At 40.2% G+C, this 72,089-nt stretch overlaps 1 long non-coding RNA gene across 1 annotated transcript; it reads right to left on the reverse strand.

Moving 5' to 3' along the window:
* Window positions 1–1,466: 1,466 nt before the first annotated feature.
* Window positions 1,467–51,228, reverse strand: LOC110482853 (uncharacterized). Its single transcript, XR_014956731.1, has 4 exons — window positions 51,042–51,228; window positions 33,732–33,821; window positions 29,581–29,684; window positions 1,467–2,248 (listed from the first exon to the last, which is right to left on the reverse strand). It is a non-coding gene; the product is annotated as an uncharacterized LOC110482853 (long non-coding RNA).
* Window positions 51,229–72,089: the final 20,861 nt, after the last annotated feature.

The following is a 72,089-nucleotide window of genomic DNA, read 5'->3' on the forward strand; positions in this document are numbered from 1 at the left end:
GCATTCTTATCACTTTTCTGTCCTAATTTGATTTTCTCTTTGCCCCGAAATTAAATTTTCCAGCAAATTATCCCAGCTGCTCGCAAGCATCCCCCGAGCGCTGGCAGCGAGGTGCGTTCCTTTGTGGCTCAGCGAGGAGCGACGGACACGCAGGCCGGGCCCTCTCTGCGAGGGAGCTGCCCCGCCCGGCCTGGCGGTAACCGAGCAGGGCCCGCCCGACGCGGCAGCGCCGGGGCCCCTCCGGCGGTCCCGGAGGGTGCGAGCCCCGCCGGCAGCGCCCGCCTGAGGGAGCGGCGGGGCCGGGCGGGGCCGCGCAAGATGGCGGCGGCCGCCCCGCGCCGCCCGGCTTTGTACCGCGCTGCGCCCCGCGCGCCGCCCGCCAACAGCGACACCCAGCGGCGCCTCGGCGTGACGGGCGCGCCCCGCCGCGGGGCCCGGCCGCGGGGACGAACGGGCGAGCCCCGCCGCGGGGCCCGGCCGCGCCGGCTGCGGCCGCCCGTGAGCGCCGCGGGGCTGCCCGCGCTGGCGGCTGCGGGCCCGCACCGGCACCGCACAGGGGCCGTCATCACCGAGCCGCTGAGCGCTTGGCTTGTGAGGGAACTTGGCCTCTCGAACCCAACTCCCCTGCACTTTCCACTACACCAGCGTGTGCGCCCTGAATGTTTTCAGGGATGGGACGTTCACCACCTCTCTGGCCAGCCTGTTCGGTGCTTTACCACCTCATCATAAAAACTTCCTTATATCTAATCGAACCATTACCCTTTGTACCTTTGTTGTCCATTACACCAGACCCTGCTAAAAACTTTCACCCCATCACAATCTGCTGCTCTGAAGTGCAGTAGGTGGTGGGCTGTGACAATCCTGCTGACACTTTTTGAATTCTCTGGTTTTGAAAACCTAAGACCTTTGATATGAGGGCTATTTTCCTTCATCTGTTTAGGTATTTGTATATTTTGCCCAACAACAATATGTTTACAGTTGCATATTTCTAACACTGCACATTTGATGTTTGCATTTGCCTGACCCTATTTGTGTAATATAAAATAAAGACTTGTATTACTTGCTGTAATACAAGTCGACCTAATGGATCAGGTCAGGTAATAACCAGTGAAGGCTGATGAGTCTGCAGAGAGTATTAAGAGGGTGTATAGAAGAAAATTAAAGGATCACTTATATAGCAATTACTGTAAAAAATAAACATCTGCAATTTCCAGGAAATTCAGAATCCCCATGAAGTTTAGTACCGGCTCTCACTCATTCCAGGATGAGATGGATTTGACAGCACTGAGTTTGACTGAGGAGTTTGCTTTGCTTTCTCAGCCTCCATTTTTACAAGTCCCCAGTGTCTAATAATGCAGCTAGTCTGGGTTTCTGTTTTCTGTTGGAAAAAGTGTCCTCAGGTGACAGACAGCTCCATGCATGCTCTGGAACTCAGTTGTTCTAAATACAAATCAAGCTTTGATTCTGTGTGCTTTTCAATAAGCTCTTTATTGGCACCTTTTCCTACTGAAGTATTAGTGGGAGCTTTATTGTCATCAGCTGCAATATTGTCTACTATTATGCCAGCGAGTTCACTTGGATTTTTAGTTTTTATCTTCCCATGCGTGTCAATGGCTCCACAAACATTTTCCTGGGCTGGCACCTCCCTTATTGTCTGCTGCTCGTGTCAGAGCAATCACTGCTGTAAAATTTCCTTTGGCTGAAGGGTTCTATTTTTCTTCATTAAAAATTATAATTTAAAAAGTTTAAATAATTATTGTACTGTTCCACTGAGATTTTTGTTTCTACTCACAACGTTGAAGTCTTACCAGTGTCTCATCCAATTAGTCCTCTGTACCAAATTCATTCCCCTCAGAAGTATGCACAATCCAAAGGGAACCAGTTTTCTCTCTCAGCCTGTGCTAGGTCCTGTGTTTCATAGGCAGGTCTCCAGGATATGTTTGCTTTCTGCAGCATCCAGCTCCCTCCAACCAGCACCCTGAGCTGAGGGACTAACGTGGACCCACAGCATGGCAGTAATGGATGAGGTTCCACGGCTACAGCACAGGGATGCAGGAGAGGGATTAATGGAGGCCATTGCTCCACACGCTGAATCTATGACTGATTTTTATAACATTTTCTTCTTATGAAGAAGAAGAAGCTTTATCTTCTTCCTCCTTTTGAAAAACTGTAGCCTGTATCTTGGTCTCTCGGTGGAGTGTGCAGTCTTCACTGTCTGTCTGTGTGGTTTGTAATTAGCCATCTTCACCTAGAGTAAAAGGAAAGCTGTTAAGAGTATAGGAAACCAAACTCAGAAATAAAGGCAGCCTGTCTTCCTTGTATTAGCAGGGAAAATTCACTCTATTTCAGTAAATTTGCATGTGCGGGGAGATGCTCATTGCTCCAGTGCTTCAGGCCGAACACTTTCCTTAATTCCCTTTTACTGGTGTTACCATGGCTGTTTAAGCCCAATTAACACCTCTTGGTTTCATGGGGAATAAGCCCCCACCTCTGTTGGAATTACCGGGATTGCAGGCTCAGGGCATCTCACCCTGAACCCCTGAGTGCTCATCACCCTCTGCACACTTCCTGCAGTTCCTCCTCAGCCCAGAGCCTGCTCCAGCCTTGCTGCCAATGCTGAGAGTGAGGGATAACAGTGTCTAGTTCTGGTAACTGATGCTAGCTTTTTAAAAACTATTTTAGTACTATGGGATTTGATGCTACTGCAACTTGATAATAATAGAAACCAGTGATACATGCAAGTGTTTGCATTATAGGAATTATTTCAGAACAGTAGGACAGAAATGGCCCTTTTCTCAGCCCCTTCAGCTTATTGAAACTGGTTGTCTTTTCTGGCTTTTCTTAGTACACCATAACTGCTATTTACATATAATTTATTATAAGCACATGTTGAGTAATAGACCATCAAGCTTTTAGAGCTTCTATTTTCAGTTACATTGTACTGCTGCTGAATAAGAAATGCAACTGCTGAAATTTGTTTTCAATGGTATGTTGATTAAAAGCTGCTTGAGTTTAAAATTTTCAAACATCTAAAATGAAAACCCTTCATATGCTTCATGTCCCTGGCCAGCCAGAGCGTTTATTTTCTACAGTGTGTAAATTATGGATTTTGTTGTTTATATGCATCCATCATCAAACTAGGTTAAATTCTCAATTGTCAGTGTGAATTGTCGTGCAGTGAAGCTAACTAGCTGGAACTAATTTTGAAATGGGTATAGTGCATAATTATGGTAACCTAGTGTACAGGGACTGATCTACCTGAATCAGTCATATCTGATGAAGAAACACATGAACAAAAATTACATTGAAAACATGGCTGGCTGCTTATAAATGAAATCAATTTTTTTCAGAGATTTAAATTCCTTTACTTAGCAGAAAACAAGTGTCAAAGTTGAATATATTTCACACTAGGTTCTTCAGTGAACGCTTTAAGCAAAACCATTGGCAACAGTTTATGGAGAATTTTGCCTCTGGAGAGGGGGAAAAGATGTCCATGGAAAAAGTGAAAAACTTCAATCGAACTTCATGGTTTTAAAATTGACTTGGTCAATTCTTTATTCTTGGTTATTCTTTAAATAATTTAAGTTTCCAGGACTAGGGAAATATTAGCAGGAAAGAAAGTAGCAATGTTGGTTTCCTTCCTAATGAGGATGTTTTTCATAGAAAGGAGGTTTCCAGCAGAAGGATTCAGCAAGGATGAACTTAGCAGTGAAGCATTGGAGGGAAATAGGTGAAAGACATGGAAGGAGGTATGAAGGGGAAGATAATTTAAGAGGATTAAATACCGAGAGATTTGCCAGTCGTGCTGGAGTTTGTGGATATCTGAACTAGAGAGGGACTGGGGGAAGGGATGAAGCCTTTGAACACAGAGAAATTTATGGACCTCTGAAAGCAGAGATAAAGATAAGGCTTTTCAGAGATGGCTGAAGATGAAAGATACACAATTAATCTAACTTTGGGAGATATATCTAGCTAAGGCAGCTTCAAGATTTAAAACTTCTGTTGCTGCTGCATGACACGTGTTACAGCGTTGTGTCTCCCTGGGAAGAACTCTGTGGCTGGATGAAGAAGGATTCCAATTACCTTGCCAGCTCCATGCCTTGCCAGGTTCATACTGTTTTTCCAGTGTTATTGGCCAACCATGAGCTTTCTGACAAACCAGAATAGTCAGGCTTTGCTATACTGTTATTTTTTCACCTTAAAAAGAGAGGAAGAAGCACTTGAATCTAATATTTATTGTGAATGTAGCTCATCAAAAGCCCAGTCACTGAAAGGCTCTGTAGGTGTCCAGCTGCTGGTTTGTTATTTGCATGCAGTGGTAAGACAGGTGCTGAGACTTTAACTGGCCCTCAAGTAACAAAAGTACTTCTCTAAGAGCAGCTATTGTTTATTTTATTTTTATGAATGCCAGGGTAGTGAACAGCATGGGAAGAAACACAAATCAGAATGTAACATCTTTACAAATATGCCCAAATCATCTTGGGGAAGAGGAAATTGTAGACTGTGCCCAGCTTGGCTGAGCTGGAATGGATCAGAGAGGTTGGAGTTCAAACTTTTGCAGTTGTGGGTTCATAGGTTTCTTAAGGAATTCTTCAAGTTTGTGTTTGAAAGCCACAGGAAAAAGCCACATTCCTCTCCTACTGAGGAAATTATTCCTCAGATTATGATAATTCATGATCAGTAAGCATTTCTTGATACTCAGTGTATGTTTTTACTTCGCAGTTGCTCTCTGAACTCTGACGTTCCTTGAGAATACTGCTGAAAAATGCCTTTCCTTCACCGGTGGTCTTCTTCAAATATTAGTAGGCTGTTATCATGTCCCCCATTAATCATTTCTTAGCCAAGCAATTTATATTTTTAACTCTTCTAATGTCTCCTCATAAATCAATCCTCTTAGTCTTTGGATCATGTTTGGTGCTCTTCTCTGAGCTCTCAAATTTGTCAATATCCAGAAATGGGTATAATATTCCAGATGGAGCTGTACCAGCAGCATGCAGAAAGTGGTATTGGTTCGTTTCTCAGTGATATGACGGTATTTACCCTATTTCATACTGTGCTGGCCTTTTCACACCACAGCACGTTACCAATTCATGTCATTTAGCCCGAGCTATCTCCCTACATCTCTTTCATCATTATTACATCTGAGATTTCACCTTCCTGTTAGTCCTTCTCAGATGTATTCCCAGGCTGCATTATTTTCCAAGTTGAGTTTCCTTTAGTTACTTTGTTTCCATGGTTCTATCTTCTCTGGGAAATTCTTTATTATTTTCTTTGTACACTGTCTTTCTGTCTTTCACACTCATACCTGTGAGTTTCATCAAAGTGCTGTGCATTCTCTTTTCCAGATCATTAATAAAAGAAGTCCAACAGGCTGTTCATAGTCATCCACATGGCAGCCAGGAGACAGTTCCCACCACCTTGCTACATTGCAGCTTATTTCCTGTAATTTCATTACCTCAGCAACTTGAAAGCCATATGGAAATGGCAGAGCCAATGTGAATTACTTTTCAGCTAAGATCCTGTGAGATACAACATCATGCCCCTATTAAAGCTCATCTGCACTAGGATAGTCCTCTGTCCTTGCTCAAGGCCCTGCACCCAAGGCTCACTGAAGACAGAGTGACCATTAGGAACAGAAACTGGATTTATGAGTACCCTTGCTGTTGTTTAAGGTGGTAATGTTAATATTTTCCTCTGCTTTAATTTTTCAGTTATATGTCTTGTGCACAATGAATATAAAGGAGCTTAGCTAATTCTTTTAAGTCCTGTAGAATGCATGTTGTCTAGGTTTTTTTATTTGTTCACATTTCCCCAGTGTGTTTCCCGTATGTCCTTCATTAGTTGTTGCAGTTTCTTTCACAGGATCCTCATCCCACTCTCCTTCAGTGCTCCTAGCATTTCTTCCTATTTCTTTTCCACTGAGGAAATACTTGAAAAGAAACTTAATGTCAGAGGCATTTCTGAATCTTTAATTTACTCTTCTCATGTGTGAATGGATCTGTTCTCACTAGCATTATTTTTCTTCAAAGAATATTTATTATAGCCTTTGAAAGAACCACAGTCAATCTCCTTGAACTCTTTGCATAACATAAAATTTTGTAATATGTTTTTTTCAATTTGGGAGGGTTGAAGGTTTTGGGGAGGGGTGTCTTTTGGGTTTGGGATTGGGTTTAAGGTGTGTTTATATTTTACTAGTAATTCTTGATTGATCAAATAGTCATATGAGAATAATTTGTCTATTTATTTAGCTCCACTATTTCTGTGAGGAAAATGAAATCCTTGTTGTGAACCAACATTTACTCCATAACTTGATACAAGTTTTATTTTTCTGAAGCACTGGTGAACTCAGTGTTTGAAATTAGCATAACTGACCTGGATTTTTTATGCTACACCCCGAAAGTGGATTAGAGTATATCTAGTTTTTCTTCGTTTCATCATTTCCATGTATAATTACAGTTAGTGATCTCCAGAATAAGATGAAATGGAATGATTTTGCACTCTTTAAATTACACAGCTAAAAAAAAATTATTAGAAACATAGCCTTGGATGACATTAACTTCTTCAAATAATTGATGAGAGAAGGAGTAGAATATGATAGCTATCAGAAACGAGCCTTGGCTCTCAACACAAAAAGGAAGTAAGAAACACCGCGAAAGACAAATTTATGTCTCATATTGCCTCTGTGACACTTCTTTCAGTTTGAAAGATTTTGGTAAGTGATAAGTAATAAGCATAAATGTCTTAAGGAGCAGACAGGTATTGCTATCTCTCCTATTAAAGGTGGGAAAGCAAAGGGATGTCAGTGAGGCAAACTGATCGTGTGGCATGAACAAGACCTATAGTGGGGTAAAAAATAAAAAAATCTCTTATTCTGTTTACCCAACATTCTTTACCATTTAATGTGATATATTAAAAAAAATAACAAGCACACAAAAGAACTAGGAAATAATGTTGCAGGAGATTCTCCTGTTGTCAGGAGAAATGCATGAGACTGATCTAATAATTCACGTTTCTAATACTTAACATTCTGAGTTATATTCCTGGATAGAGCAATTTTTTTGAGATGCTGTCTTGTTCTATCAACATCTAAGTTCAAGTTATTAGGGATATTCTTACAGTGACTAATTTGATCACAGATAGGGCTCACTCTTTCAGAAGTTCTTTGGAATATGCTGCAACGATTGCCTGTAGTCCTCCCAGATATGGTAGCAGTGCACTGTAGCTGGGTTAATTGACAGAACTATTGTTTCAGCCCAAAGCATGTTGTCCTTTTTTTCCATACTGCTGGATGCAGCTCAAGTTCAATACTGTCTATGCAAAGTCTGCTGTTGATTTCAATGTGCTATGAATCCACTGTGCTTAGGCAGAAAGGACTCAGAGCAGCATGTTTTTTCTGTGTGTGTCATCTGATGCTCTGCTACAACCTTGTGCCTTAAATGTGAATCTTAGCAAATAAATTGGTAAAAAGTGTGAAAAGTACTGCACTTAGCAGGTCAGGTCTCTGGCTTTTATTTGATTCCTTTTAAACAGAGGAATGTCTAATTTTATATGGAATGCAGTAAATATCAATGTTGAGTTAGAAATGCAATTTAAAAAAGTATTCTTGGCTTGCTCAGAGATGAGAAGGAAAGTGATGTCAATTAATAGTAGTTAAGAGCCTACATGTAATGAATGGCTAATTTCAGTCATGTTGTTAGAAAATAGGTGACTTCCTTATAAAACTTTATCATAGTTGGCACTCTTTCTCTTATTGAAAAGAAACAAAAGAATGGTCTGGCATGAAGCCTATGCTGCACTTTGCCTTTAATGGAGATCTCTTCAGATCTACATTTTAGGCAGACTTATGGGTTATATTGCAGCAAACTTCCATATTTATTACTTGTTATGAATGTGAGTTTTATAGAAAACAGGACTCTCAAGCTAACAGCTTTTTGGTCTTGTAAAAATGTAAAGTTTTTTTTTAACCTAGGACTAACAGAGTATTATTTTCTCACAGTGTGCAAGCTTGAGAAATGAGAGCACCTGAAGAACAGCCTGTATTTAGGTGACTAACAGCAAATGTGTGTGGTCTGAAGATGGAGCAGGCAACATTCAAGTGTTGGCTGTTTTGCTGGCGTCCTTCATTCAGAATAGGTGTTGTGGGGGGCTCCTTGCCTTTCGCCTGCACAGCTGCTCAGGAGATGCCATTGGTGTGTTCACAGCTATAAAGGTTTAATGCCTCCCTCAGTTGTGGATTGCTTGAACCTCATGGTTGGTTGGTGCCAGCAGCAATATTTCAGCCTTGTTCTCTGCTGGGTCAGGATTGGTGGTGGCTGTGGGCACTGGGAGCAGCTGGGGGCACAGCAATGGGGTCCTGACTGGCCCCAGCCCAGCAGCACAGCTCTTATGGAGGTGTGCCAGGCTGATTTTGTAGGTCTGCAGTGGCTCTTCTCTTATAGTCTTCATACATTTGCATATGAGTTATCTGAATTTTTTGTTAGAAAAACCCCTCTGTTACTTGCAGCATATTCTTTATGCTTTCTGATGTTTTTTCATTACACTGGAAAGGAATGCAGTTATATTAACATTTGATTATCTCTGGTGGTTTGCCTCTGCCGTTGCATTTCTGTAGCTGATGTTTTCCTTTTTTGGGCTGAAAGGCTTTTCCCCTCGTTGTGCGGCCCGTGTCCCTCGCTGTGTGTGCAGTAACCCCTGGCAACACACGGGACCTCGGCACAAACACGATGGATGGAGCTGCCCGCGCTGGAGCACACGTCTGCGGCGCCCATGAGGCTGGGGACACCGCTGAGGGCTGTGTGGCCTGACACGCTCCCTCATGAGCTGCCAGAAGCCCTTGTCCCTGGCTGGGCTTTGTTTGTTAGCAGCAGTGCAGCGAGTGAAGGTGCTCTGAACCTCTTAGTGGTTTACACCATGTGAGGTTTGCTGTCTCGTCCATCACTGGGCTTATTTTGTTTCAGCACGTTTTGCTGACATCAATAATGACACAATGAGGTCAGCGCTGAATTCTTCTGCAAATCTGTCCTCTAAGGAGTTTGTTTCTCCCCAGTAAATGAGTAAATAAATAATCTGGTACTCCAGAGTGATTTGGCTTCTTGAGACACTTCAGCTCAGCAGTGCTATGTGGCTTTCAGAGAAGACCTGGTTTTGCCTGGTTGGGTGGCTGGGTTGGTAGAGGAGCAGCAAAGTTAGGTCATCTGTCGAAGGGCTTCACCAGGAAAAGGGTGGATTTGAGCTGGACCCAGGCATGTCCTGGATCTGTGAATCCAATTCAGCGAGAAATGTTATTTTGCTTTTCCCCTTCTGCTTATGCATCCAGAGTGCACTGAACAGCCATGCTGGTTTCAAGTAATGCTTCTGATAGTGAGGCAAGGAAAAATGTGATGATTTTAAGGAAGGGTGGGTGGCGATTTCTGTTGTTTATGTCTGTGCAGAGACAACTCGAATTAGGGAAACCCATGGGAGTGTCTGAACACAAAAGCTGACCCACTGAGTATTTTGCCATCTGCTTTCTTTTGGAAGAAATATTCCAGAGAAAGTTGGGAAAAAGTCATGAGTGCTTTAGAATTAGCATTGTGATATTTTTTCCTGAAGATTTATTGCCTTTTGATGGCAGTCTTTCAGCAGAAACTCATGAGTAGTTAGGTTGTGAAGGAATTAGGAACTTTTGTGGCTTGTCTTTAATTTACAAATCAGCAAGAGTATATCTCTCTGAGGTGACATGTGATCTTGAGTAATTTACATTATATGACATGGCAACTTTCTCCTGTGTGCAAATTGCCTTCCAGGAACGTGACAAAATGGCAGTCACTCACATTTAAATGTTGGCTTATAACACAAAATTTAGAGCCAACTCAAAAGTTTTTTGGACCTGTGAGTGGTCCCATTAGAAAAGAAGAGATCCAAAAACTGAATTTGAATTAAACTGGAGTATCGTCTGTAATTTCCATTTATTTGCTCATCTTGTCTTTCAATACAACTTGTATTTTAAAAGGTGTTTCTTTGTTTAGAAACACCCTTTTGCATATTTATATCCTTCCATATGTCTGTGCACATTTAATTTTTGTTACATTTTTTGTCTTATTTTATTTTCCTTCAGGATCTGAATAATATGTTAAATATGCATATTCGTGCTGTTTCTCTCTACCCTTATTGCCTAATTAGGAGAATATTTTCCTATTTGTGCCTGGTGATAGAAGATCTCTAAAACAATTCCATAGATCTAGACTTACTGTTAGGTTCTGTTTTGGAAGTAGTTATTCTCCTGATGAAAATACAACCATTGTATCAATTTATTATGCAGTCTAACTCCCTGAGTCCAATGTTTATGGCAAAGGATCAAGTCAATAAGGCTTTATGACTTTGTCACAGTAGAGTCCTTTCCTCATTCAAGGAATAAATCCCAGGCCACATAGAAACCCATTATGTATTCTTGATATGTAAACCATTCCAGAATAAAATTTAATAACAGTAATGAAACTAAATCAACGTGACAAATTTCAAATAATGCAGTGGAACATTTTTTTATCCCCCAGCTGTTAAGACTAACTGAAATGGCAGAATTATGATGTGCAGAGTCCTGTAGAAAAACACTATGGATTTTGCTGCTGCTTCTGCAACAAGAAACAACCTTTATCAAGAAAACATCTGCTGAGTTCCTGTTGCAGTCACTGGCAGCTGAAACTACTGCACAGTAAATTATTCTCCCCATTCCATCAGCTCTGTTCTTTATTCCTCTGATACAGCATGCAGTGCACCACCAGTAGTTGTCAGAATATTTGTGGTACATGTATGCTTGCTCTTATAAATAAAGAGGTAAACAACGACAGGCAAAAGTCCACATCCATAAGGTTTCTGTTTCCTACCCCTTGCATATATTTAAAACGAGATAAAAACTAGATTTTAGGAGCACCAGTATCATTTTAATTGTGAAGATAATCTGCCTCAGATTCTATGGCAAGAAAGATCATCTTGATAATAAATAAACAAATATTTTTGGACACATTTTTTATTGATCCAAATTAGTGCATAGTTTGGACCTGGTCTAGTTTTTGATAAATCCTTTCTTGTCTGTTGGCAATTTTCTGAAAGGTGTAGATCTCCACTGGTGTATGCTACTGGAGAGTGAGCTAACAAAGGCTGTGTTAACTAACAAATCATGCTCCCAGAGCTGTGGAGGTTGCTGACATGATGGATGGTGCTGCAGTGTCAGGTAGGGCCCTTCTTAGCCCCCCTTCAGGGGCTCCTGAGACTTGGAAAGGCCTTGTGCATTGGTTCCATGTCAGGCCTTCCTATAAAGTCAAGTCAATCCCAGTATGAAAGGCCCATAAAAAGAGGCAATTAAAGCACAGCCTTCCCCTGTGCTGTCAGATAGCTGCTCCTTGTCAGACCTGGCTGCTGTTGCAGGGGGATGCTACATATGGCTGGGTTTGCTCCACCTCTGGGAGTGTGGAGAAACCAGGTCTTCTGGAAATAAAGCAGTTGTGGTATAAGTAATGGTCTAGTAAGTAAGCAAATAAATAAATATATAAGGGCGTTGTGTTGGGGACTTTATCCACATGTCCACCCCATGCCCATCATTCTGGCAGCTCTTGGTCCTCTGGAGAGGGACTGGAGGAGGCAAGAGCCACCTGGGACTGGATGGTTAGGCACACCATGCTGCTGGATCTGCAGCTGTAGGAAGAGGACACATGGCTTACGTGCTTTTAGAAGGGTGACAAAAGCTTGTTCCTTCCTTGAGGGGAAGTGGGGAAGGTGGATTGGCCTCAGGGAGAATTTTGCATGTGGACCCTTGTGCATTTGCCCTTCCTGTTTATGCATTACTCCCATTGGCACGACAGTTAAAAACAACTCAGATCCTGGTAGCGTTTTTAATATATATGTCCTGCAACTGTAAAGGGATATTCCCTACTTATATAGTTCAGTATTTTTTAATTACTTGATGTACTTTTGCCTCTGTGGAGCCTTCAGCTTGTTGTGCTTGCAGAGCTATTTATATTCTGTCTTGCCTTGGGACTACTTTCAGAACAGTTGGTATTCAACCTTTCTGAAGAAAAGTCTTTAAGCTCTGGAAGCAGGCAATAAAAAACTAGAAGGCACACAACACAACAAATAATGCTAATTGCACCAAGTCCTATTAATTATTTTTAAGTGTCCTTCAGCTCAGTTACAGAGGAAACTATTGCCTTTTGGCTTAGAATAAAAGCAGAGAGGCTGCATGATGGGCTGCTGTAACCCTTCCCCTGCGCCCTGATGGGAATGGAGAACAGGCCTGTGTTCACTGCCCTCACTGTGTACATAAGGTCAATGTATCAGAAAATAGCCAGTCAAGCTGCTAGTTTCAAGGGCTTTCATGCCCTGATTATGACTTTTATTTAACTATTAATTTTCCTTTTAAGATTGATATTAATCTCCTTATTGCTTTACACACACAACACAATTTTATTTATTTATTTATTTATTGAATATACAAAGGAAGAATTAAAATACTCCTGTGTCTACCCAGTTCACAGAAATGTTGAGCAATGGACCCAAATGTGACAGGATGGGAATCTGTTCTCTCTAGGATTTCACAAGGGGATAGGGAGTCACGTGTACTCACAATGGTATGTTTTCTCATAAAACTAGTGAGTCATTGCAACCAAAATGATTTCAAGGAAGGGTCATAGTTTCAAAATTGTTTGATTTAGAAAGTAGTGGAAAATTTTTTTAATTTTTGAAGGACTTGTGTCAACGTTTTCTTAATGGAAAACAAAAATTGTTTGAGGTCACATTTTCCTTTGAAACTCAGGCTAACTCAATACAAGCTTAAATATCCAAAAAGGAAATATTAGCATTTTGAAATTAGTAAGGACACGTTTGATTCCCTGTCATGTTTTATTTTCAATTTTGTGAATTTTGATATCTCATATTTTTTAGCACAAGTAAGCCTTTCTTGACTTGTTTGTGGTTATACAGAATCTGAGACAGATTAATTTGGAGTAAACATTCAAAGTGTTATTAACCTGACTGTGCTTTGAGTGAGGTCTCCTATGACTGAACACAAAGTAACAGACATTTGTTATTCACATTGTCTGCCTCTTTCTTGGGTTGTCTCTGAGATAGCTCACGGTCCCATGCATGCATGTTACTCACCCCCTCAATGACATTTTGGAAGAAATGAATTCTCAGTGTATCCTTTTGGAGAGTTCTGAACCTCCTGGACTTGTTACATCATCTCTTGGTTAGCAGAAGCTGAGAAAATGCTGTCCAGCTCTCTTGCTTTCACTAGCTAAGCTTCTATTTTGGGAGATGAAACAGGCAGCAGCTGGTGTATTGTAGATCAAGTAGTAGGTAGTCTAAGAAAATGTTGGGCTTAACTGTTTTGAAACACATATAAATCTTAAAAAAATATGTTTAAAATGAGAAAAAAATTGCACCTGTTATGTGCCAGTGTTCTACAGTCTAACCTGGCAATTTTTAATATTCTACTTCTCTGCTTGCTCCTAACTGTTATTCACTCCAACTTGTATTGCAGTGCTGGTATAATGCAAAATAAGCTGTGTGCAGGTACAGTGACCTCACTGTAACTGGTGTTCTGGCTGAAGTGTAAAATGCTCTCATGGGCTGGGCAATATCCAATTGCACTGTATATTTTGCAATCCTTTTTATAGCCCATCACTTTGGTTTTACTAATCTTATTTCAATTTCCATGCAATAAATCCACAGGAAGGTGGGGCTGTGTTTTCAGGAGGTTGCCTGGGAGCTTTCCCATGCCACAGGAACCACCAAACCTCTGACCCAGTCACAGCATACTTGTGGTGGGGGTTGTGTGTGGCTGTGGTTTTTGACCAGGACAAACCTCACCCTAAGTCCCACAGACAGCTTAAACTGCAGGCTTTAAGCAAATTAAATTCCATTTTGGATAAGTCTCCTTTAAATGTTGATTTCCAAAGATGTAGGACAATCAAAGTGTGTCAGATGCAAGAGGGCATACATCCCTGCCTGACAGTACATCAGAGAAGGACCATGCCCAGAAGTAAATGTATTCAAGCATTCCTCTAGCTATGAACTGTGAGGCCAGCAAAGCCAGACATTGATTCCTGGACTCGTCCAGCCCAGTTCTACAGATTGCCCAAGTTTGACTGTAAAGTTAACTTACTGACCAGCAAGAGGTCTTTTATTATCTGTAGTTAAAGCTGTGCCAGCTAGAACTGTCATTTCTTTGCCTTTTATGTAACAGTGAGGCCATGTGAATAATAAAGGTTAAGAAAATCCTCATTATAGGAACTATTTGTATAGCTCATTCTATCAATTTCCCCACAAGTATGAGGTAAGACTCACCCTCTTGTGACAGCTATGACTAAGAGGAGTCATTTGTTTCAATGTCTGAACAGCTTTGCAGGTATCACAGCATACCAGAATAATTTAGCAGGCTATGGTAATATTCAGCCTTTTCTTCAATGACCTTCTCTAGAGAAAATCAAGATTTCTGACTACACATTCTCATGTTTGAAAAATCCAGACTATAAGATTTTAAAATCACCAAATGTTGTTATTTTTGTTATAATATTCATTAAAGAATGGCTTGAGGTTTTTTGATAATTATACTGTTATTAATCTTTGAACTTTTATGTGGCTTTATTGTTCTCTAACCAACTGAGCTTATAATTCTATTGCTATATTTGTGGTTGACCAGGCATGACACATTGTACCACACTAACTTAACTGTTTTTTTCCATTCTGTTATTAACGGTCTAGTGATTTTTTTTTTAATAGTAGTAATCCTATAACATCTTCTAGTTGACTCTTAAAGTACAGAGGAGAATTAGTATGTGGTGGTAAAATTCCTGCCTCTTGCAAAACCAGGAATATGAAATAATTAAGGAAAACTAGTGTTCCTTACTGACAGTCTTCTAAAACAAGGAGTTAAATAATTGTTAAAAATGTAAAGGAAAGTGAATAAATTTGTGGTTGGCATTTAAATACGCTTGCCTAAGGAATGACTATGTGCAGTTTAATGTAATTATATTAATTATAGTGAATATTTTTATTATTGCCCTGATGACAAGTACACATTCTGAAGTGGGCTGAAGTTTTCAAGAAACTTGTTTTGTGATTTTCACTTTAGAGAACACTGGCACTAGTGTAGCAGTCGAATTTGCAGCAGTGACAATGCAGCTGGACATTATCAACATCAGTGTAAATGCCTGTATCTCTGATAACCCGTTTTTAGATGCTCATGAAATTGCAGGGTTCTGCAGTCGCACAGGACCCCCTAGAGGCTGCTGAACAAATTATCACGGGTGGTGGCGGGTGCTTAAAAAATCAGTTGCTTCCAATTGTCGTAAGAATTTAACATCCTGTTTTTGTCTTTCTACAGCCTCGGTTCTCTCAGTAGTTCCAAAGTTGCATTCCTGCATGTTTTTAACAGGATGCAACTGCCATTTCCTTATTTTGTATGGCTATTTTTATTAGATTACAATTACTTTACGTTATGATTGATTGAAGGCTAAAACTCAGCTATTCATTTGATGTTCATATCATCAAAAGTATTTCTTTGAAGTTAGAATTCATCTAAAAACAATATTTCCCTTCAGTTTTGAACACAGTTTGCAAAATTAATGAACAGCCGTTGTAGTAGAGTGCTGTGTTCTGTTTATGCACAATCTGTATTGCTTCGCATGAATAAAGCTCATGTTAGAAAGGGATGAAATCACTTGAAATTGTGTAAAAAAACCTGCTTTGGTAAAAAGACATGCTTGCTTTAAAGACTACATAATGCATTGTATGCACACCTAATTTATTACTCTGGGCTTTTCTGCTGCTGTAAAACTGCTGTCAGAACAGATCATGCTAGCAAAAATTTTCTCAGTTTCTTGGTAAAGCTAAATGAAATCAAATATAAAGTTTGTGATACATTAAATCACAAATATAAATATATTCTTTACAGCCAGCTGTTATGTCTAAATGTGCACATTTTAAAATGGAAACATTTATCCAACATGCTGATTAGCAATTTTAGTTCTGAAAAGCCTGATTACATTTAAGATGCAAAAGATTAAAATGACTAAACAGATAATGTTAATAGTTCATCTTCCTTGATGGGTTTATATGTTTAAAATCACAAAAGTTACACCAGAACTTCTCGCATAGTAAACTCACCAGAAATAGTGTGGTTGTAATGTCTCTCACTGCAAGTTGTAATCTCTTATGGCCACTGTTTGAAGGAAAGCTTCTGGCTGAGAATGCCTGTCTGTGTTTCTTTTATGATATTTACACACACACACACATCTACATCTAATTTAAGCTACAAAGCTACATAATAAATGGTTGTACTAAAAATGCCCGAAAAGAATAATGAACAGTTATCTTAATTACTAGTAGAACTCTAACTCCCGTAGAAGTTAATATTTGCTGTTAATAATTCATTTTTCAACTATTCTTCTGCTCTGTGAATACAATTAATTAAAAGAAAAAACAAAGTCTGGCTTTACATTTTGTCTAGTCCAATCCTGGTTACAGCTTAATTCTCCCATTTTTGTTATCTATTTCTTCTACATTTGAACATGCAAATGTAGAGATAAAAATATTGCTAGCTTTTTTTTATATGTTAGCCATCAGTGGTTCAAAAGTTCATGCAATACCATATGTCCTAAGAATATTTATCTAAATCTAAAATAATATGGAACTGTCAAATAGGATCCTACATGGTAACAAATGATGGAATGCAGGGGAACTCTTAGATTTAGCCTTTTCTTTTTTGTCCTACAAGCTAATGCAATAAGACCAATAATAAAAGGTTGTGTAGTAGGCCAAAAGTCTGTGACAGATAAAAAAGAAATGTTGGAAACTGATGAAGCTTTAGCACAATTAGATTTTTTGAGGCAGTGCTGTAAGGATTGTCCAGGGCCTGTTCAGTTCTGATTGATGGTAAAATCATAACTACATCATATTAGCTGTAGAGTTCACTGACAGGTTACTGCAGATTAATATTGCTACTGCTGCTCCCTTACCATCAAACTGGTGGAAATATGAATTGAGCTGCTCCTACAACAAACCCTGCATATTAAGAAGTAGAGTGTTTTACTGAACTATCTCCATTCTGTCCTTAGGGAAGGGGATGAGAACAACATTTATCTCCCAGGTATGCAGATATATAGTAACATACTAATTAGTTTTTCCAGGGGACTTTGAGGATGCTGGCCACTTAGCAATCATGCACACTTAGTGTTCCTTTGATGTTTAGTTTATTATTAAAACAATAGTTGCAAATTATAATGAACGGTATTTTTCAGTGATTGAAATAATGAATCTCAAGCAAAAAAGCAGTAGCATGTAGTGAATACACGATTGTTGGGGAAGAAGAAATAAGAGATATTTTTAGGGCCCAGGCTGAGGGAGATGTTTCACCCCTTTAGGCTGAAGAGACGACGCTGGGGTGAGCTGGAAGTCAGCCTGAGGTGCCTGTCTTTGGTTGTGAAGTGAAGCCCAGGACTGTGCATCCCCAGTGGCCATGATAGAGGCAATATTCTGTGGGTTTGATGTCACAAAGAACCCTCTGGTTTTTGGTTTTTTCTCTGTTGCTATTGGGACTTTATTCTGCAGGATCTCCTCTCACCTGGGACCTCTGACACCCTCCAAATAACAACTGATGTTTTCTCTCTGCCTCACAGGCCTTGGAAGATGAAATCTTTTTCCTTGGAGGGAAACTTGAATCTGATCATTTCCTCTGCACACCCTGTAGGTATTTTCTTCCCTTTCCCATGCCAATGATTGTGACAAGTACTGTTTCTCACCATTTCAGATGTGACAAAATCATACTGACATCCTCTGGTAGGCACCTCTTACCTGCTCCTATCCCAACTGCTCTAAATATTTAACAAAAATCTGCCTAAACCTGTCTGTATCTTTCCTTGTGGGCCAGCACCATATCAGAATACATTTGGCTGGTGAAAAAGATACATTTCCATAAAAAAAAAAAAAAAATTTAAAAGTCCACTTGCTTCTGCAGAAGGGCAGCTAGAGAAAAGGTACTGCTGGTGGGTAGTTGCAGAGGAAGCAAGGTACTATTATTGGAGCTGGCAGCCATGAGAAACATGGGGCACCAGTTTCCCAAAGCAGCATTTACTTCTGCCCTCTGCTTTGAGCTTTGAACTTTCCTTCTCACCTTATCTCCTTACTAAGCTCCTCTGCCTCAGGTTTACCATCTGCAAAGTGAGAATATTGCTGCAGAAAAGTGACAAGAAGCAATCCGTTAGTGCTTTCTGGGATTCGGAGCAGGAAATGTACCACCAATGTGCACAGGTCTACAAAAACAGTTCCCCAAGTGTAACATAATAGCATTTGTGATTTTGAAAATGTAGGCATGAATCTTAACTGCAAATCTCAGCTGAGTTAAATGTATTTTTGTCAAGGAGACATTGTTTTTTTTATGATAGCTACTCTGTGATTCATGAGTCAACATGCTATACAAATACCAGAAGGCATAAGTGAATTATAGACATTTCTCAGGAGTGGCACAGCAGTTCTCTATTACCCAATTCAGTTAAAATATCCTATTTATCATACTTTTTTTTTTTTTTTAATGGATGAATCCTGCAGTTTTTAGTTAAGTGAAAAATCTGTGTGAGGGAACATGCTCTTTGGCTGGAAATGAGTTTGGATAAGAACTGCAGCTTATATTATAAAAACAATTTAAGAAAATGATATATAATAGTCTCACTATAAATTATACATCTTCAGTGACATTTAATAGCCTGCCATTTCTATCAGTTGCACATTTATTTTATAAGACACCTATATTGTTATATCTATGTGGTTTTGTATATTATTTCCTCTTGACACAAGCAACATTTAAATTAAAGTGTACTAGTCTTTTAGAAAAGTTTTGAATGTGTTTGTCTGAGGGTATAGGAGGTTGGCAAATTTGTGGTGAGGCACTGTTCATTGAAAAAATACCTAGCTGTCAATATGAAAAATGCTTTGTGAGTATACAAAATCTTTCCGTGGAAAAAGCCAGGTTCAGAACAGAATTGCTACTTCAGTCCAAAAAGTAGCCAGTGTGAGACCAGGAGCTGGCATATCTACCTGTCATATGTGGAAGACCCAGGTTCAAGTCCCTCCAGGAATTTGAACCTGGGCTTTCTGCATTCAGGTGGGTGCCCTGGCAGTGGAGCAGATTTAGACCATGTGTTGATGGGTTTTAAAAAATGTCAGGTTATTTTGCTTTTCTTTCCAGGGCAACATGAGAATTCCTTGGGTACTTTGAAATTTTCCAGGACAGATAAAGCTGTTTCTTTGAAATCACTTCTCTGCAGTCCATATTTTCAAAATTTTTTAGGAGACTGGATAAGCAGAGTCTCTTACAAGTTAAATGCATCACAGGGGCAAATTTATCCATGACATAAACTTGTTGACTTCCAAGTTGGTCTTGCGACCAGCAGGATTGAATTTGGCCAGAAGACAATGTTTATGCAATAAAGAGCAACATATTTATTAAGGAGGGGATCAGATGTTCATGTGGGGACAGGGGGGAGGAGGACATATGGGGGTGAGCTGTGGAGAAGCAAGGGGAAGGCAGAGAAAGGAAAAGGTCATAGCGTGAAAGGGTGCTGTGAATTCCAAAAGTGTCTAATTAGGTTTCTGGCTGTGGAATTTGCCTTTGCCCCAAGCCAAGAAGCCCAGCTGTTTTACAACAGGGCTTTTGCCTCCTAGCAATGACTGCAGACAATGTGTGACCTAAACTGCAAGTGTATTTATAAGGACAACTTCCTTCACTCTTCTCAACAGATTCCATAAAATAAGTTCAAATGTTATTTAGAAGGTTGCATAACTGTTTCAGATTTTTATGCACTTTTCTTGCTTTTGTTGGGCATCTAAATGCAATTTGGAAAAGTCCTAAAAGAGGGGAATGACTCTCATTAAAGGCACTCTTCTGAACTTGTAGTCTATTTCGTTATTTTAAAAAAGTGTCAGTCTTCAAAATTAAATGTTTGATGGAATATTAAATTTGATGAATCATTGCCAGTTTCCATGTTTGTTAGCTTTTATATACCACATTAAAGCATTCATTAATGTCACACAACACTGCTTTGATTGAGTCCTAAAAGGTTAATGACTTGATACAGGCTGGTATTCTGAGCTTTACTGTTTGCAGGCGGGTTGTAGTGAATGCGAAGTGCTTTGAAATTCTAACAAAGAGAAATCTTTCATTTTTCTCTGTTTCAAGTCCAGAAAGTCTTCTCAACTGGCCTGGAGGTGTTAGACAAACTAGAATTAGCACTATTAAACTACAATAATTTTTTTTCCCTTACAGGACTTAAATTTAACAGTAAAAGACTTCATATTCATACAACTCCTCAGAGAAGCGTGGATTAAGGTACATACAGACCCCATGTTTGCTGTTCATCTACTCCTGCTGGTATCTTTAAGCTGCCTTGTCAGTCAATTTGGGAGGCTGAAGCTACATTTCCCCATTTTGAAAGGGATTAGCCTGTCCAGAATTAATCCCTACTCTTAGATATGGCAAATATTTTACAAATTATCAGAAGTTTTAAAAATAAAGTTATTTTAGTGTAGCTGCTGTGGACACATCCTCTGCTTTGAACAAGTCAGAGTGCAGGTTGGAGATACAATTAATATTTTGCCCAGTGCCTTCTTGGCAATGGCCAAGCTGGGTAGCCTGGTCAAGTACAGGCATTTTTATACACTTAAGAAAGCATTGCCTTTATGTAACCTGAAAAATCCTTGGGTGAATGGCCAGTATGGGCAGCACAAAGAAGGAAATAACATTTCCAAAGTCTGTCCTCCTAACTACACTGTGTCCAGATTTCATAAAATTTGAACTCTCCTGAGATGGAAATAAGCTTCTTGACAAAGTCATGTGTGAAGTTAATTTTGCTTTAAGATGGTATTGAGGTTCTGCTCTGAGGGGAGTTGTTAGTAAAACAAATGACTCTAACTGTTTTAGTATGGAAGACAAATCAAAGCATTTCCATGAAGTAACAGGGGTGACCAGCTGTAACTTAACCATTTCCTGAGCAAATACAAGCTGCTCTATTGGAGGGGGGACAGTTCCCATGTTAGCCATTGTATGGAGAAAAATAAAAGTTCATATAAAAGAGCCCACCAAGGGTTATATGGCTGCAATTGTTTCCAAACTGAAACAACTTAGTATCTGTTTATGATTGTCAGTATCATGTTATATTGTTCTTGTAGAATCCATAAAACATAAAAGTCTGCAGTATTGCCTCTAAACACCCAGTGGCTGCAGCCAGGAAACTTCAGAGCCGATGCATTTAAACAGAGGGAGGATAAAAAGCAAAAGTTAATAAAAAGTGGACCTTGATTTTATTTATAATTGTAATGTAATTTTGATGAGGTGCTTCATTTGAACATAGAAGAGCAAAAAGCCAAGCCGAAGCTGATGAGATTAAGATACTTAAACTTGCATTCTTTAAATGTTTCTTTTTTTTTATTCAAGCATTGAAGATGAGAAGAAAGAAGCAATAAATCTGAATTCCAACTTTTTCACCATGGCTCATGTTTCCACAGTTCAGAATCGTGCCCATTAGTTTTCTGAGCCACTCAGATGTACGGGATGCTATCATATTAGCACCACTTACATGAGAATATTCATTTACATTTTCACAGTTACTTCCTTTGCATTGTATATGGCAAGCAAGGCAGAAAACAAGTGGGCAAAGATGTGATTCTCCACATAACAAGACTATCCCTTGGAAGAAAATACAAAACCATTCAGTGTCTTAGAGATTTAGTCACTCAATAAACATATAAACTATTCTCTTTTTTTCAGATAATGACAAAGTGTTTGAAAAACAATACATACTTGGACTTAAAAGCAAGCTGATGGAAAGGCAGAATATTTATTTCTTGGTAAATCAGATGTATTTTCAAGCACTGTCATACTGGTTAACGACAGTGGCTTTTTATTTTCTGATATTAGCAGTTCCAGATTCTTCTGTGTTCTTTCTAGCAGTCCAAACATTTAGGTTTAAACACATTTAGTGTAAGATACAGACAAACTGCTCACAAGGTGTACAGATACCACGTGGATATCTGCAGTCCACCAACATCTCTGTAGCAACAGGACCATGATGATGATGAGAACATCACCACCACCACCAAGAGAGACCGAGGGAAAGAGGGAAAAAAGAATACATCATCTGGTTAATCCTATCTTAAAAGATACTTCAAAGCAAATTATGCAGAATAGCTCTTATCAACTGCAGCTGCTTAGTAGGAATGTCATGTGAGCAACACAGTTTGTAGGATAATGGATTTATGTCTAGCAGGAAGTCAAATGTGTGATGACTTCATGCAGATTCTGTTAGGAATCATGTTGCTAATATTTCTTCCCATCCTGACAATGTCATAGAAAAACAATGAAAATTTTATATTTGAAGCCCGTATCAGATGACACAGGGAATACAGATGAGAGGAAGCTTTATTTCAAGGGCAGATTGCATTAGGAATGATTCCTTTTAGAGTTGTCCTTGCCAGAAGCAAAGCTCTTAGCTTTCCTGATTCAAAAATAAGGGGCATATCTTCACATGGAGGAAGTGTCACTGTTCCCTAAAAGCCAACAGTAAGATGGTAATTTATGATTTGGCCCACATACTGATGAGTCTGATAGATGAGTTTATATTGCTTGCTCATAAACAAACCCAGTTTGTTTCAGTTCTCAAATTGTTAGTTCTATATAATCACAGGTGCTCTGAAAATGAAAGAGAGAAATAATCATACTTACTGAACTTGGAAAACTCAGCACTTCCTATTTTAAACCAGTTGTTATGTCTCTCATAATGATTTAATATTTTATTATCCTTGCCTACAGTGGTCTTTTACCATGTCTATATAAACTTCATTTCTAATGGTCTCAAAGGACATACTTGGTATTTCCAGAACAAAACAAAATTAAAACATACACCCAGAAACCACACACATGCACACACAGTCCCAAAGTACTATAATTCTTAAGGCTTGATCCAAAGCCCATGGAGGTTTCTGTGTGGGATCTGGGCTGTGCTGACTGACAGATTGGTGCTGTGACATGCTGAACAGCAGCTGAACCTCTTGCCTTCCCCCTGGCTCCTCTAGCCAGCAGCACTTGTGGGGTAATTCAGAGCTGTTCAGCCTCTGGAGATGGTACTTTGTGTCAGCCTGAAACAGCCTCATCTGGCGACCATCACTGGTGAAATACAGACCCCAGGGGTTAAAAGTGCTGCTCAGCCCAACAGCAGGCTTTAGAAAAAGGAAGACTAAAAATTACTTGTGTGGGGAGAAAAGCCATAGAAATTGTCTTAACTAATTGTTTGTTTTTATAAGCTTATGGAAAGAAAAGAAGTGATCCAACAATGTAAATGGCAAAGTATGTGAAATGGCTAATGAATTTAAAGACTTGACAGTAGGAACTGTACTGAATTGTTGCAACTGATTCTTATTTGTATTGCAGCAGGTTTTCCAGGAACAGGTTTTCCAGGACCACTTACTCCAGAGAGGTCCCAGTTTTAATTTGGAATCTGTCCTGCTGCGGGGGGATGGGGTGCACATGTGGCATGCAAGCTCGCCGAGCACGTGCACACACGCAGCGGTGCCGCTGTGTGCCTCGGCATGCAGATAATAAATTAGCAGGTATGGCCCTGTGCATTTTCATTTCCTTCCGCGCCATCTCGAGCCATGCTGCGTGTATTACATGTGCTTAGGTCACAGAAGGGTTAGGGACGTAACTACTGGATCCCAAAGGGCAGGTGGAGCAAAGCCAGCATAATCTCTGCATCCAGCTCTTTACTATTATTCTCTGATCATGAAAAGCCCAGTGAACTTGGAACATACACTTCTACCCAACAGCTGTTTGCATATCAGAGGCTAAAATCATAAAGAAAATTTCAGAGAAAAACTTTTCATGCATGGTCAAAGCAGGCACGAAACCAGAGTCCTTTTTCTGTCATGGCAGCAACTCTGAAAGACCAGCTCAAGTTTTCTGTGCTGCTGGAGGCTTTGGGCTGCAACTCTCTTCCCATGCATGGATTGTCTGCTCCCTCCCTTTTCTGTTTGCAGTTTCCGGCACAAAGAAGTTCCTATCAAAGCAGAACACTAGAATTATGTAAATGTTTAGTGAGTGTTATTTACTATAGGAAGTAGCAAATATCCTCATACACTCCTGTCTCTCCTTGTGGGAGCTCTGATTATAAACTTTGGTATTCTGGACTCGTAAGTTTAGCCCTGGAATTGCACCCTATCTGTTTCCTCTTTTTGACATAAGAGTTGTATTCTCTCCCACAGGCTGGTATCTTCCTTTTTTCTCTGTAGGAAACTCAAAGTGCTTCTGTTTTACAGATATGTTTCAGGCATGATTAAATTCACCTCAAAGGAATGGGATTTAACTAAAAGAAGGCCAACTGGTATTTTTTAACCATGCCCAAGAATCCATGCTTCATAAATAACCACTGGTGACCCCATCACCATGTGCAGCCAGAATGCCACCAGATGAACTTCAAGGAAAAAGCATGTCTTTTTCACACTGTGTTTAAAGGACAGAAGACATACATTTTAGAAAGAATACCTTTTTTCTTTCACTTCTCTGCTTCTTTTTCCTTTTTCTGCTTCTTTTGCCAATCAATTTTTCCACTGAGCTGTTTTTCTTTAATTTAATATATTTTAAAGACTTTCACCTCAGTCTTTGCACAATTCAGTTTCTGCATCAGATGCAGATTTTCTGTTTGAGAGAAGGATTTCTTTTGAAAAGATGCAGTCCTGATTTAAAGACTTCAAATGATCTACCACATCCTGTGGTAGGTTGTTCCAATGATTAATGGCCCATGCTAGAGAAAGTACGACAGCTTCCAACCATTGGATCTTATTGTGCCTTTTTCTGTTAGACTAAATAGCTATTTGTTATCAGAAATCTCTTCCTTATGTAGATACCTGCAGACTTTGATTAAGTCACTTTTTAACTCCTTCTTGGATAACCTCAACAGATTAAAGCATGTTTTCGTGACTCTTTTTTTCTTTGAATGTTGGGGTTTTTTAAACCTGTTTTTTTTTTGTTTCATAGTGTACTTCAAGAACCAACCCAATATTCCCATAAGCATTTTCACTAATGCTATTTTCAGGTATGGTAGCCCCTTCTGAAACCCAATTAAGGCTGTGTATCTTCTTGCCTTCACATCCTCCTCTGTATATTATATGAAAAGTCTGTGTTCCTTTGTTTTGCTACGGTGATTCCCAAATCCCAGCTGAGGCCCTGAGCTGCTCTGCAGGTTCTTCTTCTCAGCCCCACCATGACTTTCACTGCTGCACCCTCTAATGCCATGCAGTTGTGGAACCCTGGATTGAGCTGCTATGAAAGCAGAAAGCCTTATTGTGAGGCTTTTGTCCTGTGGCTTCCAAGCTGCATTTAAGGTCAGGCTTCTGCCCTTGGTCCTTGCTGAAGTTACGTTTTAGGCGTGTCTGTGCCAAGCCCCACCTGGGCTGACCTGGCTTCCTTGTGTGACCCCAGAGCAGCCTTGGCTCTGTTTTTGGCTGACTGGTTACTGTCCCTGTATGGGTGGTGTGCTCCTCCCCGTGCCTTGCTGTTACCACCAGCTGTACAACAGGAGAGGAATGAAGCCCTTGAGGCCTCAACAGAGCATGGTGACTTCCAGTTCTTAGTTACTCAATATAATCTCTTTGTTTGGTTTAGTCCATTCAATGTGACTGTGTAGCTTTGTTGGGGTTTTTATCACCAGAACTTGCTATTTCATCAAACAAAAAAGACCATGCTTGTCTGACAAACCTTAACTTCCCTGAAAATGTGCCAAGATGAATGTTCTGCTGCCATCATTTAATTATGTACTGATTGTCTCCAATGTTAAGCTTCCAAGACTGGGATGATACCTCTTTTCATCTTAATAGGTTGAATGTCTATTAGTCATCTTGTTGACCATTTTAAAACATTAGCATGACTTTAGCTTCTTTTATAGTCCTCTCAGACTCGTCCAGCTTTTAAAAGAAGTCAGTGTATGTGGATCAGAGTGTTCCCTGGCAAGATGCCTTCATACCCGAGTAGAAGTTGGCCAGCACCATTTATTTGCTGCCTGGTAATATTTCTCTACTGGCTGATGGAACAAGAAGATGCTCTGCAGTCCCTTCAGGATCTACAAGCACTCCCATACACAGAAGTGCTGGCACAAGCATGAAGTAAATGCAATCATCAGAAGGACTTTAAAGGGAGTTAAATATTTTCAGAAAGATTAAAATATTGGATTTTTCATGATTCTCCTCTGTAATGGAGACAGAAGAGTAGCCCTGGCTCTAAGTCCTTCCTGTATTATTATATTAAATACTGCCTGCCATGAACTTGTTTAATTTATCCCTTACTTTACTATCCCAGCACAAGCCTCATCTAGGATTACCAGTGAGCCCACAGTCCCTAGACTCCTTCATGAAGGAGCTGGAAGCTTCAGCCCAGCTCTGGTCCAGGTGGGAGCTCTCAGCTGTGAGGAGCTGCCTTTCCACTGCTCGGGCAGGCACAAAGCACCCTCAGTGCTCCTGACAGCTCCTGACCCTGCTCTGAAAAGCACTTCAGTTCTCAGGGACAGGGCAGGAAATGCGGCAGTTTTCAGTTGTGCAGAGACATTTTCACTCATATTCTAGTGCAAAAACTGGACAACAAACCCAAATGTTTTGCTTTGGATTTTTAGTTGTTTTGTTTTTACAAAAGAAAGCACAGTAAAACTAGCCCCAGAGTGAGCAATTATTGGTGAAATAATTTGTTTTAGGAGTTAAAATATGTGAGGAAGTGGTCAAAATAATCCAGACAACTCTATAAAAGAATAAGCATGAGAAATAATTGAAGTCACCAACAAGCCAATATGGGAAAACATATTTTATGCTCTTTTCCCTTTACTTTGTTTTACTTGGAAAACTTTCTGAGTTGAAGAATATATTGAAAGATTTCATAAAATGTTAGATAAAGATGTATTCATTAACCACTTGCTATTATTAAAGTACACTGTTAAAAACTTAAGGTATTCTTTTTTCAGTCCATAACCAAACTTTCACATCTCTGTATCCTCATCTCTTGAGCTTCACTCATCATTTTTCCTAAATGGAGCTTTACTATTAATTTATTAGACTGTGCCAGCAAGAAAAGCAACGGCCAGGGGAAACAAAATAATGTTCTTAATAACTCATTTCTTAGAACAAAATCCTCCCAGCCTGCTGCAGTAAAGACAGTCATATGGCAGAGGTTTGTGCTTCTTCTGTGCACAGCACTTGCTGTGTCTGGGTTCGATCAGAGTCCCGTTGCAGTCAATGGGAGTTTTGTGCTAAAATGTATCTTGTATGCTGTCACATGGGCAAATGTCCACCTCAGGCTACAGCAGAAGCAAAATCACCACATTTGTTTTCACTTCTGACCTGCTGAAAGTAGGATTATATTACTTGTGTATTTCATTCTGATTATTTTTTTTTTAAACTCTGATTTAAACAAAGATACTACTGTGGTATAATCTGATACCAAGTACTGTGTGAGAGGCTGGACAAGTCAATTACGACTGAAATTGCAGACTTCCTTTACTGTTGCCTTGCTTTTAACTCAATGTTTTTCTTCATAGGCAATCAACATATAATTTCCTTTCTTCAGGTCATACTTTTGTGTCTCACGAACACCAGCAGTGGCACTGTTCACTCTGAATTGCCAGATTTTTCTCACATTGTGCCACTTCCTTCATATTATTTAACTCTATGTTTCCCCAGCACAGATATATTACAAGGGAAAAGTGAACATAGCATCTAACAAGTTGTCAAATGAGCGCAGCAACACTGAGACATGCTGAGACACTAAACACTGACTGAGTCAATTTTACCCTATACAAAATGTAATTATTAGTATCTTGCTGAGATAACTCAAGGGGCAGAAACACTCTTCCAGTGACTGGTTAAAATGGATTTTTGCTTGTGACCAGCATGAATGCTGACCTTTGGCTTCTTGGCTGATCTTTGCATCTCCTAGAAAGTTCATGGAAAGGTCACAGAGCGGCACCAACTTCCTCCGTGTGTGCGTGTGCCTGTGTGCCTGCATGTGCATGGGGACACCCTCCTGACACTGGCTCCATGCAAGGGCTGGCCTTGCCCACTGACAGCTTTGCAGCTTTGGTTTCATGTTTGTGGAAATCTGGACCCACTTATACCAACAGCAAACCAGGCTAAAGGGCACATAATTTTTTATTTACCAAGAGCCTTTGTTTGCTTTTCACTGGCAATTGCTCCCTGTTTACCTTTTAAAGTTTTGTTTCAGTTCAGATACATCCTTAGCTTAAGGAAATGGTGCTACAAAGAATATCTTTTTTTTTTTGTATAAACAAAATGACTGAAATGTGACTAGAAACAGCTACAAAAGAAATGGCTTACATGGCTTTTCCTGAAATACGCACATATTGAAGAGAATGAGTTCTTTCCTTAGATTGCTTTGTCATAGGTGCATCAGAAAATTAAAAAGGATTTATTGTACATTCTTTAGCTGATTCCTTTCACTGCAAAGTTCAGTGCTGCCTGTCACTGCGAAAGAGAGCTATGAATCTCAGAAAGCTGCTTTGCTGACACCATCAGCTGTACAACATCCGCTTCCAAACCAGACCTCCGAAAGCAGCACTGTTAGAGGGTTTTAAATCTCTGCTCAGAAGCTGTATCTATTTCCAAACAGCAAGAATAGCTCTGAAATTGTGAAAAATGCACTCAAGTCATATTTAGAATGATTGTATGTGGGGGATATAACAATACTTTTCAAGACTGTAAGCACTGCGTATATTCATATCTCGTGCTATTTATCTTGCAGATATACAGCGCTGGAAGTTGCTGGCTGCAAGCTGGCAAGCTTGTAGCAGTGAGAAGGAAAGATCTCTCCGTTTGTCACTGGCCGTATATCACTGCAGCTGTGCCCTTTGATTACACAGAGGGCTCCTCCAGCCATTAATAATGGGAAACACTTTTTGTCTGGTGAATGCATCTCAGCGCCATCCTCTAACACCTAGGCTTTGCAGTGAGGTAGAAGAGGCAAATTAAGGATGGAGCTTGTTCATTTTACATTCACACTAGATGTGTAAACAAGGATAACCTTTGTTTTCCTCAGAAAAGAAAATATGCCATTCTTTTTCCTACCACCACAGTGACTGATTTTTTACAGAAACAATATGCACTGCCAATTACAACTTGCTGAGGAAGTGACACTAATGAATCACAATAATGCTGCCACAGCATCACGGAAAGTCCTGTGACGCCAGCCTTCCAGATTAATTGCATTACATATAATAGCCAGGCCACATCTGCTAACCAGGTGTAGCAATGTAAAAGATTTCCCTAAAAAAAGCAAAGCTTAGAGGTAATCAATATATAGGGAATGGAGTCCTAGGTATGAATACTGCATTGCCAAAATTAGATAGCTATCTGAAATTGTCACAAATAATTGATGCTAAGATTGGAAAATTCTAAACTGGTGTAAATCATTTAGCACCAGAGAGCACTACAAGAGGTATTTCATGCTTGACCTGCAAAATGAATCAAAATTAATGTTAAGCTCATGTGGCATGCTGTTGCTCTTACCTATTGCAGCACAAGGTATCCGAGCTGCTCCAGAGAGGTGTTTGCCATGAGTGGAGCGTGGAATCTCTCTGGGCTTGGCCTACATTGATCATCTTCCACAGCATCTTTGACACAATAGGAGACAGCTATAGACCATTTGTCTTAACACTGCTTTTAGTCATGTGTCAAAACCTTGCTTTAACCCATCCCAATTTTTATTTAAGATTAGGCCTTTTGAGTAGTGAAAAAACCCAACAAGAAACAATGAACTCCCTCAAAATAAACCCTGCTCTTGCTAGCCATTATTTTACCTCCTCTGCTCTTCAATTGCTAGAGACAGCCACCCCATCACTCAGGCCATGAATGGATTTGCACTGGAGGAAGGGATTCCACAAAATGCAGCTGTTTTGGAGGTATTCCAGATGTCACACAGAAAGGTATGATTCCCATCTCTGTGTTTATCCCAAAACAGTGCTCCCTGTTTATATTTTGGTATAACCCACAGTTGCTTCATTGATGGTACTGTGACAATTATATGTTCCTCTTAAATCTGTGCTGACAACTATTTAGGTCATGGAGTCAGAGTTTAATTTCCTCAGGTTAGATTTATTCCCTCAACTGCAAAGAAATAAGAAAGAGCATGCTTGTTGCTGAGTCAAACACGGAGCTGAAAGTCTCCAAGGTGGAGCCTTTGGCCAACATGCTGTGCCTCATTTTTCAGCCTCAGTTACTGGCTTCATGACATGAGAATTTGGAAGCTGAGGTCACTGCAGGGTGCTCCCCAGGCTCAGCTGCAGGCCTGCAGGAGCCCTGCTGCCCATCTTGTGCCGTGGGTGTCTCTCTCTACTGAGCCCTTTCTCAGGTGGACAGGCAGTACATCATTCTGGGAATCACAGAGAAGCCTTGGCAAAAGAACACACCTTGAGGTATGTGACTGGCCTAACACCTCAAAAATAAAAAAAATATTTTATTCTTATATAGTGCTGTTCTTGCACAGAACACAACAGCTGAAAACTACCATCTATCCATATGAATGCCCCCCCAAAAAATTTAATCATGTATGATTGGCTAAATTTCACCAAGAGAACAAACATATCAGTCAGTTTAATATATTTTTGTAGAAATCCAAAAAACTATAGCAAGATTTTTTTTGCTATTTTTATAAACTACTTGTCCCAAATACAGTTGTTATGTTGGTCACTGAATTTAAATGATGAATTTCCTTCTTTTAAAGCTAAGCGGAAAAGATCACTAAGTTTCTTATCAGGAGATAGTGATAGACTTTGCAAAAATGCACAGCATCTTGAAAGTTTTGTCTCATATCACCATTTATATTCCTGAGAAATAGACATGTCTCACATTCTGTAGCAGTGTTTTGTGACATTTGGATTTACAATGCTCAAGTTTAAGTCTCTAGCCCTTTGCAGTCTGTCAAAACCAGCTTCTCTGTCCATTTATTTTTGTCTTCTGTGCTCTGTCTGAATATCTTTTGTAAATTTATACTTGACAACCCTCGTATTTCAGCAGCTGGCTTTGTTTCACAGTCTACCTTGCTTGCTCTGTTACATTAGCTGAAACAACAAATTTAATCCATGATGTCAATAGTAAATTATAGTGGAGATATAATATATGCCTGACATCACTAAGGTCAAGGCCATGGTGAAAATGTTGCAAATAGATCCAAAGGGTCTCCTCATTGTGGTAGGTGCTTGCTGCACATTTACTATTACGAGAAACAGATTAGTGCTGCACACTGCATTATGTTAGCCTTTTAGTTAGACTTGCATAAAACTCCAGCTAATGTAAGAGTGCTCCCTCTACATGAAAAGAGATTCCAGAGAAGTTTGCGATGTCATTATATTTCATATTTTCTAACTGATAAATAATTAAAACAAGAATTACTTTACTGAAAAGATTCATTTAGAGCACACATTTTCCATTACTCTAGCTGTTTGAAGGGGTTAGGGGAAACATTTATTGCATACCTTACCTAAACTACCTTGCCATTAAAGTATCTAAATTACCTCAGTGAATTTCTGGGCACAGAAGTGGTTGATGAATTGCTTTTTGCATAAATGCACTTTCCCTTTGCTAGAACCTAATTCTGTGTATAAACATACACATGCACTCGCATGCACACACACACACACACACACACACAGAACAAAGTAAGTACTGAACTCTCTCAAGAAGAAAATTTAAGTCTGGAATTTTCTCTGTGCAATGAAGTTTTTCTAAATGTTGCTTGTGTTGCAAGCATCCTTGGACTCTCTGAGGACCAGGCAAAAATGGGCTCTTCTACAATGGCGAAAGAACAGTTAATGAATCATTTTCTCCTGTGTGAAAGTGCTCATTGCTGTTAATTTGTCCATTTTTTACAGCCAGAGCTTTCTTAAAGTAAAAATTAACTTTCAGCTTAAAAGTCCATTTATTGTCCAAGGGGAAAAAATTGTGCCAAGTGAACCATAAACAATTTCAGTGTATGGCAGACTATGGAGGTTTCCATTCCATGGAGCTCTATTATTTGTTTTATCTGGCATAAAGAGCATCAACAACCCAATGACTTTCAATCTGCAATTCATCTCTTTAACTTGGCTCTAAAGTATTTTGATTCCTAAATAAAAGGAAGGGCCAAATTTACAAAGCTACAGCATATACCAGAGCATAGGTATGGCACTTGGCTTTCCCCATGCCCTGGTTGGACGTATGGGATTTAATAGTTTCCTACTCAGAAGATTGGTTACTTTTTGTTCCTGGTGTCCCTAATGCTGAATGGAGAATGCTTATGTGGGTGGTAACATTTGGCTTCCATTTCAGCTTAGCTTTAAGAATGTGAGCAACTTCATGAGCTGCAGAAACATGCAGGGGAAAATACTTGAATCAAGATCTTTACATACAAATCCATACTTTTAAAAATAACCACCTCTCCAGGAGCTTTGATCTTCATGTACTTTGTCTATGTCTTTTACTCCTTCATTCAAATCTATGCCAGACCAACAGTAATTATAATTTATCTTCTCACTGTATTTTGTGTTCTACATGCAATGGTTAGTGGGTTTAAGTCAGTTCTTGTGGGTCAGGAGTCAACACCATCTTTGGCCCATTGTAGTATCTGTTGGTGAAAGCATCCAAGAAATGGAATGACTGACCATATGATAACCCTTTCCTAAGGTTGTCTGGCAAGCTTAACTGAAGCAGGATGACCCAATGGAATTACTGAATCTTAAGTTTCTGATCTTTGGGCTGGTCCTTTTGGAAGGGCAGCTTTCATTATTGATAATTTAGTCAACTATTGATAATTTGGTCAACTGCCATGAAGGTAATTGCTTTAAGGATATAAGTACTAATGAAAACTCCAAATCCTGTGATAGTCTCTTGTGTGCAAATAAAAAATAGAAAATGGAGATGGTGAGTCAGTATGGGCTGCTTTAATGACTATTTAATTTCTCCCATAAAAGAAGTTTAAATAATGCTGTTATGTGCTGATACTCTTAGCACTTGCTTTGGTGCATGATGTATGGCCAATGTCTGCTCCAAGAATCAACAAATGTGCATTATTCCATTAGCAGTTTTCTGTTTTTTACAAAGCTTTAAAATTTGTTATTTATGTTAATATACTAGTGCCTTATTTTACATATTTATAATATCTTCTTTCTTCTGCCATGAAAAGAATGAACAGTTTAGGTATTGCAGATCAGTTCAGCTTACATAACAGTTACAAAATATTGTTTATAAAAAGTTTCATAGATAATCCTTTCTATGCTTGGGACTGCTATTATAACTTATGTGAAACTCTTACTGACATCAAAACAAGACTGAGGTTTCTAATACTCTGCTCCTTCTTCTCTTTTCAAGAACGGGGAGAAACTCAAGCTATATGAACAGAAATGCCACATTTTTCCCAACAAAATCTGGGAGAAGTGTAGAAGAACAAAGAACAACAAAAGGCTGAACATAAGAAGGTTTCAGTAACAGGAAGCACTGATAGGACAGAATGTAGTGGCACTCCAGAGGGTTTCTAAAAGCAAATCTATTCAACAAAAATGTAGCAAATATCACTGGCTGTGCCTGTGTTATGCAGCAGGGGATACTACAACATGGACACAAATCAGTTACTTCTGGCTGATTGTCTTTCCTTGATTTCCATGGCACATGGTCTTTACAACACTTACCAACTCTGAACATTGTCAGCATCCCGGCTGCAGAGCAGACTTCTGAAATTCCTCTTTTGAAGATGTCTCTGTCTCAGATCTCAGTTCTGCCTGTACAAGTGATTTAGCACAATGATGTCACTCTGGGCTAAGTGCAAGCAAAGGCACTGGGTTAGTGTGATGCTTTTAGTTTTGGCTGCTGACTGTATGAGGTCAATACTAGAACGTCTCTATCCAGCACTACGATTTAAAAGCACGTGTGTGGGGTGTTAAGGGTTTCATATTTCAGGATGCAAATTATTTGTTGATTCCTTAAGTGTGACTTCAATTTGTATTTTTAGCCATACTTATGTCCTCTAATCACATATGATCAATGTTTTTGAGTAAATCTATTAATTCAACTCAATGACCTATGCTACTACATCACCTCAGCAAAGGCTCAAGTTCATTAGCATCTGATGTCTCCTTGGTGGCCTGTGTGAAGTGAGTTTCCTGTTGATGCAGTTCCTAGATGTTTTAGTGCTGTATTTTCAGACATTTTTAGTTGCAATTCTGCCTGTCCTAGTGAACATGTCCCTGAACACAATGACATTTTAATAAAAATGTTAATACACTGTTTCAGACACAAATCTACTTTATCTCTAGAAGAGTTTCAAAACCTTTTGATTAGCTGAAAACCACATCTGACTTCCCTTTTTGTGTCCCCACAATGTGACTCAGCTTAAGCCACATCGGTTCCTAAATCCCTGTGTAAAACAATGAAGGATGGCCTGAACATGAGAATCCCTTATTGACTAAAGACTGCATCCACACTGACAACTCACTTTGCACAGCCCTCCTAACAGGCATGAGAGGCAGACAGGTTTCAGCTCTGCTGAGGTGACATCAATTCATCTCAGTGACAGAGACCTGGGCTTAGTTTCCAACATTCCAAACACTCCCGGTCATAGACAGCACTTGTGAACCACATTTATGTCTTCCAACAAATTTTCATTTACATGCCTTTTCAGAGATGTCTTTCTTGACATCTGAAAGCATTTCTTAGTTGTAGAGAAGTCCTTTTCTCTGCAAGAACATTTCCAAGGCTCTAGATTATTTAGGGTTCAGTTCAGTTGCATGTAAGAATTTAAGGTTAATTTATTTAAATTAAAAAAAAAAAAACCAAAAAAACAACAAACCCAAATAGAGATTGTAAATGACCTCTAAACTTCAGCTGACATCAGCTTGTCAGTTTGCCTTTTATGTTTTCTGCATGGTCAGAAGGGAGAAATTTGATCCCAAAGCAAATAGTTTTAAATGACCTATTTTATTCCACATAAAAGTGAAAAAAATTACCATTATCTTATAACACCCATAATGTTCATGAACATCAGAAGCTTAAGAGTCCTAATGGGATATTGGGAGCGGTCAGGATCTGGTTGATGGGATGACAAGATTTTGTTGGTCAGATAAAAATCTGATGCGCAAGGGCAAATTAAAAATGCAGAGCAAAATATTCATCTTTACAGAAGAAAACAAATACCTACATGTTGTAGGCAATGCTGCTTCTACCACTTTAGCAAAGTAGGAAGATGCCTGTCCCTCCTGCCATAGCAGCCCCACACCACTGCACTTGCAGTGCATTCACTCCAAAGGTGTGTTGCAGTGAGGGCAGGTGCAGGAGCAGAGGATGAATTTTCAGCTGGGAAAGCAGTGTGTGCAAGGGTAATGCTTTTCAGAAGAACTTGTTTCAGGACCCAGAATGCCAATGGTTTTTCTCTTGCCAAGCAAGCCAAGGCTCATAATTCTGGTTCCTGAACAAGTATTACAAAGACACAACTGCCCCGATGACACATGCTGCAGCTTCCTTCAAGATCTTCCACTCTCTCCAAATGGCAACCTTCCTGAATTAAAATATAAATAAATCCTTCTATAAAAGGACAAGAAAAGGACAGTTCTGCTTTCTGCAGAAAACCCAGCTGATTCGAAATATATAGCAACCAAGGGGAAATATATAGCAACTAAGAATAAATGTTATTTCTCTTCCAACTTGTAAAACTCAGTAAAACCAAATAGTCTTAAAATGTGCTCTCTGTCTCTGGTCTTTCAGCAGCAAGCTTGCTCAGAGTTCAGAATGTTGACAGAAATAAATTACAAATAATTTTATAAGGAAAAAATCAGGAGCAATTTTTGTCTTGTTTGCAGGAGTATGTATCTTGCTAGAGCTTGAAGAACACTGCTTTTGATTTCTCACATAGCAGATAACTTCTTTGGGGAAATTAAGAAATAAATTAAAGTGCTCTTTATGGCAGCTGAACCACCCTGAAAGCATATATTAATTATTATGAACATGTTATTCATACAGATGTATGTGCTACAATAATAAATTATCATTTGTACCACAGCAGCCCCTTAGGCCACATCTGAGAGAGGAAACCCAGAGTATGTCTAGAGCATGCACCCAGCAGTGGGAGTGCCTGCTCCAGCCATCTCAGAGCTTTCTGCAGGGAAGACCCAGATGTGCTTGGATTTTCTGATCCCAGCTTCTCCCTCATCTTTCCACAGAAAGGACACTGAAGGGTATGGCTCTGACAGCCCTGAGTATCCCAAAGCTGCCTCAGGGTTCCCAGGTGCCAGCTCCCAGCAAGTACCATCAGCTGCCTGAAAACCATACTTGTGACCTGGACCAAGAGCAGTTTTCCAAGTTCCTGCATCAGTGCTTTACAGCCTTATGTACTAGATGCATGACAGGTGAAGATCAGAGATCCCCCCTCAAGAGTGTACAAGAGTACAATGGAAGGAATAAATAAATTGAACTTCAGAAAAAAAAATCAGTTATTTTTAAAAACTGGCTTAATACTTGGGAAGTTAGCAAAGCCACATGAAGTTCTGACAAAAAAAACCCAGTAAAAATACTATTTTGTACTATTATTATCTAGACAAAATGAAATTGAAATTATAAAATGCACAACCAAATGCTGAAAGTTTTGATCTTGCCCAGGCATAAATGGGTAGATTGTTTTCCATCATTGGGGATTTTCTGATTAGATAATTTGTTCATGCTTATTGGTCAAATTGGGACATTTTCAGGGGAGCGTTTCAATGGCTTCTTTGTCAGGAAAAGTTTCTTATCTTTGTTCTGCAGTTGAAAACATGGATAAAAGAGAATAGGCAGACTTGGTCCAGCCTAGCAGGAGTCACAGACTCAAAACAGGTGACCCCTTCCTGGGAAGTGGCCAATGCACTCAAACAGTTCATACCATGACCTGCAGAACCAGGTCTGTTTAAACTATCTGTTTATCCATTTATTTGTTTATTTTGATTTTGTTTTACTACAGTTTCTCTTTCTCCTTTCTACTAACATTTTACAAACTTTTTTTCCCCACAAAGGTTCTTGCTCTCCTTCAAGTCATTCCCATCACCTCCAAAAGCAACGAGTTCCGTGTGCTCAGTGCTCAGCTTCTGTATATTCAAACCTGTGTTTTGTGAGCTCTCTCTAGTGCAGCTCACAAAGACAAGGCAACACTCCAACCCTACGGAAAATTGCAGCATAGCTTTGTAGCAGCTAGGTATTTACCCTCCCTTCCCTACTGCAGTTTCACTTACAGAACACCTCAGAAATTCAAGAGCTGACATATAGCATGTACAAGACTTTATGAAAAAAACCCAAACAACCTGAACCCTGTAGAGAGACCTTAGTTTTTGTTCATCTTAGCATTTGTGTCTGCTCTGCTGGCAGAGAGCTCTAATTGTCAGGGACACAATAGGCTGTGCTCTTATCTGTGATTAATAGACATGATCTTTCCAGAATGATAAATGCAGGTAAGTAAAGTCTCTGTGACTATATCTATGCTACATCATAGATTATCAAAACCCCTACAATGTAGACATGATAATAAGTATCCATGGTGTCTAAAAGTGCTGGCAAAGAGTTCCTAACATCTAGAATTCAATTTTTTATGGTTTTTATGTGGCTTTGAGGGAGAATATCCTCCACACCATTGAAATTCACTTTTTTAGCTTTCGTTCAGCTCTCTTTTGGGAATTTGCCCCACATTCCTCTTTGAGATTCCCTTTCAACAGGAAGAGGGCACAACAGGATATTGTGGACCTACAGAACTGAGCACCATCCTCAGTGTGTCTCTTCTGAGGGCAGAAGGGCATGAATGGATCTTACTCTCAGAAACCAGCAACCCTCTCTTGCCCATTTGCCATGGTGGCATCACAGGCACAGTCCCTCAAAAGAAGTGATGAAGCACTCGTGTCTTTTATTTCTGATAGCAGTGTTTCAGAAGGCTGAGGGCCCTGACAGCTGCTGCAGAGATGAAATACCACCATTATTATATCTCATGCCATCCAGTCATAAGGGGAATAATGGTTGCTGTAAATGATAAACGGCATGATTAGAACTACCCATTAAAGAGATTAAGAAACTGCAAATGCTATGGTATGTGAGATGTACAGCACCACACTACTGTGCAGATGGAGACATCTGCGGTAGAGATGGGACATTCAGAAATGTGCTACAAATTCTTCAGACAGTCTTGCAGCCCAAGACTCGGGCCACACACTGCGAGCAGATGGCTCCACTGTACTTCATCATACACAGAAACACTGCTCTGTTGTCATGCAATGGTGTACATTTTTGTTGACAGCAGGTTAATGGCATTTGGCAGTAACCATTGTGGAGTATTTTTTCCCTTTTTTTGGTGTTATGGATTATTTTTCCAGAGGAACACAGAGTGGTGCTGAGATGTTAGCTCTGGTATTTCCTCAGACCACCATGTGAGGATGGGAAAGGAGCAGTGTAGCTCCTCTCTGTTTGCATGGGAGCCAATGACCAAGCCGGAGGATTTGGCTTGCATACAGCTCTCTGAGGCAAGCTTGGAGATAAGGAGGTTCTTGATACTCAGATCCTGAGAAGTTATTTTCTATGAATATATTATGTAGCAGGTTAAGAACTAACCATGGTGGAGAAATCTGTATGAGGTTTGTATTTGCTTTTTTTACCTCAAGTTTGTGATGGATTTCCTGTCAGAGAAGTAATGACCAGAAAAGCTTTTCAGTAAAGTCTGGTCATTAAATTTCTCTTATATTTCTTCTTAGAAATTTTCAGCTCTAAAACTACTGATAGTTTTTCTTGAAGCTGTTTAAAAGAGAAGCAGACTGCCCAGAACTCAGGACTGTGTTAGCTGAAAGCTCCAGCTAAGCTCCAGTGAGCCTGCTTGTACTGCAGGCAGGTCTGATTTGCTCAGCTGCACCAAACTTCTGCTTTGGTGTTCCTGACAAGTGACACCCTTCTGGGGAGACCTGACTTGTTCTGTGTCTTTGCAGCCTTATAACCCACCAAAGCCACTTTTCCACAGGAGCAACTCTGTTTTACCAAAGTACTTTACCTGGCAGACCCAAATTGGGAATCTGCAAACACGAGAAGCAAAAGATGATCTGACACGGGTTGTCCTTCAGAAAAATGTTTGAGCCCATGACTGGCTATGTCTATAAGTCATGAGTCTCAAGACCTTTTATTACATCAGGCTTTATCTGTCTAATTGCTAAGTTTCCTCCAAGACTATAAGTTGCTACAGATATCTACTTCCATTTCTGAATATCAACAACTTTTGATCTTCTAATGAATACCAACAAAATATGGGGAAGCTCATCTCCTAAATACTGATGATAATGATCAAGATGATCATGTTCAAAGACATTTAATGAGCACATTTATTCCCACAAAGCACATAAGCCATGGTATCTTGGGTGCAGAGACAGGATATATAAACAGTTTTTTTTAACATGAATGAAGAGTCTTCTTTTATTTTTAAATAGCAAAAAATATAACGAGTGAGAAAAGAAATTACCAACATCTTGACAATTTGGTGGGCAGAAGTACTGTCAGAGAATAAACAGGGGGAGGAATCAAAAATATGAAAGAAATTTTGAAACAGTTACAGGAAAAGGCCCACTCAGAAGCCATGTGGGCATTTTTTGATGACATATGCATGGAAGACCAACATAATTAGTTTTTTCTCACCTTGAGGAAATTTTAATACGAGAGGTGTAGAAGACATTTCAGGAGAAACTTTAGACTGGTCACCTGATTAAACAAAGTTAAGCACACATTTAAAGGACTTGCTGCCTTGGTATCTTAATTATTACGGACAATTTCCATGTGTGTGTTTGCTTTAACATTGTCTCCTGCTGGAGAACAGCTGGCTGCAAATGGGCTGGCAAGGTAAACAGAAACAGGCCTGCAATGCCCAGCAACTCAGACAAATCTCATCACCAGCACAAATCGGTTGCCAAGCTGACAAGCACGAAATGTCTCGGAAGGATCCACATTTCATAACTCTTGTGCCTTGTGGACTGTGTCACAGGCAAGCAGCAAGACATTCAGGGCACAATGACACAGTATTGGTGCATGTCAAATATTGAGGAAAGAACACAGATCCTTAACAATTCATTTTTCTTCTGAAATACATAGGTTAATTTGGTGTTTGCACATAGACCCATGCTCTGTTCGTCTACAGCACAATTGTCTGGCTCTCCATTAGTAAACCTCAACAGCTTATTATTTTTGAGTAAATTGCTAATTTTTCAACTCAACAACTGATCCAAGTGATTCACACATTGACAGACCTACTGCTCTGTCTACATGCCTAAATTTTAAATGACTGTTTGAGGTGAATATCATTAAACAAATACAAACAGAGCCATGTCAAGAAAAGGCTGCCTAGAGCTGAGTCACTCCATAGTTTGAACAGCGAGAAGATGTACAGAAAGAGATGAAAATAGATGTACTAGGGGAAGGTTATCTATTATAGTGAGTAGTGGAATAGATACTGGCAACAGAAAGCAAATATCTAATGATGGTGCCAAGATTTTGAGCCTGACAAGATAAGAGAATTGTGATGACTGAGGAGACAAATGGAATGTGATGGAGAAAATTAAGAAAAAAAAATAACATACTTTTCTTTTGGTGAATGATAGTCTAATGTAGTCATCTAGGACAAACAGCAGAGAAAGGAGTAGGGGCAAGGGTGCTGGATAAGGCAAAGAGACAAAACCTAGGCTTTGAGAGGTAGTTGGAAAAGAAGAAACTGATAAATGTGTGTGGAAATACAACTGAAAAACCCTCCCAGAACCACAAGAACTACAGTGGGGTAAAAGGGATCAGGAGACTGTGGGTACATCACATTTCCCTTATCTTCGTACTCACGAACTGACAGGAGTGTGTATTAAAGCACACAGGTAAGGAGCTTCTCCCCTTGCCCTCACTGATCATAAGCCTCAGACAGGTACTCAACAAATGAAATGCTGTAAAAATAAAAGTTAAAATATCACCCTTTGAGGAGTGGCTTAACCTGTGAATTGCATGAAGTGCCTAATGGTCCTATCCATGCTTCTTCCATGGATGTCATAGCTGGGAGGCACTGTCCTTGCAGCCTTCCATTTCACAGGCAGCAGGACACCTCTGTCTGCATGAGTTTGGTCTCAAAAGTCATAAAGTTGCAATACACTGGCCTACTTTGCTGATAGGACTGAGCTATGAAGTGGAAAAATCTGAAATTATGTTCAAAGAGCAGAAATAGTGCTTTTGACCACCAGGGTTCACAGCATCTATATTGCAGTAATGAGACAAGTATAACTTTATGTTTTTCATCTCTCATATTCCACAGAGACTTAATACTTCCCAGCTTCACCTAGTACATACATAGAGAGAATGAATATCTACAAAGCATTCTTGAAATCACAGGGACAAAATACATCATGAAAATATTAAGTGTGCATTTTTTTGGAGCAGTGAATGACACTGCAGCAATCCTAGCCCGACCATGCACTCACAGACCTCTTGGTGGCTGGAGGACTGTGCTGTGTAAGTACCAATTATGTTGCTCCAGCTCCTGAATGGCACCATTTTGCTGTTAAAGTGAACAAAGGATGCCTACGAGGCAGTGAAATGTAAGGTGCTGAGAGGAAAGTTTTCTGTGGCGTGCTGGGGGAATGTGGGCAGCAAGGCTAACATGACAGGACTTGATGAATGATGGTACATGAAGAGAGGCTGGGCCAGATGTGTGCATGCAGTGAACGTCTGTCCTCGGCGAGCTGGGTAACGCACTGGGAGTGAGCGAAGAAAAGCTCCTTTCTGTGACAGGATTGCATCCCCCTCTTTTGTCAGGACCTTTCATTTAGAAATGCTACTCTTGTAGCATGGTGGCCATGGGCTACACTGTGTTAACCCATTTTGACAGGAGGGTAACACAGTGGAACAGCTTCATCAGCAGACAGGAGTGACTTGGGCTCCCTCCAAATCAAACCCTCAGGAACCAAGCTTGCTGTTGATGAAATAATCATCACCTCAATTGTCGACAATTAGCACAAGCAAATTTGACTCTAGCTACACACCATAAACTCAGTACTAGGAATTCAAAAATGTTGCACAATTAGAAATGTCTTGATTGGTCTTTTAGTCTTGAATCAAAAGACAAAAACTGTTTTATTACATTTGGAGAATTTAAAAAAAAATGGTTTGTGTAACATTCTGATAAATAAATTACTTTGCCCCCCACTGGTTAGCACTGGATATCTGAAATCTTTTCTAAACAGGTAATATTTAGTTCCAGAACACAATTCACATACTCTGCTGACTATTTGGATGCATTGTTGACAGCAGTGTGTGGAGAGGAGTAAGGTTAAAGTGGTAACCACGTAGAACTTAGTCAGTTATCACAGCATTTCGAATACCAATCACCAGAAAATAAGTTAAGGAAATTAATAAACTCTCCTCTTAGTAGAGGTTTCCTTTGCACTACAGTTTTTCCATCTTTGCAAATGAAATGTACAGAAACATGTGCCAATTGTAAGGTCTTTTTGGTGTAGTTTTGCACTGAAATGTCCTGTGTTGCAATCTTCCTGTACTGAGAAAGTGTTTTTTTATGTTACAGGCCGTCTCCAACACTGTGGGAGACAATACCTCATGAAAAGAGATGTAAAAGGTAGGTGGGCTCAGCACCATTGTAATGTAATACTGCAGCCCACAGTGGTAAAATATAAATGTTAGAGGTGGCAATGTAAAACATAGGCAGTCTATGGCTTTAGATGAAAGAAAATTGTGTGTAAAAATTGCAAAGCATTCTGCAGCTTGCTGGTGATTGGAAGAGCAGCAGGTTTTTTTACAGCTAAACATGACATAAAGTGGCTGATTGAATGTTTTTCAGTTTTTTCCCTCCTTTTGACTTAAAAAATTTCAAGCAGATTAACAATAAAATCAATTAATGTAAATTTACATGACTCTTCATTGGCTGTCAAAGACAACTAGTATAATGGGCCCACCAGATAAAGAAGCATGTTCCCCTTCTGAAACCATTTTTTATCTCAGTGTATTACAGTGAGTTGTCTTTTCAGTGGATGTTTGATGAGAAACCATGTTTTTCCGAGCCCTTTTTAGGACAGACAAAAATGAATTGGTCCCTCTTTAATGACCTACATCAGAAAATTTATCTAAACATGGTAACATAGTCATACATAAAAGTTAGGGCAATTCCTTCTCTTAAACCATGTAGTGATTAACTTTGCTTGTGTATTTATTTCAACATGCTAGAGATGTCAGTCAAGGTGTTCTAACAGCTCCCTTTTCCAGCCAATTATATTTAAGAAACCTTAAATTTTGTGGTACCTAATCAAAAGAGATTAACAGAATATAGTATATAAACAGTATATAGTCTATAAACAGTATATAAAATAATCTGGATACATTAAAATAACATATAAGCACAAAATTGAAACAAAATCTGTTATCAGGACAGTATTTTGCTACAAAATACTCATAAGCAGCTTTGTATTTTAGTATTCTTATGTGGGCATTTAAATGATAGCAGTTTTCTTTCTATATTCTTGCTTTTCTCTGGGTCACTGGCAGAGTAACAGCTGAGATTTATATTTCTTTTTCAACTACCATGCTGCTATAGGCTCTTGCAGATATACCCTTGATTCCCAATTTATTATCTGATACCAACTGTTATAAACTGGTACTTGCACATACAAAGGATGGAAAATGTGGGGTATTACCAGGAAAAAAAAAAAAATCTTTGAAGTCCTTTCAGTGCCTTGAAACAGTAAAATAATAAAAACACTGAACTAGTATGTCAATCTTACTATTTCAGCTACAACACAAGCCAAGGCTTGTATCTACCCCACCCTTTGATGGAGCCAGTGGCCAGCCATGTGTAGCCACGCTGTGTTCACTGGGCTTGCAGAACTGAGAGCAGCACCAGGGTTTCTGCTGGCTCTGCTCATGCTGAAAAGTAACTTTCCTGCTGCAGTCTCCTGAAGAACCTGTATATTTAAGTCAACAAAGCAGAATCTGGCCTTTGGCATACAGTCTTACTATTTCCCGCAGAGTAAGTAAGGATCTACAATACCCAATAAACCACAACTGTTCTGGAGTGAATGTTATGATTGTTATAAGGTCCAGGTACACATTATCAGAGAGCAAGTGCAGCATGAGGTGTTCACAGGCTGCAGGAGTTGTAGGGTGTGTCAGCACTTGTTTGCATTACTCCAGGAGGAGCCTGTGTGCATTGAGTCAGAGCATCCAGCTCCAAAGGGGGTCTCCCGGCCCTGGGCTTCAGTCCTCCTCCCACGCACGTCACACCCCAGAGCTGAGAAACCCACAACTCTTCCAAACTGGCATTTTCTTACACTGCCTGGCAAAACTGGCCAAGCAGAGCACTAAGGACTGCACTGGCCCTCCTAAGAGGGACATGGCAACTTGCAGCCCCCGGTGTACTGGCAAGGTCTGAGGAGCGAGCCCATTAAGGCTCAGTCCATACTCTTTCTGGCCCTCTTTTGTATTGCAATAACAGTGATCTGATGGGAATGGGAATAAAGAAAAATCAGCAAACTTCTGATGGATTTTAAAGTGAGAGTGTCCCTGTCACCGAATGGATAATGCTGGAAAATGGTGGTGGCATTTTAGAAATGCCCAGTCATCTACCCAGTAATCAGGCACACCATCAGCAATCATACACAATAAAGTAAAAACTCACTTCTGGAAATGCCTAAGTATGTTGGCCTTTGACAAATACTGTATAGGGTGGTTTTTAGTTGGTTTTTTTTTTTTTTTTTTTTTTTTCATCTCAGATGTAAATAATGCATGTTTTATAACCATCAAAAAAATTCTCTGCTTTCCCTCTTCAGATCATCATAAAAATAAGTGACACAGACAACAATTGTCCAAATAATTAGAATGACGGGTGCTTTTACCATTGATATTCTTCCCCCACAACCCACATTTGGAAATCATAGAGAAGAAACAGCAGCTATGCAACTTCAAAGAACTTTCTAGCACTGGATGTCATTAGAGATACTGCAGCTGTTCTTCCTTACTCCAATGGCTCTGGCTCTCAGATGCAGCACATTCTAAACAACAGTGAGCAAGGAATGGATGACAGTTTACTCACTTTAAGCTTTGGTGTAAGTATATACCAGAAGTGTAAGTAAGTATATACCAATCTATACCAGAAGATATGTGCCTTCCAATTTTATTTCAAAATTCTGCTGACCCTGCTGACAGCTAAACCATGGGAGCCTGGAGCTGACCAAGATGCTTTACTGGCTAATGGACTGAATGTGTAAACCACGAGGAAGGGGTGGATGTGTGCTTTTGGGTGCTATGAAGAGCCCTGACCAAGGCAGAACTTCAGGGTGGTAGAGGTGCTCCAGGCAGTGTGACAGGATCCATCCTAAGCCTTTGGTCCCAGGGACCAAAAGCATTTCAGGAGGAGTTATTCAGCTTGTCTGCTACAGGAACAGTGACACAAGAAGATGAGACTTTACTGTCAGGAATGCCCATGACAACATGACTTTGGTTTCATTTCAGTGTTACGCTCTCAGGTGCCCTGGTGTAACTGGCTGTATGGTTTGTATTAAAAAAACTCCCCAGACAAAAATGGGACTACTGGTCTTTGCATCACTCATATTAGTATAAGGCTAAAGCAGGTATCTGTCACTCAATAACTTATTTTGTTGTTCTTGCTAATAATCAAAATTTTAATGTATCCGTCCTTCCCATAGCATTCTACTCCATCCTGTATTGCTTTCACAGAATCAGAGGATATCTTGAATTGAAGAGATCCATCAAGATCCTTGTGTCTAACTACTGATTATGGGCCATAAGCCAGATCCTTCTGCTTATTCCCCATCTCACCTCCCTCGTGCTGATTCAGCAAAATACACAATGCTACCAAGGGAGCAGAGTGACAAGAATGAGATGTCCTGATACGGAACTGGGACATTCCTTTTTCCTGGCAATGCTCAAGCCCTAATAAGTTTGCATTTCCTCTGCATGTGGAGGAACTTCCCCAGTGGGATGAGCAGGCTAGCCAGTTATTTGTGTTGCCATTGGACTTGCCACTAATAGTTAATATTGCCTGGCTCTGAATGCATTGTTATCAGGCCTCTAAGGTATCACATTTGATGGGCACGATTCGCACTTCTCGGAATTATTATCCCAAGCTTCCTGCCAGCTCCTTAGTTTACTCAGGCTTCTTATTTCCAAGGTTATTTTTGCAGCAACAAAGGCTGAAATGTAAGACCTGATTCTCTGCCAGAGAGAACTGTGCCCTGGCTGCCTGTGCTGGGGCACAACAGGGCATTCCATGGGCTCTTGGAAAGCCACGGCCACGCCAGCAGAGATTCCCCAGCTCTGATTACAAGCCCAGAGTCAGCCAGTCACACTGATGTGTCTCTCCTTCAGGACCATGGTAAAGCACTTCTACGTGAAAGTCATGAGTTTCCATACCCAGCTTTTCATTATGAAAATCAGTAATATCTTTTTCAGTTTGCTGTTGTAGCCAGATGGGTGTGGGGCTTCCTCTTTACTTGGCTCCATGACCTGCCCTCTACTGTACTACCAGACCTCCATGTTTGGTATCTGCAGGCAGCAACTGGAAAATAAGAATCACTCAGCAGCTCATAATATTTCATTGAAAGTGTGTAAATATAAGGCCAAAGACACAAAGGGTCATGAGCCACAAACTGAAGGGAAGGCGGGAAACTGAACAGGAGACAAATGCATTGCTCTGTACTTCCAAGTCAGGAAATAAGGACATTCTTTCAAAACAGCAGAAAATGAGTATGGAAAAGTACCTACAAGCAGAAAAATGTGAAACTAGTATTATCAGGATTATATTTATTCCAGTTTAATGGACTGTATCTGGTGTATATTAAAATAGTCCTAAGCAATACTTCTGTAGTTAAAGATGGGTCAGGTTTTTCATTGCAAACACAAATTTCAGGGCAAATAGTTCAGCCTAAGTGTGTGATAGAACTGCTGTGTCTGGGTGTGGTTCCTCCTTCCCTACACAAGGCTATCCAAACCAGCTATGTTGTTTTTACTTAGAAAAACAAACACAAAGAAATTGTATTGGGGCTCCATCTAAATATGGCCTATTTTCCCTTTGACAAGAAAGAGGGTTTAAACCAGAGAGGGAATGTTAGAACAAGTTCTTGCTCTAAGAAGATTCACTGCTTGCAATGGATGGATTAACTTTCATAATTATTTCCAACGAGGAGTTCTGTCAGCATCTGGCACAGTTAGTGGGATATTACTGGAATATACACAGTGAAGAGTTTAGTCCAATGAGGACATTAGCTCCCAAAAATGCTAGTGTGGCTTTCTACTTCAAGATATGCACAGTGTAGATTATGCTGAACAGTAGCAACCAATCTTGTCTACACATGGAGTTATTCCTCCAAAATCATGTCTGGATCCTCCCTATTCCAGAAAAAAAAAAAGCATGTTTGATGCTGTGCTTAAGTAATTTTCACTGTAAATTAAAATAACTGAGAGGAAGAAGTTTTATTCTTCAGTAAGTGAGTCCATACACAGTGTTCTTTAAATATCCTTTGCATTATAAAGTCATATCCTACCACAACCTAGCTCTGAATTGCAGATAATATTGTATTTATAAAGTGTACACTCTCAGGGGATAAGAAATATTGCTCAAAATGCCATCCAAATGTTGAAAATGTAATATTTACACTGGATAGGTGCCATCCTTGTCTGGCAGGCTAATGGATCAGAAAAAACTGTCTGTGAAAATACAACTGTGGCAGTGGCAGGGAGTCCAGCAGTTTCTTTTTCCCGCCCTCCCCTTTTAGCAAAATTGTGCTTCCTGGTGTTATGGTTTAAATCAGATTTTGAGAAGTCCATTATGATGCATCTGTTTAAAATATCAAGGGGAAGCACAATTCAATAACACTAAATATACAAAAGCGAGGGCTGTGAATTAATACTGTCTCTCCTGCTTAACTCACTGCCTCTCGTGTTACAGCGTCATTGACACACAGTTTCACATCTTCTAAAACGTGTCATGAACAGTAAATAGCCTGTTGTGCCTTTGAATGTCTTCCCATGCCCTTGCTTCATCTACATCAGACCTGGTGGTCTTACATAGAATAATCCAACCTTGTTGATTTTAACATAATATTTTAGTTGAGTTATGCTGTAGTTACAGGAAATCAAAATGTTATATACCTATTTGTCTTTTTGGCAGTTTTTACTTTGTGTTGCCATTTATATTACCTGGAGAAAAGCCCCCCAGATAACCCATGCAAATAATTTGTAGAGGAGCTAATTTCTATTTCTTCTAAAGCCAATTTTAAATCTCCTCCATATGGCTGATACAAAGTATTATGAAGCAGCTGATAAAAACGTGGCTCCAATGAAGTCAGTGAGTTTTGTGACTGACTTCAGGAGAGCCAAGATTTCATCCATTATCTCTTTCTGCAGCATAGGGTCCAGCTGTATTGCAGCTAAAAAAAAAAAACCCAGTAAAAATAAAAATCCATCAACAAAAGACTGAAGCTATTAATCAACCTAGAAAGATCTGGTTAATGTATTGCAAGGTAGGCCTCTGTTGGACAGTGCATGCCTTTAAATTCTGCAAGCATGTAAAGAAACCCTGCCAGAAAAGTGCCACATGTGCAGCCCCAGTCGCGGAGCCCAGATAATTTCCATCCTGCCTACTGCAAGTACTGCACTCTGCTGCAACTGGGCTTTCCTCCCTCGCCCTCTGAGGCCCTTCTGACAGGCAGGCTGCAAGCCTCCCTAGGCAGAGCTTGTCACAGCTGGAATTGCGAGGCAGTGGCGGATCCTGAACGACCTGGGATGGAGCTGGATGTGAGCAACAGGAGCGCCAGCCCTGTCTAAGGCAGCGTCAGACCTTTGCACATTGAACCTTTATTATCTCCATTTAAACATAACCTACAGTCGCCTGGCGTATCTTTAGCTTTTAAATTTTACGTCACATTAAGCTGATATAAAAATTCCGTTATGGAAGTAGTGCTGCATACTCAAAATCACCCATCACAAATTAGAATGCTAAATTTAGGAAAAATGCTTCTCTTACCACAGAAACCCATATGCTGCACTCATAAACACGTACCCCGAGTCCTGTCTGTAAACCCTGGGGAGCAAATGGGATTCTTCATGTTGTGATACTGTACAAGTACCTGCTCAGGCAGGGAGCAGAACAAAATAGCAAACAGCTGATCAGCCAGATGACAGAATTATGTTTTTAAGACCATATTTAAAAAGAAAAGTGATCCGCTCACCATAGCCTAAAGAGGGAATTCCCAGGAATGTTTCTAAAATCCAACAAATATTAGCATTGATCCTGGAAAGTCTTTTGGTAAAGCAAGCTAACTCCAAACCCCTTCATTTAACATAAAAACTCTTCAAAGTTATGCAGTCGTGCACACACCTTAGCCACATGTATGTGGAATTCTGTAGTGCTTTGCTGACTTTTTAATTCATCTAAGTTCAAAGCTTTGATCACAGTGCTGCTACACTTTCTGTTTGCATTTTTGCAGCCTTTACATTATATTTGGGGAGAGAAGACTTAAAATTTAATTAGATAGAAAAAAATCAATTATTTAGCTTTCATTGAAAACGTGTGTGTTCCTATGGATGGTGTAAAGCTCAGATTTTTAAAAAATGCAGTAGACAGTGTGACATGGTTGTTTTCTTCTGCTTAAAAGGTACAACTTTCTATGAGTATTAGTAACTGCAGTCATTACTGTAAAATTATGGAAGATTTATATAAAAATCTGAGATGGAAGAAAATGAAGTGTTTCGCTCCTTTTCCAAATGTATTTTATTTCTGTAATTTGTCAGTAAAAGTATAATAAATTACCAAGTAATACCCTCATTGTCTTAATCAGAGGTGAGGAACATAAGGGGTATACAAAACATTACAAGTTTTGAATCAGTGAGATAAATATACATTTTAAGGCTGTATGGTTTGCACATGCACCGAGCCAATTATGTGCAAACAGAAATAGCTATTTTTAGAAACTAGCCTTAATTCATGGCAGCCGAGCTATAGCAAGCACTGCTCTATACTAAACCTACAACTTTCTCGTTATTTCAGACGTCTCAAAATAAATAACAATACTGTTTCTCTTTTTTCTTTGTAACTCTGCCTTAAGACACAGTGTAGAGATTTAAAGCGACTGAAATGAGCAGAGTTCTTGGAATTTCTGCTAAAACTAACTTCGTGGGGATTTTTTCCCCCCTTAGTGAGAAGGAGGCTCGTTGCTCCTGCTCATGTATGCTGAGTTTTCCCTTACGGAGCCCTCACTGCCCGCTCCCCGCCGGGGCTGCTCCGGCTGCACTTCAGCGAGCAGCAGCTCAGGCTCAAAGACAAGCCGGGCTTAGGCAGCGAGTCGCTATTTTTCGTACAGCGGCCTTGAACATCAGCCTTGCCACATGAGAAGCGGCTATCCTCCCCACCTGAATAAAACGAAACTTAAACTATCTTCTAACCACACATTCCTTGTTTTATTACTATTCCTCCCCTCCCTCCCTCTTTCCCCCCTCCCTCTCTCTCCCCCCTCCCGCATTAAGTTTCGGGCGGCTCTGGCAAGCGGTTCCATGTGACGGCAGCGTGGTCGCTTCCTTCCCGGCCAGCCACAACAAATCCCGGCGGAGCATCAAGGGACGGACACCCCGAGGGGGAGGCGATGCCCGGAGAGCCTGGCATCGCCATTCGCCTGCTCCCTCAATGCCCGCACCCCAGCAACCGGGCGCTGCCGGCCCGAGGCAGCCGGGACACAAGCGTAGCCCCTTCCCACGGGCAAGGACGGCCGGCACGGCACGGGAGAGCACGGCGAGCGGCGGCAGCCTAGCCCGTCCCGTCCCGTCCCGTCCCGTCCCGTCCCGTCCCGTCCCGTCCCGTCCCGCTGTGTCCTCCGCCCCGCCGCGGCTGTGTGCGGCGATGCTCGCCCGGTCCCGTCTCGACCGTGCCTTCTCCCTGGGCAGCACGGATGCGAAGAAAAGGCTGAACTCACCTGGCTGCTGCGCTGCCGGGGGCGCAGAGGCCGAGCGCTCTCGGCAGCCTCGCCCGCCCCCGGCACGGGACGCCCTGCGCCGGGCGCGGGGGAGCCGGGGCGGCGGCGAGGCCGAAGCCGTCGGGAGCCCGCTCAGCGCTGCCTGCCCCGCCAGGAGCCTTCCAGCCCAGATATACCCGTATTGTTTCCCTCGTACCATTTTTTTTTTTTTTTGATTTGCAAGAAGACGCCAAAATCCCCGTAAATGGCTCATTTCTGGGGCGGGGGGCGCTCCCGGCGGCCCGCGGGGGTCGCGGCGCGGGCCCGGCGCATTCCCGCTCCCACAGCGCCGCCTGGCGGCGCGCCGCTCCCGTCCCCGCGGCCCGCGGGACACGCGGGGATCGCCGTAAACGAACCCCCGTGACCCGCGCTCAGTTCAAGTGCGATCTTTCTTTTTTTTCTTTTCCGCCCCCCACCCCTCGCCTTTTTTTTTCCCCTCCTGGATCCTCTTTCAAGCCCACTCCACGCTGCTGCGCTATTACATGCTAATTTAATTTTACTATGGACGATATTTTCAGCATTTGCTGAGGACAGTAAATTTTGTAGTTTATGTTATTTCACTTTTTATGACTTTTTAACACTTAATAAAATTTTATTAGAGCACTTTTGTGTTTACAAGGCCACAAAACTCTTGGCAGGTTGTCAGAAGTCCTTTTTATTATGATCCTACTGATATACTGCGAGTAATGAAATAATCATGTCCAGAAATGTATCAAAGGCCAGAGGGATTATCCAATTTAATGGCTCTACAGATGCGCTGTGAGGGATACGGACAGGCAACGCGTCGACAGGCTAAAAGGCGTGTGCGAGGCGGAGGCAGCCCTGCTTAATTTCTTTCCCATTGCAGGCTGGCGCTGTGTTATCCTGGAGGCTCCGGGCTCGGTCAGGTGACTCCCGGTGCTTTCAAGAGAAATGGATTTATTCTGGTGAAAAAAGATCTTTTCTTTTTATTCTTCTTAGGTGTGCATCTATTGCTGATGCGCTTGCTCGGTGTTTCCGCTGCTTGCGACACTCAGCGAAACACAATTTACTGGAAAACACCCAATGTCATCGTGCCATTGTGCAGCAAACAGTGGCTTTGGGCGTTAGGATTTAGTCATGCAGCCAACAAATAATTACACTGAAAAAAGAAAGACCAAAATAAACAAACATTAAAAAAATCAAAAGCAGAACAAGCTGCTGAGATCAAATACAAGTGAGATATTTAAGAGCATTCTGTGAAATTATTGGTTTTTGCTTTTGCCAAAAGCAAAGCTTTTGTCGCGGCACAGGGTTGTAGGAGTGCTCTTGTTTGTGCATGTGCCTTCCACAATGGACTGTTTTTCTGCACTGCTGCAGTGCTACAGTCTGAGATACTGCAGTTGTTTTTAAGGCAATTTCCTTCTATTTTAAATAATTGTTCATTTAACATATGTTGCTAAACTCATTCTTGCGTCAGAAGGAGGCGATTATACTTCCTGACCCTGACAGCAAGGTGGGTGGCTTTGTTTTATAATTAAATTTGCTGTGTTCAATTTAATATTTTTCTTTCTCTGCTGTTTCCTAAAGACATGCCAAAAAAGATAAAAGGTACCAATAGTACCAGCAACACTGCAATGCCAGTTTTGTCTCTTTAACACACATTGTTCCAAACTTTCAAGCTTCACAGGGACACTAGAAGGATATTCTTTCACAGTTTTACAATTACTTGTATAATTCCCTGTGAGTTTAACCCTACTCCATTAAAGTCTCCAACAAGAACATATTTCATAATTTAGAAAGCAGAAAGATAACTTTTTTTCTTCCAGGACAAACATACATATTCTATTCCAATATCTCATGATATTGCCAGTAGGGATTTCTTTTTAAGAAAACAGGCAATATCTGTGCATTTTTAAAATATGCTTGAATAATTTGTAAGGACTTTACAAACAATCTGAAGACAAGGTTAGAAGTGATCAAAGAATTTATCTTCAAAATCAGGATAATATATTAGAAAACCATATATTCGTATATTTATTCATATTGTGAATCTGCCTCACTTTGGAAGAGTGCCTCCAAAATCAATGGAGCTTCAGGAGGAGTTAAAATAATGTACAGTGTTAGTAAACATGCCAGAACTTGGCCCAGGAGAAGTACTATTAATCATTAAATGCAGTTTAGCTTCAGGACAGAAGTTTTGTTTTTCCAGAACAATATCATCTACTGTAAATCACATGTTTGCAGGTCAAGGTCAATTTAAACTTCTTCAACCTTTAACAGCAATCAAACTGGAAATCTGCAGGATGGAATGATGTGGTAACAGAAGTGATGGACTGGAAATTTTACATTTGGAAGAGCAGTTGTTGCTATTGTTCTTTTGAGAGAAAGAGCAAATTTTGAAATGCTTTGAATATAAATATGTAAACATGCCACACATTATTTAATCAATGAAGCATTTAACCCTTTCCTAGGGGGCTTCATTTTTTTTTCTGGAACATCAGAAAAGGCCTGAGGAAGCAGTTCTCAACATCATGGAAACAGGAACAGAGGCAGGATTCAGTAACTGGACCTGGACTGGTGCCTACATGAGCTGTGCAAGGCCGGCAAGAAAGTCCTGGCTGAAAGAGAACAACCTTGGTGGAATAATTTAAGGAAGCAGTGTGACTAAGAAAGGCCCTGTCCCCAGGATGCACCAATGCCACCCCCTGGAGAGGTCCCTCAGACCCCAATGGGCATTGTCAGAGCAGTTATGTGGGTTGAGACATTCCCCTCCACTAAGGATGGCCAGAAGATAGTATGTGGAGAACGTGGGTCCAGGGAGGAATCTGTGGATACGGAAATCTGTGACTGTTTCTACAGATAACCCCTGCTTCCGACTCAGTCATTGTCTAGCCCATCAAGCAGATGCACCAGTGAAATGCAGCACACTTGGCACACAGGGCATTGCCAAATCTGCTGATGGCCTGGTGAGCGTGAGAAGATTCATATGAATCATTTTAACAGGCCAAAACCTACCCCTAGTCAAGCCAGTGGAACTTGTGCCATTGTTCACAATGAGACTGAAAGTGCAGCCATGATTAATTAATTATTAATAGGCAGTTACCTGTGAGCTTCGTTTTTACTAAGCACAAAGCTGGAGTACAGTATGCTGTAGGCTGATGGATGAGCAACAGTAGATGAACAACTTATTTACATGCAACATGCCAACAGCATGAAACTCAGCCAAAAAGTCTGTAACTAAAGAAGAGAAGGTGTTCTGTAAAAGCCATTTTTTGTTTTAGCCATAGAACTCATATGCATGAGAGTGGTATTTGTGCAACTAAAGCCCATTCAATTTTCTGAAAACAAATTTTGGGTTGATGATGAAGCCAGAAAGTCAAGTACACTCCCTACTGAAATCTATTAAGGGACTTAAATCAGGTCTTTAATTTTCCTTTTGCAAAACTGCTGGCAAAACAAGCAATAGGTACTTTTTCAGGGCTGTTTGTTATTTTTATTTTTTGGTTGGCAAATCATTTGCTTGTTGAAAGCTGCCATTTCCCAGATTGGGGGGAAATGTAACAAAAATTATGAGTCCGTCAAAATGATGAAAACATTCCCTGGGCCTCGGTTACTATTACTTGAGAAGGAAGATTATAGATTAGATATTAACATAGTCCCCTGCTATTTAGGAGACCATAAGACAATCCTTTCTCTGTAAATTAGAGCACAGACTGGATTCCACATCTGCCGTGTCCCAAATGAGTGCCTAATGCCTAAGTGATGGGATCTTTCCAGTGAGCCCACTCCAGGGAGCTCAAGGGAAGAGAGAAAATAACAGCAGAGTTTAATTAACCTGTCTTATGAATTTTTAATAAAATTCCTGAAGTTTGGGGAGTTTGTGGCTTGTGACTGAGGCTGGGACTCCAGCCTAGATCATCAATTGAGAAAAACACATATTCCTATCAAAACTCTATCCCTTTTTTTTGATGTAGTTATCTGCTACAAAGTTTAGTATGCTGCAGATGTACTAAAGAATGAAAGTACCTGAAGATAATGATATAAACTTAAAGCATATAAAAATAAGACAGTTGAAGTGCTACCTACATTGTAGTTTCATTATAGTTTAATGGACATACGCCGATGAGCATTGTGCCTCTGTGTCCAATCTGATAGATGTACCCCATAAAAGCTTGCCTCAGAAGAAAGTCAGATAAGTGAAACTCAGTAGAAAAATAGCTCTACTTTCTGCAGCTATAGATTATTCAATCAATGAAACTCCTATCTAACTCAATATTACCCACATCCTTGGATTTACTTTCTGAACTCTCATCTGAAGTACAAACTGTCTCCCTCAGTTTCCTCTTATGAGTGTGGTAATTTTGAAAGCTCAGAAACCCTTCCTGAAGAGTAAGCAGTAGCTCCAGACTATGGTTTTTGTGGCTGAGACCAGATAAAGAATAGCAGTTACAGTTCTCAAAAGAGAGCTTCAGATTTGCTTGAACATGGTTATCATTTACAGTGCAATGTCATTGAAGTTCTTAAGCTGAGTGGTAGTCATGCAATCATTTAATGTTTTCTATAGATTATTTTGGCTTAGTCCCATTTTTCTTCTCCTTTATTTTCACTTCATGCAACTATATATCATAGTTATATAGTCATATATGTAACTATAGATATATCTCTCTATCTCTCTCTCTCTCTCTCATCTATCTATCTATCTATCTATCTATCTATCTATCTATCTTTCTATCTCTATCTTTCTGTCTTTCTATATCTCATTACTAGTTCTCAAGAAATTGTTAACATTTCTTTTACTGTCTCTTTCTTGGTAACTTATGGAGACAATTTTACTAATGGCAACCATAGCACTAGAGAAATGGAGTCTAACATGACTACCTTAAAACACACAACTCAGAATATCTACAAGGAATCCGAGATGCAGTTCTTAGTTGGAGGAATTATAAACAGCAAACCTAGCTGGAGAACTTCCTACCATATACTGGAAAGTCCTACCAAACTTCTATAGTCATCCTGCTGGCCTGCTAGGGATTAGGGACTCATGCTATTTAACATGCCTGTCTTGTGCCTTCTGCACGAGGAGCACTGGCACAAGTAACAAACATGGCAAGGGTGCTCCCAGAGCCACTAGCAAGTCTCTGGCTGCCCAAGTGCTGCTCTAGTTACTCTCACTGGACAACACCCTGCAATTTGCTGAGGACACTATTTTTGTTACAACCTTTTTGCAGGGGAGAAACTGAAGCATTTGGCTTGAAGGCATTTAGGTTCCTAGGGAACTCCCTGCTGCTTGGTTCTCACATAATCTGCCTGAATTCTGCTTTTCATCTTTACCTGCCTAAAATATCCTGGTGAGTTTAAATAATATCTTCAAGGTTTTACAGATCTGAGAGGCAAACGAGGAAGATAAATTCATTCCCCTCAGGTTACCAGGTTAGCCCTTAAGCACAGCAGGTAAGGCAGCATGGAATCTCCAACAGCAATCTGCCCTCTCCTTCCTGAGTAAAACATGGTGTGGCAGGGAAGGATACACTCATGGGCAAGTGGGTGCCAGGGGCAGCTATGGCAGAGGGGTTAATTGAGGTGTCACAGGTGGCCCAGCATGTGCAGGTGCCAGGGATTTCGGGTGTTCAGGAGCAGTGCCTGAACAGCACAGCAGCCAGTGCATGGGGAAGCCTGGTCCACTGGCCTTCCTCTCCCTTTTACTCTGGGATGGAGAGGAAGGTCTGTTTTACCCTGGTGGCTGGGGACCAGGCCATTTCAAGCATTATTTTTTGACCCAAATTCTGCCTTTAAGAGAGCATTATGGAGACTGCAGCCCACCCTGGTCTCTCAGAACTTCTTCCTCTCTCCTTGCATAGTCCCAGCCATACTGCTGGGAAGTCTGCCAGGGAAGAGGGAGGGCTGATACAACTTGCAGACTTTTTTTCCCCTATTTTGATCTGTGTGCATTTCTTTCCTGATGCACTCTGAGGCAAAGGTGAGGAGATATTTATATCTCCCTTATCAAGGAGAATTACCAGGATCTTAAAATACCATTTAGAAGTGCTGAAACAATGAATGTTATGCTGACTGTTATGCTGACAGTAGCTCTTCAAAGGTTTCTCATGTAAATAAAGGTTGTCTCCAAGAAGAGTCCCATACATAGTATTACACAGCAATCATTAACTTTAAAAATTATTGCAAACAAAATAAAATTCAACATGTCAAAATGGATTTGGATTGTGTGACCATTCAAACCTTATTAAAATGACAAACTTGAAAAAACTGGAATGCTTAAAATTCATGCTTGTTCATGTGCTAGTTTGATTTAAAGAAGACTCCAGAGGCTTTATTGAATTATATATTTTTATATATTACGTTCTCATTAATTATTCCCCAGACTTCAATGCTGGCCAAAACAGGGCCACCACTAGGCCCCAGGTCCCTCCCTGTGTGTGATCTGGCTTTTCACAGAAGATTTGGACCTGACAGTCCTCCCTCTCGCATCCATACTCTTGGCAGCTCTTTATTTTCCGTGGGGAATTCTAGGACTTTTATTCACGCTTAAAAAAAGATGTTGTTCAAAATGCTTTTACACTTCTAGTAAAGCAGCAGTTTCTTGGTATGTAGCATAAACCTGGGGCCTTTTCTCTTGGCTTGAAGGTGGGTTGGGGCACGCCTGTGGGTGCTGCAGCAGTGCCTGAGGGTGCCCCAGTGCCAGCCCGGAGCAGCACCCTGCCCGTGCCAGCCGGGGTGTCCAAACAAGCAGTGCCCGCTCCGGGAATGGGCGGCAGGCACACGCCGCCGGGGCAGGAACGGCAGCTACAAAGATGGCTTTTGGTCATCCTGCACCATGCAAGCCATGAAGTCAGTCTGGCTCAAGGAATGTGCAGGGGTCTGGTCAGGTTTGAGGCTAGTTGAGATGAGCCTTCTGTGAGTAAAAGTTTCAGCAGTTCATCCAGCAGGACAACTTTGCACATCAGGTTGCTGTGATTTAAGTGACATCCTTTTTATCACAATGACATTGAACCAACCTGAAAAATGTTTCAAGATACTAAATCCTTCAAGATTGATATTTGGAATGGTGTCCTCTTTCAAAATTGGAATTTTCCCATCACTGATGACATCTTTGTATTATGGAGTCCCTTATCTTTCATTCTAATAATATTGCACAGACCTGTCTTTGTGACACACTGAAGACCTGTGATAAAGTGATGCAGTGAATTTTCTCACTGGGATATAAGAAAGAGATGTCTCCCGGACAGCTTCTGTTCTTTATTTTTTTTCCTTTTTTTTTTTTTTCCTTCATAAATTTTACAAAATCCTGCTACAAAACAGGAGATAATTCAAACCAGATAAACTTATTATCAGATATCAGATATTTTAAAGATATTTACAATATCACAGGAAGAAGGTGATCATAAAGACATATCAAACATAATACTTATTTTTAAAGTGTCTAAATTTTTTCTTCACATTATTCACATGTCTTCACTGCTTCAAATTGTTACCATCCAAACACTCTTCAGCCATTTCCCTGTAGGCTAACATTATGGTATGGTGACTGTAGTCAGTTTAATAGCAAATTCTTTTAAAAATATCACCAGAACCAGGTAGGACCTGGTCTACTGCCCATGGAAAAATCAATTAAAGCCTTGTACTTCTAAAGCCTCTGAGTTGGTTGGTCTCACAGTGAATTTTAGCAAAAGATAGGAAGATAAGAGCTGAAGCTTTGCACCATTCCCTGTGTACTCCCCATGTACTTACTAAGTCAGTAGGTCTGTGCACATGCTTCACAAAAGATACACAAAGTAGGATGCTGTGTGGAGAGAGAGAGCAATCTAAAAATTCCTGCAAGTACTATAAGAAACATACATTGACATAAAATGTCAATGTATATAATATTGTATATAATAATAAATTGTATTGATTATTGTGTATCGTAATCTCTTGTATATAATAATAAATTCAGACTCTGGAGAGAGAAGAAGGTCCATTTTTAGTGTTAGTCCATTTAAAAATGTATTTAATTGGCAATACACCTGGGATGGTCACTCTGTATTACAGAACTTCCTACAAATGCTCTACAGATATAATTTAATCAAAATATCAAATATCTTTCACTACAGTCCAGTTAACCTCTGTAAATGAAATAATTGCTTAGGGGACTTTCCTCACGAGGTGAACTTCTGGCAGTGGATTTACAAACACCCTCCATGGGCTGAGTCTTTTTCCACTAACATACTTTGGTTTTGGCACAGTTAAAAATAAGAGAGGAGAGGGTGGAAGGGTCAGCCTCTTCCTGACATCTAAAATCTTTATCAGTAACAGCAACCCCTTGGCTGGTGTCAGTGATTTGTGGTATTGTTGTTTATCTGTGTATCACTCACTCGGATGCACTGTTTAGATCCAAAGGTCTTGGGACCATTTGCAATCTCTTCTAGGCTTGCTGTACCAGACAGGGCAGACATCTGGCTGTCAGTTATAATTGCATCCTGCACCAGAAGTTGTTTCTAAACACTCCTGATTCCCTTTGAACGCAGAGCTGTGATGCACAACAGTTTCAAGCCATTACTGCAAGAAGCAAAGTCAATCCATGACTTTAGCCGAGTTTGAAGCAAGATTTATGAGAGATGGTGGGGAGGGGGGCCATTTTACAAAAGGGTGGCTGTTTGAGTCTGCTTGGGTTTTAATGATACAGCAGTTTCCTTTCCAGCCCATACAACTTATTCTTTGAACACTGACAGAAATAGTCAGAAATATATTTGTGGTGTTGCCATGTTTACTGTTTCCTGTTGTCTTTCTTTGGAAGTATTTTAACAGAAATTAGGACTTCACATAAAAACTCTACAGGCTCTGGGATGAAAGGATTTACTATTAGGTTTCCTTCTCGCTCTAACTTGGTGGGCTGTGATTTAAACCCTACAGACTCATGACAGGATATGATGCCAATTAAAAGCATGAAACCTAATTTTTTGACAGAATAATCACATAATCTCCTTTCTATTATCTGGCTAAAGGATTATTGACAGAACCTTTATTTCTCAGCCCAAATCTTGTATTTATTAGGCTAACAAACTGCTCTTGTTTAAATTATACAGGCCAATGAATATTGTTGAATGTCCAGGCGCAGGACTGCATTCAATATTGTAAAGGGATGTTTTTCCCCTGGTAATTGTCACACTGGGTCAAGAATGCACAGAAATGTAAGTGGACAGATGGTTTTGGTTGAAAGCAGAGTTCTGATTTGCTGTTTAATACCAAATCAATTTTAAAGTAATTTAATAACAAATCTTATAAAATAAAACATTGCAGTGAAAAATTCAGCTGGAATTTCTTCTGAGATCTGAATTCAGTTTGCATGAAGTACATAGGAAGTTCAGTGAAAAAATGTTCCTGGAGTACAGAAAAGAAAGAGGTTAAATCCTGCTTTTCTGAGTTGCCAGTCATGACTTGAGCCCAACACATGATCTACATTTTTTTGTGAAAGCAAGACATTTGGTAAGATAGACCATGCTGATGCACTGCTGGAAGTGGACTAGCCCTCTCTGTTTTGACCTCATCTGACACCAGTGAAGAGCCCAGGGGCCAAAATTTGCCATTCATTTCAGCCCCTGGTGAACTACTATCTATATTACATATGGATGGAAAAGTTTCACATTTACATGCCTTTTGTGCAGCAGTGTTTGAAATGAGGAGGAATCTCTCTCCCTGTCACATACATGCTCACATAAACTGGATCCTGCAATTTTCCTAATCACCAAAATCCCTTCTCCCCACGTGTAAGTTGTTAACCTTCATTACATCCCCAGGGAGACATACACTAAGCAGAGGCCTGTTAAAATGAAAGTAACCATCCCTCCAAATTGCCAAATCATCATATTAAAAAGTCTCCTTCTTATAAAGCAAGGTTCATCATTTGCAGTGCCGAGCTAATTCCTGCTCAGAGTTGAATGTAATTACTTCTGCTATACGATTTTATTTTTAAAAATACTTCATTAGCTTCGGCAGCAATACAACAGTGCCTATTATGTTAAATCTTCTTAAAGGTACATGATTTAAAATGAAGATACATCTTACAGTTATTAGAAAATTCATGTGGAGACTGCTTTCACATGTATACATACATTGTTTTCTTTGAGCTTCAAGGTTAATTTTTATACTGTGTGTTTTCCAGATGCAGATAGGATTTTCCTCTCATTTCCTGTCTCACTCCTAATCTAAAATCTATTGCCATTTCATAATAATTAAAAAAAGAGCAGGGCTGTTGAGCGAGCAGAGGAACTCCGGTGCTGAGGTGGGTGTGTTAGTCACTCTGAACCACCATTTTCTCGCTCTTGCATGTGGGCTGCAAAATGGTGGTTCTATGATTTTGATGAACAGGGACCTGCATTACACTTATTGTGCACGCTCGTCGTGCGGTCACGAAAAATGCCCTCACCCTGGCTAAAAAAAGGCCATCTTCTGTCACTAGTGCTTGCCTTTGTGCCAGATTCCCTGTGCTTTCACAGCCCTCGGTCGCCTCAGGATTGCTCGTAATTCCTCTGTGAGATCTACAAAGCCATTGAATGCTAATCTCTAATTTAAAGTTTCTCAGGAGTAGCCACAGTGCTTGTGTGCATGACATACAACCCCAAAAGGTAAGAGGACAAAATCACAGTAATTTTGTGCCTTGTGTTTAAAAATAGAGGACCAAATGTCACACAGGCAGCAGTCTCAGGACCAGTTTGTAAGGAGAATGAATGTTTTACTCGTGAATAAATGGTCCCTCCAGATCAAGGTTGAGGTCATTGGCAAGATCTAGGCATAAGCTCATTCTAAAGCTATGTGCACATGCGAATAAAAGCATTAATACTTGACTGTCAGTATCGGTCTTTCATAAGAGTTGTGTTCAGCCTAATTTTTTTCCTAAAAAAAAAGTTGGATACCAACAGTTTATTTGACACTGCAGCATAAATATGTTGCTGGCAAAACAGCAGCCAAGGCCGGCAGTGACCTTGGCTACCACTAGCTAGCTATCAGAGAGCTCCAAAAAAGAGGGTTGTGGAAATGTTAACGAAATGGAAATTGCGTGTGATTGCCTATAGCAGGATGAAGATCCTCCTTTGCCTGGGAAGAAACCATTTCCTTTCCCCAAGGTACGCGGCTGCCGTGGCACGTTAGAGAAAGCAGCTCCGCAGAGTGCCAGTGACCACAGATGAGACACAAATACGCTCGCAAGCTGAGAATCGTTGTGTACTTTCTCCCCGGATAAAATAGATTCACGGCAACAGTATTTATAGTCTGCACAACGATATTATTTTTCTCTCTTTGGTTTGCAAGGGTTGTAAAAAGAAAAAAGAAATGACTAAGCTATTAAATCTAGGAATAACAAGGCTCTTAAAGCCAGGTTTATTGTAGCGGGGTAGGTGAACGCTGTGCGTTTTTTGATCTGCGGTGTTCAATCCGCTGTCTGCGGCAGGACCCGGGCTCGCTGCTGTTCAGCCGGGGTGCTCGGGAGCAGGGCCGGGCAGATGTCCCTGGGCTGCGGGCTCCACCTGGCGGCGGCTCCCGCGGCCGGAGCGGCTCCTCTGCGGAGGAAAACGAAATGAAACGCTCCCCAGTGCTTTGGTTTTACTGACTTCTAAGCGCTCAAGCCAAGTGTTATCCAATTTTCCCCATACAATCTGTTTGGAGAGCTAGCAGTGCATTTCAAAATGGCTTATTTTGATGACATGGTCATAATTCTAAATAATTTGATTTCCAAATATACACATCATATGGTGGCCTTGCCAGAAAATCGTTCTATTGAAAGTCTTCTGTTTTAAGATTTAAACTAAATAAAGGAGAAACGATTACATGATCCAAGCACCTTTCTGGGGGAAGGGAGCGGGGTATGATGTGTTTGCTGGGAAAAAATTGCTGAACAAAGAAAATATTTTCCAAACCAAAAAGCTTCTTTCTGAGGGTCATGAACTGGAGACATTGCGGATACTGTCAAAAATCTGAAATGAAAAATAGCACTTGCTCCTTTTGAATGCATGTGTTGTGTGTGTTTTCTTTCCTTGATGGCTGGAGGAGCCTGCATTCTAATGAGGTTTCACAGTGCACTAGAAAATGCAGAAATATGGCATAATCCCTTGGTTCCTTCAAATCAAAAATCGGAGAGTGTGTTTAACATACAAGAACTCTCTGTGTGTGTGTACTAGCCTGTATCTGCAAAGCAGAACTTCCATGTATATATATTGTATGTATGTATGGTGGAATTTAAATCTTCAGTCTCCAATAAAATTGTATTCTGTAATAAAACTGCTGCACCTTGACTCCAGACTACACTCAATCCCAAATTAAACACCCCATTTACTCTACTGTAACAAGCAGAAACGTTTGCTACAGTGAACACTGTTACAGACAGGAAAGGCATATTATCATTCTCTTTACCTTTTGTACCTATGACAGCAACACCTAAACAGGCCCTGTGAGTCATATTTTTCTCTAGTTCCTGGCTCCTCTTACAAGAAAGAATTGATGAAGGGAAAAGGTGAATTGAAACATGATACTTAATTTCACATCGCTCCCTTAATTATTTAGCAAGACGGACAGACAGCTCCAGACATTTAGAAGCAAGCAGGTAGCATATTTTACTACAAAATGTCTTCCTGGATTTCATGAATAACTCAGTGTCATAAATAGAAACAGCTGGCGTGCTGAAGGCTGTGTAGATTTCTTTATGCATTATATATAATGTAAATGCTTCCCACATAACGCACATGAACTATCCACTTAATATCAATGTTTGTAACCCAAAAATACCATAAGTAATATACCAAGGATACAAAATTAGGGGACTTAAATTTGTTAATCCGGGTTATATATTTAAATGCCATTGTCTAGTGGCCATTTATCTATTGTTTAAAGGTCTAGCTATTTCAGATGCATACTGTTTGTTCTTGGGTGCTAATTTTCCTATCTTTCTCTAGGAAAGCCATTATAGAATTTTGATGTTTTTGTTGTGGTTATTAAATTAGAAGCAGGAGCTCACTGAGGGTAGCAGGAGGAGGGAAAGGCAGTGTGACCCAGGGGAGCCCTGTACGCTGCGCCTGGGGCTGGGCCGAGGCTGTCAGCGCTACTCGGAGGGGAGATTCCCTCTAGCGGACTGAGGGGGGATTTTATTCCCCTTTTCGTGCCCCATCCTTGTCTTTATCTATTAAATACTGGTACCTTCTCTAAGGATATTCTCGGCTATTAAGCTTCATGCATGAAGCAGGAGCTGAAAGTTAATAAAGAAGGTATTTCTAATCAACTGTGGTGATGTGAGGCACAAAGTCATGCTAGTAAGCCAAGAATGTGAGTCCCCAGGCCTCTCACAGCTGAAGATAATCTGAAAAGAGTCACAAGTTTGAAGTGTTTTTAGATCAGATGTCTAAAGTGAACAACGAGGACTCCATTCCCAGACATCTGATCTAAACCCTTTGAGCCTTGGAAATTTTGACTCCAGATGCAGGTTCCAGCTCTGCAGATGATCCTTATCTTTAATGGGACCAATTCAAACAACCACACATAGATTTGTTGCCATTGCAAAGGACCCAGAAAAAGAAGTTGGCTCTCAGCCTGTAGCTTTGGGGGAATTGATTACTTGAGCGCAAGTAGTCTGAGTTTGGCTCACCTCTGTTTAAAAGTAGAGTAGCCTAGGAAAAAGAAACAGGCCAGGAAAGATGAAGAATAAAGCTTATGACCGAATTTTAAGTTTTCCTGGGCTCATGCAGGGCCTTGTTCATAGTATTGCTGGGCTAGAGACTCTATTAACATCTACTGTAAGTTTTGTTCTGAGGGATCAGATTTCTGGAGCCTGAGACCAGTTATGATACATCAGAGAAAGCCTCATAATAGGAAGCTTTATTGCCTTCTGCTAAGTGGGCCAAAGGCAGGGGCTTTCCCTTGTAAGCATAAGGCTGGGAAGGGGGAAGGGGGAAGGAGGAAGGGGGCGGGAGGTATTTTTTTCTTTTTGCCTGATGTGTTTCATCCTTCCCCACCTCCAACATCAAAGTGTTTGCTAGGGCAAGTCAGCCCTGTGATTCTGGAGCTGTGTATTTTCCCTCTCCCAGTAGTTTCCATGCCCATTTCCTATGCCCCAGCTGCCAGAGCACTAACTCTGCTGCTTTAATCACTCCATTAATCAAGCCTCTGCAGTGATCAGCACACTAGCTCTCACTGCCACAAGGAAGCCTGTTACTTCTTCAGGACACATAATCTCCCACTAGCCCTCCAAGGATTTTTACTCAACTGAGCCATATTGATCCACCAGCTAAAAAGGGTATTTCACTCCATTTTGAATCAACTGTGTTTTTAACATAATGTAGCTCACGAAAGGCACAACTCAAGAATAATTCTTGTATTAAGGGCACTATGAAGGTGAAAAGACACAGTCATTTCATAGCTAAGCTTCACAGACAGTGTGATTTCATTAAACAGACAAACACTGCCATCAAATCAAAGATCAGCAGATACAAACAAGTCATTTCTGCTGGCTCCTAGAGAGCCATGATTGCATCCCTATGGGCACAGAGGACTGTCATATAAAAGCATGTGTGCAGACAGTCTCCAGTCCAGTCAGAGTGGTTTATTGACTACTATTTTGTACTGGGTAGTGCCAAAAGATGGCAGATCCTATTATGCTAGGACTTTGAAAAATTTAAAATGTAGCCATAAAACAAAAGATCACAGTAAAACCATACACAGAGCAAAAAGAAATTACAGGAAAACTTAGTAACCTTCAGTGGCCTCTTACACTTCTGACTCTTGCAAGGGGAATAGTGTAGTACTTGAAAACTATTTTTCTGTACCTTTTGGAGAGCAATGACTGGGCACTCTTCTGACTTGCAGGATGAGGAGGTAATTTCCAAAGGTTAAGGGGAAGCAGGGAGATTCCTGCATGCTCAGGGAAGGTGCAGCTTGGTGTAAGTTGGGGCAAGGTTTTTCTCCCAGTAGCTCTGACTGCATTTGCTAGGAAACATGTCTTCCCACATATCTGTCCTCCAGCATGCCTTGCCTTTTCCTGAGTCATCCATTTCTGAAGCCAGGAAAACCAGGAAAAAGGAAAAAAAAACCTCAAGCCCCAGAGCTCCACCAGAAAATACTCCCGTCACTACCACCATCACTCCAGCAATATATGAGAGCAAAGGCAAAGGCGTGGGATATGAAATCAGTAGCAGAGAGGAACTGAGCTTGGAGTTTGAGAATCCTAGCCTGCTGAGAAGGACAAACTTCAGTTGTGTCAAAAGGTCTAGCAAAGAGCATGTTCTGCAGGACTGGAGACCGAGAGAAGTGGAAGTGAGAGCAGTCTGCTTGCTGATGGCAATGGGGGCACGTAAAGCAGCCATTCGATGGTTTTGAGTCTTCAGGTATGGGCACATTCTGAAACTGCCAAAGTCCAGTTTATATCCCTGTTAATTCCCTTCCCAAATCTAGACCTGAATTCTTCACTGTGGCCAGAATTGGGCAAAGCACTTGTCTCATATGAATGCACGCAGGCACATGTGTGCACAAACACACACACACTCACTCTTGGGGTGGACACCTGCAAAAAGATCAGCAGCAAATAGAAGTGATACACCTCGAGCAGTTTCTGAGTATGAACATTGATGCTGTACAATCAGAACAAGAGTTTTGCAGAATTTTTTCACTGGAATATTTACTTTTCTATCTGCTGTGATTGTATGTTTAAGCTTTCCTTTCTTTATATTAATGCTCGTTTTCCTGTTTAAGTTCTGTAGCTCTTGTTTGGTAACGTGCAGCAAATCCAAATTACAAGTTTGCATGTGTATGCTCAATGAACAACACAAATCATTTATCCCTTGGGATAAAGGACTTGAAAATGCAGATGGTCTTGATACAGTCTGATAAGAATGTAAACAGGAAAATATCTTTGTTGACTTATTTCTTAGTAATCAGTAATAATTAGTTATTGTCTAGAGATTCATTATATGGTTTCATAAACCTTGCAACAAACAATAGTGAAATGAAATCAGTTTTGATTTTCTTAGGATTCCAAAAGATAACATCAGATAACTTCCTTAGCAAAACAACAAACCCTCCATTTTCCATTATTTTTTTTGGTCTACATCAAGTTTAAAGGCAAAAAACAAGATAATGAAAAGCGCCACAGAAGTTTATCTTGCCACTCACTTCTATGGTTTTGCAACAAGGCTATTTAATTTTATTTTTTAAAGTTTCATACTTCAAATTACCACCCTCATTAGATGTCAATATTAAATCTGTTGTGTGGTTTTAGCTCTGAAATTATTTCCCTTTCTCACCACTTTTGGACTCATTATTTCCACATGCTGTTTCCCCATTTCAGAGGAGGAAACAAAGCAAAGTCTTTCCCTCTGTCACTGTTTCATAGGCTGATTAGTTTCCAGATAGTCAGATCTATCTCTTATAATGACTTAGCAATTTTTCCAGAATGTTTCAATTTGTGGGTTAATATTGTCAGGAAACTAATAGCTGTATTTGGCTTTATTTACACTGTTGTATAATGCTAATCTTTTCCCTGACTTCCAGTGTGAGGTAATCACAAAGTTACTCTGAGGCTTGGCACACACAGCTGTCCTCATGTCAAGGCAAATCAAATGCAAAAATGATCCCAGGGAGAAAATGCCAAAGGATGTGAACATGGCTGAAAGAATGAAAGCATCCAGGGAATGTTCCTCTTTCAGCCCTTTTTGCAGAGCTGTGAACTTGCAGTGTCACAGACTCTGCTGTTACTCCTTGTGGCCCTATCAAGCCTCTCTCCTCTTTCTTCCTTGCTGCTTTTCTGCCTTACCTCTGCCTACATTTATTTAGTGTTCATCCACCAGCCTGAAGCAGTCTTTAGACATGTTCAGTGTCTTGTTCTTACTATGTGTCACACATTGATAGCACACATTAAACATGGATGGCTTAACCAATTCATCATGTACAATGATGGTTCACTATTTTAAGGTTGCTGTTGTTAATATTATTAATTAATAATTTTTGTATAATTCAGAAATACCAGGGATGTGTTTTTTTTTTTTTTTTTCATGTGTAAGGCAAATAGCTCTTAGGTTATGTTTTTTAATGCATCTGTTACTGTGCATTAAAATAGAAGGGAAATTCTATTTCCCTCAGACAGTCAACTGTTGAACGTAGACCAAAGCTATCTGAATATCTGTGAGACTAAGAGGTGACTTTGAGTCAGGGCAGGTGGGGTTTCCTGAGGCTGGGATATAAGCTTGATTGATAAAAGAGATCTTTTCTAATGCATACATGTTGTGTGAGTTATTATGAAGTTCCCTATGTTGTTGCTCTACAGCATAACTAACAACATCCAGAAACTGTGCAGTTAGCATTACAACTTCATTTAATATAAATTAAAATAATCTCTGTATATGTCCATTTTAATATGGGAATAATCAAATTAGCACCCTACTAGAAAAGCTTAACTAATACAGAAAAATAAAATACTGAAAATAAAAGATACTATATGTTGTCATATGGGCTAGTATTAACATATGAAATTTTGCTACTAACGTCCAAGAACTGCTCATCTTGTAAAGCTGTGCTTTATACCTTAGTAGTTGTTGATCTCTTGATAGATGGAGTCAGAACAACCAACTGGTGCTTTAGAGGGACCAGTGCTTGCCTCAGTCACTGCTGGCAGTTTGGGGATTTAAACAGGAGAGGAATATCTTAGTCAGATCTACCAACTAAAATGTCACAGAGGATGGAGAAATCTTTGCCCAAGAACCAGTCTGACGTAAGGAAATCTACTCTACAGGGTGAAACCACTGTGAGATTGCCCTTTTCTGACAGTTCTTAGAGGAGACTGACCACATCCTGGGGAGAAATTGTGGGACTCACATAGAGAGACACAGCATCCCCCACTGGACTCTCCATCAGTCCCCAGCAAACAGCTCCCATGAAGCTGCCTGCTTCCTAGCTGGTTCTGCTGCCAGAATGGGGCACAGGAGTACAAATTCATGCAAGGAAAAATGAAATTTACCTGCATACTGCCTAGTAATGACTACCAAACTGGACTGTAGTTCATCATTGGCCAGCTAGAATCTGGAAGCTCAGCACCTGGGAATAACTACTGGGGTGGATTATCTGTAAAACCACAAAATTACAAGGGTGGATAAAGCACAAACTTATCCTCCTTTTGTAAAAAAATAATTTTAAAAAAACATAGGAAGGAAGGAAGGAAGGAAGGAAGGAAAGAAGGAAGGAAGGAAGGAAGGAAGGAAGGAAGGAAGGAAGGAAGGAAGGAAGGAAGGAAGGAAGGAAGGAAGGAAGGAAGGAAGGAAGGAAGGAAGGAAGGAAGGAAGGAAGGAAGGAAGGAAGGAAAGAAAGAAAATAAAGAAAAGGAAAGAAAGAAAGAAAGAAAGAAAGAAAGAAAGAAAGAAAGAAAGAAAGAAAGAAAGAAAGAAAGAAGGAAAGAAAGAAAAAAGAAAGAAAGAAAAATAAATAAATAAACAAATAAAGAAAGAAAGAAAGAAAGAAAAAGAAAGAAAGAAAAAGAAAGAAAGAAAGGCATTTCTTTCTAATCTTTTCAGCATTTCTTTAGAACTCAAGTACAGGATTGAGGAAACAAATCTGAAAAAACATCATCTTCAATATCTAACCCAATCTGCCATGGATTCTGTCCAACACACTTGTCTGTCTTATTCTTGCAACTTTTTAAGTGGGAGTAATATTAATTCACCTCTGCAAAGTGCTATGAATTCTTTAGATGGAAGAAGTGCTGTGTATATTGAACCCTGAACTCAATTTTAGCAGGTAAGTGAAGAAATTGATTTTGAACCTATATTTATTTGCAGTTTTAAATTGCACTAACTTCCTTAGAATTCCTCCAAGTGCACAAATTGGCAGCAGAATTCATCCCATACTTGGTTCTTATAGACTATTTGTCTAGACACTGAACTACAGCAGGCAAACTGACACCAGAATCTGGCTTTTTGTATCTTAAATTATTTTCTAAAAATAAGAAAATCAGCTTCACTTTTGCAGTTTTTTAAAAAACAAACTGCTAAAAGCTAACTTTTTTGGTTTTTTTTTTTTTCAATATGCAGTGCAGAAATTTAACCATGCTACAATAGAGTACAGCGAGGGCTGAGTTCTACTCTCCATTATTTGAATAATTAGATAATATAAATTAGGTGGTTCAGAACTGCTTCTTTGGGTTTATCTTTTTGATCTGTTGCAGTACAGGTGTGAAATATATTTATTTCATTTTGCAATAGCTGAGTTTTTTGTAATGGTTGCCACAAGAAGTATTGAATTTTTATATTTTAATAAATAATATTTATAGATTTAGAAAAAATCATTAGATATGAATTATAGCTACTGTAATAATTATAAATACATTAACAACAAATGGTCAAGCCAAATTAGAAAAGCTCTATTAAAAATTAAATAAAAAGATCTATTGAGTAAACAGATGTCTCTTCATAGCAGACATATCCCCACAGTTATTGACTGAAGCTTCTAAGTATTTAGAAATGACCAACCATGACAAAATAGTACTAAAATAATGCTCCCTAAAATACAAATTGCAATGTCTTCTTGATTGGGCATGATCAGGAGGGTAATTAACAGATTTGTGTATAATATTCTCAGAAATCCACTAGCTTCTATATGGAGATCTAAATTATATGCTTATAAATAATTAAAGAGTTCACAGAGCAAGTATTTAAAAGAAGAGCTTGCATCCATGATCGTACTTTAAAGGTGACCATCTCTCTGTGGAGGTCCTTTTTTTACCTTTGCAGATAAAAGGTTCAAGAGAACAGTAGAGAAGAAAATTGCAGCAAATGGACTATGAACTTCAGCAAGGTAGAGTCCTCAATTCCAATTTGATCCAACTCAAATAGAGTGGGGGATGTGTAAAATCTGGTAAGCTTGGGCCCCCAACTGCTATTAGCTTGCTACAAGAACTTATTCAGCAAATAAGTATATGACATAAAATGGACAATCCTATGTCAATGCCCACATTTGAAAAAAGTACTTAAAGAAGATTATACTTCAATTATTATGTTACTTTGCTTTTACAGAGGGCTAAATCTGATGCTTTAGATTTAACAGCAGGGCTAACTTCCAGGCTAAACCAGAGCTAGTTTAAGGAATTGAAATATCTCCAGTTCTTGATTTAAAACAGGTTTTTACTCTCAGTGATCTCTGGCAGTAAACACACATATTTTTCTTTTCAAGATGGTTTATGATCAGTGATTTTAGTTCACTCCACATTACTCTACCACATGTCCTGAACTGCTTGGGACAATCCCAGATTAGGAAGCACATTCATAGGTCTCACACAAAGACTACTTTATACAGAAATAACAAAATGTCCTAACATCTGTTCACAGCCCATTTAGTAATAAACTCATACACCTTGACACTTCCAAAGAAGGTCTTCTTTTCTCTGGGAGACAAAGCAGCCAGGTGGGGTTTGCACATGCACTTTCTTTAAATCTTATTATCATTGATGTTGCAGAGGTCATCAAATTATCAAATTCTGTCCTTGCTTCCAAGGTGGAACACCTTAGCTCAAACAGAATGGCTCAGTTGTGTGGCAGGTCTGAAATGCACAAGGGCAGTGGTGAACACTCCCTGCCTACCTATGAGTCAAAGAAAATCATCGTATCTTGTCACACAGGGAGGAGAGAGCCATGACCAAGGGCAAAGGAAACCCATGGAGACATCTTCATTCTGTAGTCTATGTATGGGTAGTCTCTTGAGAGATCATCAGTCTTCCAAGAAAGAAGCCATCTGGGGATGGTATGAGCTATTGCCCTTTGACATTTACAGTTTTTATTTCAGGCCAGAAGGAAGTTTCATGCACTCAAAAGTTCAAGTGTCTTCTTTCTCAGTGATGACAATCACTTTTATAAAATGTCACTTATCCCTATAAACTTGCTGCTCTGACTCCTTCACAGACTCATAACATCAAATCCTCATCAGAATGATGCCTGTTAGGCACTCAGATGACTATTATCCAAAAATTGGCCTATATGGACAGTAAAAGACTGTTCTCTGATGTGGGTCCTTGCTTTTTAATACTGGATTGATAAA

This window comes from Lonchura striata, chromosome 7, assembly GCF_050655825.1.
Source record: "Lonchura striata isolate lonStrDom1 chromosome 7, ASM5065582v1, whole genome shotgun sequence".
In the NCBI taxonomy this organism is placed as follows: domain Eukaryota; kingdom Metazoa; phylum Chordata; class Aves; order Passeriformes; family Estrildidae; genus Lonchura; species Lonchura striata.